This window comes from Gossypium hirsutum, chromosome A03 (genome assembly GCF_007990345.1).
Source record: "Gossypium hirsutum isolate 1008001.06 chromosome A03, Gossypium_hirsutum_v2.1, whole genome shotgun sequence".
NCBI lineage: Eukaryota > Viridiplantae > Streptophyta > Magnoliopsida > Malvales > Malvaceae > Gossypium > Gossypium hirsutum.
In genome coordinates this window covers 13299781-13371869 of record NC_053426.1, presented here as the reverse complement: position 1 = coordinate 13371869, position 72089 = coordinate 13299781, and the positions used below count along the sequence as shown (strand labels likewise).

General features: G+C 35.6%; 3 non-coding genes across 3 annotated transcripts; 1 reads left to right on the top strand and 2 right to left on the bottom strand.

The window, feature by feature from the left end:
- Positions 1–12384: 12384 nt before the first annotated feature.
- Positions 12385–12491, top strand: LOC121226809 (small nucleolar RNA R71). Its single transcript, XR_005924504.1, has one exon. It is a non-coding gene; the product is annotated as a small nucleolar RNA R71 (small nucleolar RNA).
- A 32816-nt stretch (positions 12492–45307) lies between these two features.
- On the bottom strand, positions 45308–45414 carry LOC121226325 (small nucleolar RNA R71). Its single transcript, XR_005924171.1, has one exon. It is a non-coding gene; the product is annotated as a small nucleolar RNA R71 (small nucleolar RNA).
- Positions 45415–57409: 11995 nt separating this feature from the next.
- LOC121225339 (small nucleolar RNA R71) lies at positions 57410–57515 on the bottom strand. The gene has a single exon (XR_005923199.1). It is a non-coding gene; the product is annotated as a small nucleolar RNA R71 (small nucleolar RNA).
- Positions 57516–72089: the final 14574 nt, after the last annotated feature.

The following is a 72089-nucleotide window of genomic DNA, read 5'->3' as shown; positions in this document are numbered from 1 at the left end:
GTGCCAAACTGTTGATTGAATGGTAATGTATTTATTTTATATGATGCATTGAATTGGTAAGTATTTTAATTTTTTTAAGTGATCTGCAATTGGTAGTAATGCTCCGAAACCCTGTTCTAGCAGCAGATACGGGTTAGGGGTGTTACACCTGTACTATACGTATAGTTGTAGATTTAATCCATATTTTTCAATTGGACCATTCTAAGTCACAATTAGAAATTTCAGTCTTGATGCAAATGATAATCATTAATCCACTAACTAAAATTTTAGTAAGTAATATGTGGAAATTACAAGCTGACATGACATTACACATATGATAATATGTTTGGCACAACAGATTTTGGAAATAACAAAACCTAATAATTTAATAGTTTTCATTTGGTGATGATTGAAATTAAAATTTCGAAAAGTACAAGGACTAAAAATGACCAAAATAAAGTACGACGACTAAATTCACAATTTTTGCAAAGTGCAGGTCTAATAGCAGAGCTTAACCTTTTAAAAACACCAATTCACCCCCCCTCTTGGTGTATTTTAGGGAATTTCTTTTTCTTTTTTCATTTTTTTTTGCAAACTTAAGCATATTCCAAATTCTCTTTGAAACTTTTTTCTACAATCACAACAACTATCGTAGCTTTTACTTTTCTTCCATCTCTTCACGATACTTTATTATACTGGTTTGTAATGTTCCCTCTACAGGTTGCAACTTGACATATACCCAATCACTAATTGCATACTCTTTATCTATTCACTTATTATCTACAATTTGGATTATTATGGTTTATGTCACATTACAAATGAAATTAAAATGAGTATAGTTCTAGTTCTCATTTCATACCTTTTATGAATTCAAATTCCTTTTTAATTAGATTGATCTATAAATTCATTCTTCATTTTCTTTGTAACATCCCATTTTTCAATGGTGTTAGGAATAGTGGTTTTGGGACCACAATTCCGATTAGTAAGTCAGTTTTATATTAATTATTATTTATAGGGTTATTACAAGGTCGTATAAAAATTCGGTTAAGAAATTTTTAATGTTTAGTTAGTTAATTAAGTAAAATGGACCAAATCATAAAAGCTACAAAAGTTAATATTTATTAGTTAAATGTGTTAAATGGCTATAGAAATGTAAATTAATGGACTTAAAAGGTAAATATACCATATAGAAGTGTAGTGGACGATTTTGGTGTTGTTTTATAAGAAAATATGCTTAACTTTTAAAGGGTAAAATAGTAAATTGGTAAATAAATGAAATTAAACTAAAACAAATAATGGAAAAAGCTATCATCTTTCTCATTTCACTTGCCCAAAATTGATTCACCATTATTGAGAAGCAAGAAGTTTCGGCCAAGGTTATTTTCATTGCATGGAATGTACTTTGCATCCGTTTTTAGTAATTTTTATGTTTTTTAAATCGTTGCAACTAGGTCCTGCTAACCCAGGGATTAATTTGTAAAGCTATTAAATGTTTTGAAATGTGCCATTTTTGAATTTGGGAGATTTTAAAGTTTGATGATAGATTATCAAGTTTGGTTGTTAAATAAGACTATTTTGTAAATTAATTTTTAGTGATGTTGATGTTTACGGATTTAATTGTTAAAGTTGTAAAATCTCATGCTAATATTGTGAAATAGAGAAATGTATGGGCCTTTCATGAGTAACAGGAAAATCAGCTAGCTTGGTTTAAGCTTAATTGTGTTCAATTTTATAGTTTTGAGTTTAAGGATTAAATTGTATTGTAACACCCCTTACCCGTATCCGATGCTGGGACAGGGTTCGAGGCGTTACTGGACTTAAATGTAAACCATTTCATAAAATCGAGCCATAAAATTTCATTCGTATCAAAACTTTTCATACACATGAATAATGTCCCTTACACGAGCTACCGAGGCTCTAAACATGCATTAAAGGCAGTTTGGGACTAAACCAAGAACTGTGGAAAGTTTTGGAAAAACTTAAAAAAAATTTCAAGAATCAGGGTCACACGCTCGTGTGGACATGGGGACATGCCTGTGTGTCTTCAACACGTTCGTGTCCTTAGGCTGTGTAACTCTTTGTTTATGACGTCAGCAAAACAAATTGAACCACACGGCCAGGCCACACGCCCATGTGCTAGGCCGTGCCCTCCACACGGTTAAGACACATGGCCGTGTCTCTGCCTGTGTGGCTAGCACTTAGGCTATTTTCCAAGCCTTTTTGTTGCCTTAATCTTTCACAAACTTAACCACTTTAAAGACACATATCATAGCATCATTTTAATGATTAAACACTCTTTATTAAGACATATTCACCACATTAACATGTCCTCTTATATGTAATGCATCTACTCATGCAATACCAAGTCTAGATTCCTTAATTCACATTCATAAGACTTGTCATTTTGATGATCACTTTTACCATTATGCTATGGTTATCGACTTATCGTGCAATTTCTACATGGCTATGACCACCTCAATTGGTTATATAGCATACATCCAACACACATGTCATATTACCCACCAAGCATGACAAACAAACATAATCACATCATAAACATTAGACATGACATGAATAGCTAGGTTTACAAGCCGTAATCAATCTGAGCCACATCACATGGCCACATACATATAACTCATTATAAACTAATACATATGACTAAAGCATAATAACACATGTCAATAAACTAGATCCCTCTATATGCCACTCACTTGAAATTTCTAATATATGCTTCATTATTCCAAGGGTAGGGACTTGATAGTGTGATGTTGCCTCCGACGATCTCCAACCACGAGTTCACCTGACAACACTAAAAAAAAAAGAAGGAAAGGAAGGGAGTAAGCTTCACGCTTAGTAAGTCCATATGAAAAATAATAAGCAATTTATCAATATGCTTTCACAAATTCTTACAACATGTTCTTAAGGTAATACCATCATAATTGCCTTTTTACCTATGTTCTGGTCAAGCTATTTTCTCAAGTAACAGTCACTAGATTATTTAAGATCTGTTAATTTTTCCAGAAACTAGACTCACATAATTTCTTACCATAAAATTTTTAGAATTTTTTGTTTAGCCAATTAGCACAATTTATTCTTCAAATTCACTCCTTTTTTTGCTGTCTGATAGTTCCGACCCTTCCTCACTATAAATTAATTTTTATCATAATACGAAACTCAGATAATGTTCCAGTCTATTTCTATTAAAAAGAGACTCATTAATAATTCTAAGCGTATAAATTATAACCCATAACTATTTTTTATAATTTTCAATGATTTTCTCAAATCAGAATAGGGGATTTCAAAATTCATTCTGACTCAATCTCACAACAACTTAAATATCTTGTAGTATAAAATTCTTTTGCTCACATCGTTTCCTTTATAAAAAATTAGACTCAATAAGCTTCAATTCCATATTTAATTCAACCTCTAACTCACTTTTTACTATTTTTGGTGGATTTTCAAAGTTGGACTATTGTTGCTGTCCAAAACTGTTTTAGTGCAATATAATGACCACTAAGGTAATAACACCTTTACAAATCATTTCTACCATCATGGTAAAAATACATATTTATACATAAGCATGAATCCATAATCTCAAGGTCATCATAACATGATATAATAAACATGAATTTACATATCATTCAAACCTCTTTAACTTCCTCTTCACTTATTCTCATTCTTGCCAAAAACATGCATCAAGGCCATTACACATGAGTTTAGTGTACATACCTATACAACATGAAACGTAACTTACAACTATTCTCACCATTGACTTACCTTAATGGGACCGTCGTCAAATCATACCTCGAATTACTCATTGAACACTCCGAATACTATTGGATACACAGAAACATTATACATAAGTGTCATATACGCAGATAGAATCAACTTATAGCGCGCCAAGTATGTAGCCAAATCTACCACATATTATGTAATGCCTGCATTTGAGCTACTCACGGGTCTATACACAGAGTCAGCACCCGGACCCCAAAGCATTATCATGCAATGCCCGCTCATTGAGCTATTCATGGGTCTAATCACAAAATCAGTACCTGAACCCACATTACTAATACGTGATATTCGTGACAGGTTTTCAATATTTATAATGAATCATTCTTGAACCTAAATATTATCACGATGAAGGCAAGTGTACCTATTGAACAGTAGTATAACTTTAGCAAGATCGGATTATTGAATCCAAAGGAATTAAAAGTACTAGTATCAACTTTCTTTTTATTATCTAGCCTAAAAAAATAAAAGGGTTTTGTTTATCTAACTAATTAACTAAACTAAGAAATCACAAAAAAAAAGAAATTTAGGGAAAATACTTTTTTGAAAACTCGATTGATTAAGACAATACCTAAGGAAAAATCCACCTAGACTTTGAATCGGACGATTTATTAATTCAACTTGTTCCGTAGAGATCCCTAAGTTATATTATTATCTCTCTCGAGACTAACAACGTCTAACCCTAGATTGAATAATTGAAATCTCTTTCTAATTAACGCCCTAGGGTTGCATTAACTCGATCTATAGATCCCCATATTAGGTTTCACCCTAATCTGGCAAAATCTTGTCACCCTATCTCTAGGCACGCAATCAACTCTGCTTAATTATGAAAAATTTACTCTTAGACAGGATCTATTCCTCCTCTGAATAAGAGCTTAACTTGAATCAATATCCTAGAATATCAAAAAAAGAATTAAGAACACATAATTAAGAACAAGTCAAATATTTATCATACAATTCAGATAATAATAACAAGATCCATCTTAGGTTTCATCCCCCTTAGGTATTTAGGGGTTTTAGTTCATACTAATAAAAGAAAACATCTCAAAAGAATAAAAATAACAAAACATAAGAAAACCCAAAACTCCTGAGGGAATTTAAAGGGAGACCTTCAGTCTTGATGGTGAATCCGGCTTCTAAGATGGATCGATCGGCTTTCCTTGATCAATTTCTTGTTTCGTCCTCTCTGTGCTCTGTCTAAGTGCCTCATCAGGTGTTTAAATAGGCTTTGGAATGCCTAAGAGCCCTCAAAATTGGCCTTTTCTGAATTGGACTAAACTTGGGTTCGGTAGGGACTCATCCGTGTGCGATTGCTTAAGGCCGTGGTCAAGGCTGTTAAATAGGCACCAGCGTGTGATCTACCCGAGTAAATCATGCTTTGACCTTGCCAAAGGGACACGGTCGTGTGGTCTGCCCGCGTGAGAAAGTCCAGGCCGTGTTGATTTCGTACGTTGGCCCATTTTCTCTATTTTTGGCCCGTTTCTCGTTCCTTTCACTCTCCTATGCCCACCTAAGTATAAAACATGAAATTAGGGCATTAGGAGCATCAAATTCACCAATTTTAAGGAAAAATCATCCATAAGATGTGCTAAGCATGGGATAGAAATATGTATAAATTACAGTTTATCAAATACCCCCACACTTAAGCATTTGCTTGTCCTCAAGCAAAATCCTCAAGTCATAATCAAAATAAATTCTTCTTAACTTATAGTTTCTATCGATAATATCTCAAAATAATCCATAGGTAATCATACATTGAAAATTCAACTGAAAGAACATCAAAGTTTCAAACATTCCAAGTTGAGCATTTTATTATGAAAACATAGGTGTCTCCCCTCATCTAAGTAATTACCTTTGATTCAAAATATCACAAAGTTTCACATCCTCACTAAAGATTCACTCAAATCACTCGAGGTGTTTAAGTACAATAAATGAAGCACTCAATAGTCAATAATAAAAAGTCATTACCATAGGCTTGTATGAAAATCAAATATCCACCACTATAAATTGAGATGAAAAATCAATCAAAAGGTCTTTAGAGGGTTGTAACGTGGCTTTGGTTAGAGGGTGTCGTCACAAGCTAAAAGAAAGGGTTAGAATCGAGATTGAATTGAAAAATTGCCTAACTAGAAAAATGACTAGTCATCAATTGCGTACAACAAAGCTTTTTCTCAGAATATGGAATTTAAGTTCTTTAGCTCAGAAAATCACTACTACTAATATGTATACATGTATTTTTTTTAAGAACAAGTTAAATTACAGAATAGAATAAAACATAGCTAAGCAACTATTCCAAATCAAATCTCGACAAAAATAGGGATCAAATTAATTTAGGGGATTTCAACAATAATGAGTTATGGGTTAATATTAAGGGTAAATCAATGAATGGGTTTTTAGGCTCAAGGGGGTTCACTAAGGGTTAATTGTGAAGGTAGGCTTTTATGGAGTGAGTGGGTTAAACCTAAGTGTCTTTATCATTTTGACATATCAAATCAAATGGTGTGGTCTTATCATGCATAATCAAGCAAGTTCTAGAATAACAATTCAATATTGACGCACTCATAATGAAAGTGAGCATGAAAGAAATAATAGATGCTCTAAAGGCTCAATATCTCACAAAAATTATGGCTTTTTTTATGTTTAAACTTGTGACTTCCAACTCAAAATAATACCTAAACTTGGGGAAACAACCTAAAAGTTTTTAATTCTTCAAAAACCAACTTATCATGCTTGATTCCCTAATGTCTTAAAGTTTAAACAATTAATGCATAAATGCCTATGTTTTAATTCAAGATATATCAATAAACCTCATAGACTAATTGGAATTCATTCTAATAATGATACGAGAAGATCGCATGAGAATAAAACAAAATTCAGGGATTTTTCTGATATAAAAGACCCCTCACACGTAAGATGTACATTGCCCTCAATGTACAAAGGTAGATATATTGAAAAAGATAGATTTATAATCATAAGATAGGGAGAGAAGTGAAACTTCCTGAATGATGAATGAATTCCTTGAACTGGAGTTTTGGAGAATAATCGGCGTGAGAGTGGAGTAGGATACTCCGGTGGTGTTAGAGGTTCATGAGTCCATAAGTCCTGCGCCAAAAGAATATTATATCTGGTGGTAGCTATGATCGTGGTCAAGCAAGACATCGCAGTCGTGGAGAACCTTTCCCGGTGGAGTTTTTAGTTCCTATGCAAGGATGAGCTTTGGAGCTCTTTCTGACTGTGATAAAATTAGGAACTCTTTAAGAGGTATACTGAAGCATAATTACTTGTAGTGAAATAGCCGAAGAATAACAATTATAAAAACTCAGGATAAAATAGTATTAAAAGGAAATAAAAATAATAATTTCAAAATATAGAGATAAAAATAAAATAAAATAAAATAATAGGTGTTTATAGAGAAATTGAGGCACACGGCCGTGGGGCACGCCCGTGTGCTCTAATCTCAGCCCGTACGTTTCGTAGTTTTTGAAATTAGGCGCATTGGTGTACACGGCCATGTTGTATGGCCATGTCGATCTCCGTTCACTTCTCCCAAGCCCGTGTATGCAGGCGCACGCCCGTGTTAAATTGACAGGTTTACGCACAGTTTCAAAATACGGGCGTGTTGCACGCCCGTTTTATTTTGGCAGTTTCACCCACGGCCATGTCGCACGGCCGTAGCTACTTATCACATCCCATGTTGGGGAAGAAATTTTTGCCCTGTTTTCACACGGCCGTATCGCATAGCCGTGTTGCATCCCTTGGTATGTGCACGGCCTACGAGACGCCCGTGTGCCTGGCCGTGTGGTTCTGAAAAGCCTGTGTTCAATGATTTGGTTAGTATGTTAGATTTTAAAAACTAAAATTTAAAGAAAGTAATATTGTTAGTGCTCGGGTTGCCTCCTGAAAAGCGCTTATTTAAAGTCTAAGCTAGACTTTACCGTGTGAGTATACTTAAGGAGATTCGTGGAGCCGTAGATCCTCCCTGTCATTTTTAAATTTCTCACTGTTGTAAGGTTTGAGGTGATGTCCATTTACTTTGAAAGTACCTTGCGATGGGTGACTTATTTCTACGGTGCTGTATGGGAAAACTGTTTTGACTACGAATGGACCTGACCATCGTGATTTAAGCTTCCCAGGGAACAATTTGAGTCTCGAGTTATATAATAGTACAAGATATCCAACTTCAAATTGTTTATTTTGTTTTAACCGAGCATCATGGCGTCGTTTCGTTGCTTCCTTGTATAGTCTTGAATTTTCATATGCATAGGTTCGCCATTCGTCTAACTCATTTAACTGTATCAACCTGTCTTCACATACAAGTTTGGGATTAAAGTTTAGAAATTTTATAGCCTAGAATGCTTTGTGTTCTAACTCAAATGGTAGATGACAACTTTTTCCATAAACGAGTTTGTATGGTGATGTTCCTATGGGGGTTTTAAAAGCAGTTCTATAAGCCCATAATGTGTCATCTACTTTCATTACCCAATCTTTCTTGTTTAATCCTACCGTCTTTTCTAGGATACATTTAAGTTCTCGATTTGCCACTTTGACTTGGCCACTAGTTTGAGGGTGGTAAGGGTAGTTGTTCGGTGTTAAACTCCATATTTCTTAAGGGTCTTTTCAAATTGGGCGTTACAGAAATGAGTCCCACTATCACGAATGATTAATCTAGGTGTTCCAAATTGAGAGAATTTTTTTTAAGGAAACGTACCACTGCTCTAGCATCATTTGTAGGTAGAGCTTGAGCTTCAACCCATTTAGACATATAACCAATAGCTACTAAGATGTATTTATTCCCAAATGAACTAGGGAATGGACCTATGAAGTCGATACCCCAAACATCAAATATTTCACATGAAAGCATATATGTCTGAGGCATTTCATCACGGTTAGAGATATTACCTGTCCTTTGGCATTTGTCACAAGAAATAACATACCTGTTGGGATCTTTGAATAAGGTAGGCCAATAAAAACCTGATTCAAGTATTTTTTTGTGCGGTCTTATTTCCACCGTAATGTCCTCCAGCTGGTCTTGAGTGGCAATGTTCTAAGATTTTTAATGCTTCTGTTCTTGTAACGAATCGCCGAATGACTTGATTTGCACATATACGGAAAAGAAAAGGATCTTCCCAAAAGTAGTTTTTCACATCAGTAAAGAATCGTTTCTTTTGCTGATGTGTCAACCCTTTTGGGATAACGTTAGTGGCTAAAAAATTTGCGATGTCTGCAAACCAAGGTACCTCTGAGTCAGAAATAGAAAAAAATTGTTCTTCAGGGAACGAATCATTTATTTCCACTTCATCTAGCTCTTTAGTACTTGAATTTTCAAGCCTGGATAAATGATCAGCTGCGAGATTTTCTGCTCCTTTCTTATCTTGAATTTCCAAGTCGAATTCCTGCAATAACAAAATCTATCGAATGAGTCGAGGTTTTGCATCAGTCTTAGTTAACAGGTAGCGAAGGGCAAAATGGTCAGTATAAACGACAACTTTAGACAATATTATATATGGCCTGAATTTATCGAATGCAAAAACCACAGCTAACAATTCTTTCTCCGTGGTGGTGTAGTTCTCCTGTGCGGCTGTCAAAGTTTTGCTAGCATAATAAATAGGTTGAAAGTGCTTGTCCCTTCGCTGTCCCAAAACTGCACCTACTGCAAAATCACTCGCATCACATATTAGTTCAAAAGGTAAATTCCAATCAGGTGCTATTATAATTGGATTATTAATCAATTTATCCTTTAGAGTATTAAATGCTTCTAAACATTCCTGATCAAAATTAAAGAGCATATCTTTTCTAGTAATTTGGTCAAAGGCTTAGCTATTTTAGAAAAATCTTTAATAAATCTTCTATAAAACCCAGCATGTCCTAAAAAACCTCTAATAGCCTTAACCGAACTAGGCGGAGGTAATTTTTAAATGATTTTGACTTTAGATTTATCAACCTCAATCCCTTTATTAGAAATTTTATGTCCTAACACAATACCTTCTTGAACCATAAAGTGACATTTTTCCTAGTTAAGTACAAGGTTCATTTCCTCACATCTTATTAGAACACGTTTTAAATTTTTAAGGAAAAGATGGAAAGAGTTACTGAATACCGAGAAATCATCCATAAATATCTCCATGATATCTTCTACGAGTTCGTCAAAGATGGTCATCATGTAGCGCTGGAACATAGCAAGAGTATTACATAATCCACAGGGCATTCTTCGATAAGCAAATGCACCATATGGACATGTGAATGTCATTTTTTCCTGATCTTTAGGAGCTATTGGGATTTGGAAATAGCCAGATAGTCCGTCTAAGAAGCAGTAGTACATGTGCCCTGATAGTCTTTCCAACATTTGGTCAATGAATGGCAAGGGGAAGTGATCATTTCTCGTGGCATTATTTAGCTTTCTATAGTCAATGCAAACTCTCCAACCTGTGACTATCCTAGTTGGAATTAGTTCATTCTTCTAATTGGCTACCACAGTCATGCCTCCTTTCTTAGGAACAACCTGCACTGGACTTACCCAAGAACTGTCAGAAATAGGATAAATAATTCCAGCATCTAAAAGTTTAATTACCTCGGCTTTAACAACGTCCTTCATGTTGGGGTTCAGTCATCTTTGAGCTTGCACACATGGTTTATATTCATCTTTCATTAAAAGTTTGTGGGTGCAAAAAGAAGGGCTAATCCCTTTAATGTCAAAAATTTTCCAAGCTATGGCCTTCTTATGTTCTTTTAATACTTGGATTAATTCCTCTTTCTCCTTGGGTTGCAAGTTAGACACAATAATAATTGGTAATGTAGAATTATTTCCAAAGAATTCGTATTCCAAGTGATTTGGTAATTGTTTGAGTTCCAGTTTGGGAGGTTCTTCAATAGAGGGTTTTTGCTTAAAATTATCGTTCCCTTTAATGTCCTCATATTCTGCTTGTCTTTGGGAAGATTCATTGAAGTTCAGTTTAGCTTTTATTTTACCTGTCTCAGAATCATCGTCATTTATCTCCTCTCCTTGGGCATGGCACATTTCCAACGTGTCCTTATGTATGATTTCCTGAAAAGTGTCTTGAGCAGCATGATCAATAGAGTCAATAAAATAAAATGAGTCATCCTGTTCCCTAGAAAATCTCATGGCATCATAAATTTTAAAAACGATTTCTTCGTTACTCTTAGTACCATTTTACCATCACCCACATCAATAACAACCCTAGTAGTGGCTAAAAATGGATGCCCTAAGATTAAAAGCACTTCAACATCTTCATCTATATCAAGCACAATGAAGTCAACAGGGAATATAAATTTATCTACTTTTACAAGTATGTCCTCTATAATACCCCTAAAGTATTTAACAGATCTATCAGCTAGTTGAATACTCATCCTAGTGGGTTTAGGTTCCCCAAGACCAAGTTGTTTAAACATTTTATATGGAATCAAATTAATGCTAGCACCTAAATCAGCTAGTGCTTATCAACGTTAAAACTACCAATTAAGTAGGGTATAGTAAAACTTCCTAGATCTTTTAGTTTGGTTGGCAGTTTGTTTTGGAGTATAGCCGAGCATTCCTCGTTAAGTTCCACTGTAGATAACTCTTCAAACTTCCTTTTGTCTGTTAGAAGCTCCTTTAAAAATTTTACGTATGTAGGCATATGCAATATAGCTTCAACAAAAGGTAAGTTAATATGCAGTTCTTTAAAAAGTTCAAGGAATTTACCAAATTGTGCATCCATGCGGTTTTTCTTCAATTTTTTTGGGTATGGAATTGGTGGTTTATATTCTTTTGGCATTGGATTGTCATTGCTTTCGGGTTTTACCTCCTCTCATTTGCTTCTATCAGCTTCTTGTTGTGGCTTCTTTTCCGTTTCAGCTAACACTTTCCCACTCCCCAGTGTAACTACTTTCACATGTGCTTTTGGATTGGGTTCGATGTTACTAGGTAGATTTCCTAGTGTTCTTTCTGAAATCATCTTAGCCAGCTGTCCAATTTGAGTTTCGAGCCCTTGGATCGATGCTTGTTGATTTTTGAGTGCCGTCTCGGTATTCTGAAAACGAGTCTCTGACACCGAGATGAATTTGGTTAGCATCTCCACAAGGTTCGGCTTTTTCTCCTGCTGGTATGGTGGTTGCTGAAAGCCTGGAGGGGGTGGTGGTTTCTGATTTCCTTGGCCTCCCCATGAAAAATTTGGGTGATTCCTCCAACCTGTATTGTAAGTATTGCTATAAGGATTGTTTTAAGATCGAGGATTATTACCCATGTAATTTAACTGCTCGTTCTCCATGTTATGGCTATAAAGTGGGTATTCTAAATTGCTCGATCCATCTCCATTTGCTTCGCACTGCATTACTGGGTGAACCTGTGAAGAACTAAGAAAACCATCAATTTTCTTGTTCAAAAGTTCTACCTAATTAAAGAGCATGGTGATCGAATCGACGTTATAAACACCAGCTGTCTTTTTTGGCTTTATCCTCATGACTTGCCACTGATAGTTATTCAGTGACATCTCCTCTATAAATTCATAGGCATCTTCAGGTGTTTTATTATTGATGGTTTCGCCAGCAGCTGTGTCAACCATTTGTCGAGTCGAAGGATTCAGGCCAGTATGAAAAGTTTGGACCTGTAACTAGAGTGCTAACCTATGGTGAGGGCACCTTCTCAAAAGGTCATTGTATCTCTCCCATGCATCGTAGAGTGTTTCTAAATCCATCTGCACAAAAGAAGAGATATCATTACGTAATTTAGTTGTTTTAGCCAGCGGAAAATATTTTACTAAAAACTTTTTGGTCATTTGTTCCCAAGTAGTGATTGACCCTCGTGGTAACGAGTGCAACCACTGTTTAGCCTTATTCCTTAACGAAAAGGGAAACAACCGAAGACGGATGGCGTCATCAGAAATGCCATTAATTTTAAAGGTGTCGCAAAATTCTATGAAATTTGCCAAGTGGGCATTGGGATCCTCGTCTTGCAAACCATCAAACTGAATAAACTGTTGTATCGTTTGAATTGTGTTAGGTTTCAGTTTAAAATTATTTGCAGCAATAGCAGGTCTAACTATACTTGACTCAGTTCCTGTTAAATTAGGTTTAGCATAATCATACATAGTGCGTGGAGCAGGATTCTGATTTACTGGATCAGCAGCAATCGCAGGAGGTAGTGAATTTTCTTGGTTTTCAGCCATCTCTTCGGTTGTGGTTGAAGTATCGTCCTCTTGCTCATCCTCTGTGTATCTTAGGCTTTGCCTTATTTCTCTCCGGTTCCTACGAACTGTGCGGTCGATCTCACCGTCAAAAAGTAGTGGTCCTGACGGGTTTCTTCTGGTCATAAACTTGAAAAACTTGTCAGAAGAAAATAAATGAAGAATTAGAAAATAAAATAAAATTTTAAATTGCAATAAAAGTAAAATGGCTAAAGTAATAAAAATCGAGTGTTCCTAATATCTTAGTTCCCCGGCAACGGTGCCAAAAACTTGATACGTGATATTCGTGACAGGTTTTAAATATTTATAATGAATCGTTCTTGAAACTAACTATTATCACGATGAAGGCAAGTGTACCTATCGAACAGTAGTATAGCTTTAGCAAGACTGGATTACCGAAACCAAACTAAAAGTACTAGTATCAACTTTCTTTTTATTATCTAGCCTAAAAAAATAAAAGGGTTTTGTTTATCTAACTAATTAACTAAACTAAGAAATCACAGAAAAGGAATTTGGGGAAAATACTTTTTGAAAAACTCGATTGATTAAGACAATACCTAAGCAAAAATCCACCTAGACTTCACTTGTTATTTGACTCTGAATCAGACGATTTATTCATTCAACTTGTTCCGTAAAGATCCCTAAGTTATATTATTATCTCTCTCAAGACTAACAACGTCTAACCCTAGATTGAATAATTGAAATCTCTTTCTAATTAATGCCCTAGGGTTGCATTAACTCGATCTATGAATCCCCTTATTAGGTTTCACCCTAATCCGGCAAAATCTTGTCACCCTATCTCTAGGAGCGCAATCAACTCCGCTTAATTATGACAAATTTACTCTTAGACAATGTCTATTCCTCCTCTGAATAAGAGCTTAACTTGAATCAATATCCTGGAAAATCAAAACAAGAATTAAGAACACATAATTAAGAACAAGTTAAATATTTATCATACAATTCAGATAATAATAACAAGATCCGTCTTAGGTTTCATCCTCCTTAGGTATTTAGGGGTTTTAGTTCATATTAATGAAAGAAAACATCTCAAAAGAATAAAAAACAAAACATAAGAAAACCCAAAACTCCTGAGTGAACTTGAAGGGAGATCTTCAGTCTTGATGGTGAATCTGGCTTCTGAGATGGATCGATCAGCTTTCGTTGAGCAATTCCTTACTTCCTCCTCTCTGTTCAGGTGTTTAAATAAGCTTTGGAATGCCTAAGAGCCCTCAAAATTGGACTAAACTTGGGCTCGACAGGGACACGCCCGTGTAACATACCCGTGTGCGATTGTTTAAGGCCGTGGTCAAGGTTGTTAAATGGGCACGGGCGTGTGATCTACCCATGTAAATCATGCTTTGACCTTGCCAAAGGGACACGGCCGTGTGGTCTGCCCGTGTGAGGAAGTCCAGGCCGTGTTGATTTCGTACATTGGCCCATTTTCTCCGTTTTTGGCCTGTTTTTCATTCCTTTACTCTCCTATGCTCACCTAAGTATAAAACATGAAATTGGGGAATTAGGAGCATCGAATTCACAAATTTTAAGGAAAAATCATCCATAAAATGTGCTAAGCATGGGATAGAAATATGTATAAATTACGGTTTATCAATTACATATATCACTTATCTAATGAACTTAGACCACAACTCATGAGTTCAGATCACATTGTTTCATATGACATATCACGTGTATCCTAGACTATTCCTAAGGTTCAAATGGGATTTCTTGCTTGACACATTGTCGTCGCACTTACTCGTAATGTCATTTACACTACCAACATACATTTCATACTTTTATAATAATCAAATAAGCATATATGTATGCTCTTGATAACAATAAAACATATTAATACTCATATTATCAAAACATTAACGTTTGGCATCACTTTCTCATACACAATATCACCAACATATAACTCAATTCAATCTTAGAAAGATAAGTTTCCAATATATTAGCAATAATATGGATAACATGCTTAAATTTGTCACACGAACTTACCTTGAATGCAATTTCGGCTAATTACGTTATTTTTGTCCATAACCTTGTACTTCCGATATAAGCCCAAATCTCGATTTTCTTGATCTATCATGATGAAATTCACTCATTTAATCATTACATTAATTAAAGCATTCTAAAATTCACAATTTGGCAAAATAATCGTTTTGCCCTTAGACTTTACAAAAATTACGATTTTTCCCTTAGACTCGTAAATCAATTTTTATCAATTTTTATCCTTTACCAAGCCTAGCCGAATTCTTTTTATAACTATAGCAACTCATAATTTCAATTATTACACACATTTACTCTCTATTTTACAACCTTTATAAAATGGTACTTTTAGGTGTTTTCATGCTAACACCTTTCACAATAGTTGTTTATTTCACAACTAAGATTCATTTTCTTCCATAAAAATGCAGCAAACAACATGAATATTCTCATGGTAAAACCCTATACTTTCAACCATTTTGTAAAATAATACCCCTATTAGTTAAATTGGGCTACAAGGGTTCCAAAAATACAAAAATTTATCAAAAATAAGCGTCTAAATCACTTACTTGCAAGGGATAATAATGGCTGATCTTCTTGAATATTCAAAACCTCTTCTTTGCTGGTAATTTTGGTGAGGAGAAGATGAGGAAAAAGATGATATCTTTTTCTCTCTCTTTTATTTCTATTTTATTCAATTTTAAATCACCAACACACCTAACATTGACAACTTGGTCAAATCTTGTCCCTATGGCCGGCCAAGCTTGTTTTAAGGGCCTAATTGTACTTTAAACACCTCCAATTTTTGTTATATAGCAATTTAACACCTTTGGCTAGTAAAACAAAACTTTTGCCCTTTTTGCGATTTAGTCATTTTTCGAAATTAAGCTCATAAACGCTAAAATTAATTCACCAAAATTTTCATGCACTCATATAATCATGCTATAACACATAAAAAATATTAAAAATAATTTCTCCGGCCTCAAAATAGTGATTTCGAAACCACTATTCTGATTTGGCCTAAAATCGGGATGTTACAACTCTCCCCCCTTTAGGGATTTTTGTCCTCGAAAATCTTACCAGAAAAGTGGTTTTGGTATTCACATAAACTTCTCTTTCCCATAATCATTTTTAAAGAACTTTCACTCGACTGTTTCCCTAATACTTATCCTTAACTTTTTCATATCAGTATCATAAGCGATTCATTACTATACCATACCTCGGTTGAATTTCAACATCTACCTGAGAATTCATATACATAAAGGTCCCATCTACGCCATCATGTCACATATACACACATACTTCAATCCTTTCGAATTCGAATAACAAACTAGTCAGTTCATCTTGGCCTTACACTCTCTAATTTCACACAGTCCGATTAACAGAGACTAGTATTCCAAGGAATCCGACAATCATAAAGACACGATGTCTCATCAATTTGATGAGTGGGAATTCAGTACATATTGACATGATTTACAGATCTCACCAAACTTTTAACAATAAGCAACATCACATTTTTTCCCTCTTTCCAAGACAGAAATATTTCTGATAGGACCTCGAGAATAATCCTTTCTCATTTCTATTCTAATATCAGCACTGGAGAAGATAGTTCCGGCAAAACCTAATGTCCGGCTCTAACCTTGTTAACAACTCAAATCTTTCTGTGATATCGAATGCTCTAAGCTATCACATTATCTTATTGTCTTTGAAAACATCACAATTCATACAACAGTGCATCACTGAAAATTAAAAAGTCTCTGCCCAAGTGCACACTAGACCAGTTTAAATGCTTCAGTTAATAATATTCTAATCTGTCCAAGTTTTGCTAATCATGGATTAATCTATTAGACTTTCATAAGATGAAAATTTCATCATACAATCATTCAGAATTCACTCATCATGCTAATCAAAGACCATTTCACTTGCATTAGCTCAAATAACCAATATTTCTCAACTGAAGACATTAGCTTTGAGTAACTTACTTGAGAAAAGAGATCTATCATACCAATTGAAATTCAAAATTTTCACCATTTATTCCTTTGATGATGTCAAATCCTTATACGTAAATTAGAGAAATCCCAAGATACGATACTATGTCGAAAGACCGAAAACAAACTCTTAAGGAAATATGAAAGACCTCAATAATTCCTCAGAGAAAAAAAGTCCAGAAGAAAACATCATTTCATCCCACTAGAATCAAATGCAACAATTAAGGGAAACAGAATTATAACATCATTTGTATTTTCTCATAAGTTCCCAACAAACTAAATATAACTAAATACCAGAGAGAAGTAGAGCAAAACAGATTATAACTCGGTCAGACCGAAAATGCCTTCGTCTGACATTTAGATCAGATAGCATTCTTATATAATAAGAATTTCATCAAAAGATAAGTAGTTACTATAGTTCTTTCGAGAATAATGATCTTTTAGAATATATCAAGAGAGGCAGTCATCATTTGTTCACTGTAATTACCATGCGCAGACATCTCATATTACAAATATTATTCCTCTAATTATTTCTATCATCACAAATCCCATATTATTTGTTGTCATCAAAAATCCCATATTATTTCTTTCACTAAAGAAAATCAATTCTGAGAAGGTCACAATCATTACATTCTCTCGACCTAGTACCTGAGCAATTCGATTTACCAAGGTGAATTTATTCTCTAACTGTGACAGTGCATAATTCACATAATCTTTATGTCAACCTGATACGTTTCTAGCTCCGGCTTTACTTATCATCACACTCTCAATCTCTAATCATGTTTATAGATATTTCTCCACTGAACTCTTTGGTATTCACACTTGTGAGTTTATTCAACACAAATATCATGAAATTCCATTACAGAATACCACTCTAGTAAGGGGGTGAGGTCGTGGGGCCTCTGACTCGACTTTCATATACATACACATGTGACACAACTTTCATCATCATAGCAACATCATCAAATCATATCATTCATTTCAGACAAACTGACATTCATATTCACTTTATGCCAACTTTCCAGTTATCTCATTTAGACAAGTACACTTATGCATGCACTTTATGAATTCTGAGTACTTTACTTATCCCATTCACTTAATCAAACAAGTCATGTACATAACATCATACGAGAGCTAACAAACATATTTATACTTTCATCTCACACATCATCGTATGCATATCATTACAAACATGTAAATCAATCCAAGCAATTTAACACTTATACTCAGACTATGTGAACTTGCCAACCATATTCATTCAAATAAGTATACATGAACATTCATTTCATCGATATTTTTGATAAGTTATCTAAACACATACTTTCACCTGAGTAAATCGGCCATATATATCATAGAACCATCAACTAAACATAAATAAACTCATTACAATATAGTCCTTTATCTTATTTCAAGAAACCATTGCAATCCATCAAAATTTTAATGTCCAATCGGAACAATGTCATTTTATCCATAGCATGATATTATGAATCTTGTTCGTACCTTTTCGAGTTCAACTAATCATCACGACACTCCATTCAAATACTTTGGTATCACTATCAATATGGTTGGGTGTAGCTCGATTGGAGAGTATCTTTGTCTAAGCAAGATAGTTCTCATTCGTGTCGGGAGACATCACACTATCACAGATCTATGACATGTATAGCTAGACTCTTACACGTGTTAGGTTAGTCCAAGAACTGACTAAACCATAGCTCTGATACCACTAAATATAACACCCCTTACCCCTATCCGATGCCGGTACAGGGTTCAAGGCGTTACCGGACTTAAACGTATACCATTTCATAAATCGGGCCATAAAATTTCATTCGTATTAAAACTTTTCATACACATGCATAATGTCCCTTACACGAGCTACCGAGGCTCTAAACATGCATTAACGTCGGTTTGGGACTAAACAGAAAACTTTGGAAAGTTTTGGAAAAACCTAGAAAAATTTTCAGGAATCAAGGTCACACGCTAGTGTGGACACAGGGACATGCCCGTGTGTCTTCAACATGCCCGTGTCCTCAGGCCGTCTAACTCTCTATTTATGACATCAGAAAAAAAATTGAACCAAACGGCTAGGCCACATGCCAATGTGCTAGGCCGTGTCCTCCACACGGCTGAGACACATGGTCGTGTCTCTGCCCGTGTGGCTAGAACTTAAGCTATTTTCCAAGCCTTTTTGTTCCTTAATCTTTCACAAACTTAACCACTTTAAAGACACATATCATAGCATCATTTTAATAATTAAATTAAGAAATATTCACCACATTAACATGTCCTCTTATATGTAATGCATCTACTCATGCAATACCAAGTCTAGATTCCTTAATTCACATTCATAAGACTTGTCATTTTGATGATCACTTTTACCATTATGTTATGGTTACCTACTTATCGTGAAATTTCTACATGGCTATGACCACCTCAATTAGTTATATAGCATACATCCAACACACATGTCATATTACCCACCAAGCATGACAAACAAACATAATCATATCATAAACATTATACATGACATGAATAGCTAGGTTTACAAGCCGTAATCAATCTGAGCCACATCCCATGGCCATATACATATAACTCATTATAAAACAATACATATGACTAAAGCATAATGACACTTGTCAATAAACTAAATCCCTATACATGCCACTCACTTGAAATTTCTAATATATGCTTTATTATTCCAAGGGTAGGGACTTGATAGTGTGATGTTGCCTCCAAGGATCTCCAACCACAAGCTTCCCTGACAACACTAAAAAAAAAGGAAAGGAAGGGAGTAAGCTTCACGCTTAGTAAGTCCATATGAAAAATAATAAGCAATTTATCAATATTCTTTCACAAATTCTTACAACATGTTCTTAAGGTAATACCATCATAATTGCTTTTTTACCTATGTTTTGGTCAAGCTATTTTCTCGAGTCATAGTAACTAGATTATTTATATCTAGAGTTATGGAACTCCAAATTAATATCTTCTAATTTTCCCAAAAACTATACTAACATAACTTCTTACCATAAAATTTTTAAAATTTTTGGTTCAGCCAATTAGTACAGTTTATTCTTCAAAGTCACCCCTTTTTTGCTATTCGATAGTTCCGACCCTTCCTCACTATAAATTAATTTTATTATAATACAAAACTCGAATGATGTTATCGTCTATTTCTCTTGAAAATAGACTCATTAAGAATTCTAAGCATATAAATTATAACCCATAACTATTTTTTTATAATTTTTAATGATTTTCTCAAATCAAAAAAGGGGATTTCGAAATTCATTCTGACTCTGTCTCACAACAATTTAAATATCTCGTAGTATGAAATCCTTTTACTCACATCGTTTCCTTTATAAGAAAATAGACTCGATAAGCTTCAATTCTATATTTAATAAATCTCTAACTCACTTTTTACCATTTTTGGTATATTTTCAAAATTGGACTATTGTTGCTGTCCAAAACTGTTTTAGTGCAATATAAGGATCACTAAGGTAATAACACCTTGACAAATCATTTCTACCATCATGGTAAAAATACATATTTATACATAAGCATGAATCCATAATCTCAAGGTTATCGTAACATGACATAATAAACATGAATTTACATATCAATCAAACCTCCTTAACTTACTCTTCACATATTCTCATTCTTGCCATAAACATGTATCAAGGCCATTACACATGAGTTTAGTCTACATACCTGTACGACATGAAACATAACTTACAACTATTCTCACCATTGACTTACCTTAATGGGACCGTCATGAAATCATACCTCGAATTACCCATTGAACACTCAGAATACTATTGGATACACAGAAACATTATACATAAGTGTCATATACGTAGCTAGAATCAACTCATAACGAGCCAAGTATGTAGCCAAATCTACCACATATTATGTAGTGCCTGTATTTGAGCTACTCAAGAATCTGTACATAGAGTTAGCACCCGGACCCCAAAGCATTATCATGCAATGCCCGCTCATTGAGCTACTCACGAGTCTGATCACAAAATTAGTACCCGGACCCACATTACATATATCACTTATCTCATGAACTCAGACCACAACTCATGAGTTCAGATCACATTGTTTCACATAACATAACACGTGTATCCTAGACTATTCCTAAGGTTCAAACGGGATTTCTTGCTTAATACATTATTGTCGCACTTACTCGTAATGTCATTTACACTATCAACATACATTTCATACTTTCATAATAATAAAATAAGCATATATGTATGCTTTTGATAACAATAAAACATATCAATACTCATATTATCAAAACATTAACGTTCGACATCACTTTCTCATACACAATATCACCAGCATATAACTCAATTCAATCTTAGAAAGATAAGTTTCAAATATATTAGCAATAATATGGATAACATGCTTAAATTTGTCACACGGACTTACCTTGAATGCAATTTCGACTAATTACTCCGTTTTAGCCCAAATCTCGATTTTCTTGATCTATCATGATCAAATTCACTCATTTAATCATTAAATTAATTAAAACATTCTAAAATTCACAATATGGCAAAATGATCGTTTTGCCCTTAGACTTTACAAAAATTACGATTTTTCCCTTAGGCTCGTAAATCGATTTTTTTCGAATTTTATCCTTTACCAAGCCTATAAAAATTCTTTTTATAACTATAGCAACTCATAATTTCAATTATTACACACATTTACTCTCTATTTTACAACCTTTATAAAATGATACTTTTAGGTGTTTTCATGCTAACACCTTTCACAAAAGTTGTTTATTTGACAACTAAGATTCATTTTCTTCCATAAAAATGCAGCAAACAACATGAATATTCTAATGTTAAAACCCTATACTTTCAAACATTTTGTAAAATAATCCCCCCATTAGCTAAATTAAGCTACAAGGGTTCCAAAAATACAAAAAATATCAAAAATAAGCATCTAAATCACTTACTTGCAAGGGATAATAATTGCTGATATTTTTTAGTATTCATAGCCTCTTCTTTTTTGATAATTTCAGTGGAGAGAAGAGGAGGAAAATGATGATATCTTTTTCTCTCTCTTTTATTTCTCTCTTATTCAATTTTAAGTCACCAACACACCTAACATTGACAACTTGGTCAAATCTTGTCCCTATGGCTGGCCAAGCTTGTTTTAAGGGCCTACTTGCACTTTAAACACCTCCAATTTTGGTTCTCTAGCAATTTAACACCTTTCACTAGTAAAACAAAACTTTTGCCCTTTATGAGATTTAGTCCTTTTTCGAAATTAAGCTCATAAATGCTTAAATTAATTCACCAAAATTTTTATTCACTCATATAATCATGCTATAACACATAAAATAATATTAAAAATAATTTCTCTGGCCTCAGAATAGTGATTTCAAAACCATTGTTTCGATTAGGCCAAAAATCGGGATGTTAGATGTATGAAAGGGTAAAGTTTAGGGGTAAATTTGTAATTGTGACTAAAAGGAATTAAATGTATAAATTGAGTGTTTATTTGGTTTAAATTGATTTAATTAAACTAAATTATATTTTAGATCAAGAATCTGAACGAGTGGATGACGTTTGAGGAAAAGGGAAAATTGATGATTAGCCTCTGATAGTTGAATCACCTGACAAGTGAGTTCATACTACCTTCTAAGGATACAATTTGTTATTAAATATTGTTATTTATATATAATTTGTTGAAATGGAAAATTGGACTCTATAATAATAAATTGGATTTCCGAAATATTTCCAATGGAATGACTGAAAGTATCATATACAAAGTTTCTAAATGATTCTCGTTCCGGATCGAGCTCCAGCATTTGTTGCAGACTCGGATGTACATGTGACACAGATTTAGCCTGGACTGGTAATTTGTTGCCATTTTAAAGGTTTAGCCTGAACTAATAACCTTACATGTATACATAACCCTGGTCAGGCTATATTTCTTATGTGTTGTCATTGTTTTAGCCAGGACGGGTAACCTGACACATATATCTCTGTACCAGATTAGCTCATACGAGTGTTATCTATTTTTTGGACTTGTATATTGAAATCTTTTACAAAGTTCCATTGGAAAACTACTAAGTATATAGTGTTAAATGGTTTTATAAAAGTGAACATGATTTGAATTCCGAGTATCTGTATATTTATTGGTTACTGAATTGAAGTTGTTGATTCCTGTTGTGATAAGGTTTTTACTTGAATGGTTATATGCAATTAGCTATTAAATGTGCATGGTAAGTTAATGAATTGAAACACATGAACCTACTAAGTATTTCTTATACTTACTTCTGTTATTATTTTCTATAGATTTTGAATACGTGGAGTTTTTTGATCGGATTAGCAGAGCCCACACCTATCATCATCTAACATCGGTAGATTTTGAAATCTTGAAATGTGGTTAACCATGGCATGTATATAGGATGCATATTATTCAAATGTTTAGGCATGTTTTAGTACTTTGGTTGTAAATATACTTTAGTGCAAAGTTAGTACATATATATATATAGCATGTTTGACATCTTGGTAATGTGTATTTAAGGTATGTTTACTGGTATTTGTGGATGACTATTTGGTAAGAAGTTTGGTATGTTTATTGATAGTTAGATGGTTTGAATGGATAAATTGATTTGGTTGACAAATATTGTTTATATGTGGTACTAATGAGGGCATATTGATTAGGCACTTAGGTTGGGATGTTTTGGTACATTTTAGGCTTGATTATATGTGCTTTGATAGCATGTTTATGGTTGATTTGGTTTTGGCTTGGCACCTAAGGAATTGGTGTTGTTTCACATTGATAACTGTTTTACCTAAGGAATTTTGTTAGGCTTGATAACTATTTTCCAAGTTGTTTTAGGTGCACACGACTTGGGACATGGGTTGTCACACAGTCGTGTGCCACATACAGTCACACCATACGACCATGTGTCATTTTGATTTTAAGTACAGGATTTTCCACACGACCTGGAGACACAATCGTGTGACCCTATTTCAAATACTCACGCGATTTGCGACACAACTGTGTGACCTTATTTCAATTTGCACACCGGCTAAAACACGACCGTGTGACCCATATTTCCAAATGTACACGGTCTGGGCTTTGTCACACGATCGTGTGACTCTTATTTCCAAAATTTTCATGTTTTTCCATATTTTTCTTTTTTGTTTCAAATTAGTCTCTAATTGTTCCCAAATTATTTTTAAGGCCTCAATGCTCATTTTAAGATCCGTAAATGTAATTATGCTATGAATGAAATTTGGATTTGATTATTGTTATTTAAATTAATAAATGAATGATTTAAAGATGTTAATTGTTTTGATATGTGTCGTTGTTGTAACAACCTATTTTTAGTCAAATCAGAACAGTGGTTTTGGGACCACAAATATGAGGTTGAAATATTTGTTATTATGAATGAAATTTTGTTAAGAAATTTTATCGTTTGTTTGCTTAATTTGATAAAAAGGACTAAATCGCGTAATGTGTAAAAGTTGTGTTCTATTAGCTAGAGGTGTCTAATACCTATGGAACTTTAAAGTAGAGGTATTTATGTGGTAATTAGCCCATTAATTAGATAGTGGTTGATAATGGCTTGGCATTATTGAAATTTTGATTAAGTTTTAAGGATAATTAAGTAAATTAACAAATTAAGGTTACTTAAAATAAAACAAAAATGATCATCTTCTATTACCTATTTCCAACCAAAATTAACATGAGAAGAAGCCATTTTAGGGTTTTTCATTTGACCATCTTCATTTCTTGCAATTAGGTATGATTTTTGTCTCGTTTTTAATAATTTCTATGTTTTTGAGATCGTTGTAACCTAACCTAACTAGCCCAGGGACTATTTTGCAAATTTTTAAAGGTTAAGGGTTTTCCATTGATGAATATGTGTGTATTTTGATGTTTGATGATAGAAAATGAATAGTTGTTGTTAGATAAATAACATTTGTTAAGTGATTTTTGATAAAATTGTCAATTAGGGATTTATTTGTGAAATATGAAAATTTTGTGGTAGAAATGTGAAATAAATGAAAATATGGGCTACTATGTTAATAAAGGTAATTTTTCTAGCATGGGTAGAAACCTAATTGCATGAATTTTTATTTTTATGAGCTAAGGACTAATTTGGAAAAATGTTGAAATATTAGGGGAAAAGTGTAATTTTTCCATAATGTGATTTTTTGGCTAAATTGAATAGAATGATAATTGAATAATTTAAATTTGATATTATAAAGATCTAGAAAAACGAAGTTCAGATCTAGATCAGGGGAAAAACAAAGTATTAGACTAGTCGATTTATTTCGTCATTTTTGTGAATCGAGGTAAGTTCGTATATTAATAAGCATTAATATAATTGTGTTTTAAATTCTTTATTATTGAATTAATTGTGAATATGACCTTACGGATATGTTCGAAAAAGATTCGACAATGTGAAATCCCGGTTGAAACTTAGAAAAGATTAGGATATAAATGACATGTCATTAGGGGTTATGTGTTTTGGGTGTTGGTGCATATGTTTTACTGGTGGCTGAGTTATCTGACATATGTTGTGGATTCTCGTCATCTTGTGTGAGCAGCACCATGTAGCCACGTCTTAACCGTCAGCTTGTGTGAGTAGACCCATTGATAGGTCGAGAGTGAGCATTATATGATATATGAGATAGAAATAGCTTCGACTATGTATTGGTACTTAGGGTGCGAGATTCATGAGTATCCGATATTATTCCAAATGGTTCAATGGGTATACCAAAGATATGAAATGGTGAGAGATAAATAAGTATCAGTACAGGTATGTACGTGAACTATAAAATCATCGAATTGAAGAAATTGGTGGAATTCATGTTTAATCTTGGATTGAATATATGTGTTAAGTTTTGGATTAAATTTGAATTGCATTATGTGATGTTTATGTTATTGAATTGTTGAATGGTAAGTTTTACTTACTTAGCATACGAGCTTACTAAGCTTTATTGCTTACTCTGTTTATTTTTCCGTGTTTTATAATGAATATCGAAGCTTACTCGGATTTGGGAGTCGTTGGAGATCTCATCACACTATCACACTATCATTTTGGTACTTTTGAACTTATGTATTTGGTTATATGGCATGTATAGGAGTTGTGGTGAATTTGATCCATAGTTTGGTAATGGATTTAGCCATTTGATGTGGCTTGTAAATGTTAAATGCTTGGTTATATGTATAGCCATGTAATTTGGCTTATTTTGGCATGTTTGGTGATGTATATAGATATATATATCGCAAATGGTATTTTGGTATGTTGTGTATAATGGTTAAGTTAATGCCTGTTGTGAATTGGTATTTTGAGTACCAAATGGTTGAAATTTGAGATTGGTATGTTTGTGGTTTTAGGTAAAATAATACTTAATTGAAAGTGATCAATTAGGTGATTTTGAGATGTGAAATTAGTATGAAATGGAATGGCTTATTATGAATACTTGTGTGTCTTCTGGTTGATGGTATGGAATTAGCATGAATTAGGCTTGGTTGAGATTGGTTTGATTTCCTAATTATGCCATGTTATATGCCATTTGAATTGTGTAGGTGAATGCAAATTTGTGTGAGCAAGATGGCTTGGTAAATAGCCTATTTTTTTCCACACGGGCGTGTGTCTCAGCCATGTGTGACATATGGTCAGCTGACACGGCCGTGTGTCCCTTGGTGCTTAAATAGAAATCAAGTCAGTATGCTCCACACGGCCCAGCACACGGGTGTGTGACTTGGCCATGTGGTATAAGTCAGTATACCCTACAGTTTGGCATGGCCTAGCACACGGCCTAGCACACGGCCTGACACACGAGCATGTGGTTAGCTGTGTGACCCAAGTCAGAGAGTTAGATGGGGTTAGACACAGGCTGGGACACGGCTATGTGATCCCATTTCAAATGTCCACACGGCCTGTGGCACGTGCGTGTCTTTGGTCGTGTGTCTACACGGGCTTGTATCTCCTGTATTTTGAAAAAAATTTCCAAAAATATCTTGAGTTATCGGTTTAGTCCCAAACCACTTCTAATGCATGATTTGGGCCTCATAGGTTCGTATTAGGGACAATATGATTGATCATGAATGATTTATATTTGGAAATGGAAATTATATGTGAATTGTATGATTATTTATGAAAAAGTTCGATAATGCTTCGTAACCCTATTCCAGCGACAGATACTGGTTAAGGGTCTTACATTTATTGATATCAGAGCTAAGGTTTAGTCGATTCTCAAACTAATGTAGCGTATATGAGTCTAGCTATACATGCCATATATAACCTGCGATAGTGTAGTATCTCCTGACAGTTTTAAATCTTATTTTTATATAGTAATAGATCCCAATCGAGTAGTGGCTGATGATGTTCAAAGTAATGCGCCAACCTCCATTCACGAAGTAGCACAATTTGAGTTGAGACCCGTATCTAGGAGTCAATGAGGAGAGGCCAAAGAAGCCTTCTTCCAAATGATGAACGAATGGTTCACTGATTTTGTCCGAACTAATCCGTCTGCTCAGCAGCCTCCACCCCATCTATTCCCCAACCGGTCCCCGTAGCTCCTCAAGGTTTGGAACCTTTACGTTTGAGTAAGCTGGCTATTGATAAAATCTGAAAATACGAGGCTGAAGAGTTTAGAACTATAGTTGATGATGATCCTGAGAGAGCCAAGTTTTGGCTTGAGAATATGATCTGGGTATTTGATAAACTATTTTGCACACCAGTTGAATGTGTAAAATGTGTTGTATCACTTCTGTGAGATATTGCATATCAGTGGTGGAATACTTTGTGGAATACTTTGTGGAATACTTTGATATCAGTGGTGGAATACTTTGATATCAGTGGTGCTAAAATAAAGAGTCACGTGGGAATTCTTTCAAACTGAGTTTAGAAAAAAATACATAAGCTAACGATTCATCGACCAATAGCACAAAGAATTTCTAGAACTGAAACAGGGTCGTATGTCTATGACCGAGTACGAAAGACAATTTGTACGACTTAGTAAATATGCTCGAGAATGTCTCTCCACTGAGGCAATTATGTGTAAGCGATTCAAAGACAGGTTGAACAAATACATTAGACTTCTAGTTGGGAATCTAGAATTGAAAGAATTTGTTGTGTTAGTCGACAGATCTTGCAAGTTAGTCAACAAAGCTTGCAAAGCCGAGGAACTTGGCAAATAATAGAGAAAAGCTGATTCTGAAGCTAGAGATTTGAGAAAGAGGTCAATGAGTAAAGCTTATCACTCTTCGTCAAAGAAATCACAGGATTCATATAACCGTTCGAATGCTTCAGTGGAGTATTCTAATAGAGATCGTAGGAAGCAATATACGAGTCCTAAAGCTCAAACCACTTCAGTGTCGAGCGTTGGTAGTGTTAAAACCAACAAACCCAAGTGTCAACAATATGGGAGACAACATTTTGGAGACTGTTGGATGAATAATAAAGCTTGTTTACAATGTGGCTCGCAAGATCATTTTATTCAATAATTGTCCTGAATTACCCGAGAAACATAAATATCAGAATGCAAGACCAAGTAATACAGCTGCTAGAGGGAGGCCACCTAGAAATACAGGAATTATGACTTGTAGTAAAGGAATGACAAATGATTTTACTGTGAGATTCAATGATAGAGCACCAGCCAAAGCCTACGCTATTCGTGCTCGCGAAGATGCGTCATCACCAGATGTTATCACTAGTGCATTTTCTCTCTATGACACTAATGTAATTTCCTTGATTGATCCTGGATTGACTCATTCATATGTCTGTATGAATTTAGTGTCTATTAAGAGTTTTCCTATTGAGTCTACTGAATTTGTGATTGAAGTATCGAGCCCCTTAGGCAAGTATGTCCTAGTTGATAAAGTTTGAAAGAATTGTCCTTTGATGACTCGGGGTTACCATTTGATGAATTTGATGTGATTTTGGGTATGGATTGGTTGACTCTGGATGATGCTGTTGTGAATGGTAGACAAAAGACTATTGAGTTGAGATGTCATAATGATAAACCGTAAATTATAAATATTTTTACCCTATATTTAATGCATTTTATGGATGATTTTCCATTAGAATTGGTGAATTCGATGGTCCTAATGCTTTAATTTCATGTTTTATACTTAGGAGAGCATAGAAGGGCGAAAGGAACGAGAAACGGGCCAAAAATAGAGAAAATGGGCCAAAGTATGAACTCAACACGACCTAGACTTCCTCACACGGTCAGAACACACAGTCGTGTCAATTTGGCAGAATCGAAACACGATTCACACGGGCAGACCACACGGTCGTGTCAAATTGGTAGGCTCGAACACGGCCTGAAGTAGTCAAACATGGGCGTGTCCCTACCAATCCCAAGTTGAGTCCAATTCAGAAAAGGCTAATTTTGAGGGCTATGAGGCATTCCAAAGCCTATAAATACACCCTAGAGGAGGAAGAAAGGGGAGACGGAGAAGGGGGGTAAGGAATTACTCCAAGGAAGCCGATTGATCCATCTCAAAAGCTGGAGTCATCATCAAGACTGGAGATCTCTCCTCAATTTCCCTTCAGGAGTTTTGGGTTTTCTTTATGTTTTGTATTCTTTATTCTTCTGAGATGTTTTCTTATTTAGTTATGAACTAAAACCCCTAAATACCTAAGGGGAATGAAACCTAAGATGAATCTTATTATTATTTTCTAAATCGTATGATAAATATTAACTTGTTCTTAATTATGCGTTCTTAATTCTTGTTTTGTTATCCCAGGATACTGATTCAAGACATGCTCTTATTCAGAGGAGGAATAGACCCTGTCTAAGAGTACTTTTGTCATAATTAAGCGGAGTTGATTGCGCAGCCAGAAACAGAGTGACAAGATTTTGCCGGATTAGGGTGAAACCTAATAAGGGGATCCATAGATCGAGTTAATGCAACCCTAGAGTGTTAATTAGAGAAAAGTCTCAGTTATTCAATCTAGGGATTAGACGTTATTAGTCTTGAATAGGGATAATAACATAACTTAGGGATCTCTACGGAACAAGTTGAATGAATAAATCGTCTGATTCGAAGCCAGAATAACAAGTAAAGTCTAGGTGGATTTTTCCTTAGGTATTGTCCTCTTTCAATCGATTTTCCCAAAAGTAATTCCCCAATTCTTTTCTCTGTGAGTTCTTAGTTTATATAATTAGTTAATTAAAACAAAACCTTTTTATTCTTAGGCTAGATAATAAAAAGACAGTCATCACTAGTACTTTTAGTTCCTTTGGGTTCGACAATCTGGTCTTGCTAAAACTATACTACTGTTCGATAGGTACACTTGCCTACATTGCGATAATAGTTAGTCCAAGAATGAGTAATTATAAATATTTAAAACCTACCACGAAACCTCGCGATCACATAACAATGAGATCCGTTAAATTGAATCTGATGAGTTAAGTGAGTTGTCTATTGTGATATTGACAATGTTAGCTCAAAAATATGTGAGAAAGGGTTACAATGCTTGCCTTGCGTATGTGCTAGATATAGAAGTGTCTGAATCAAAGATTGAATCAGTACCAGTGGTTTGTGAATATCCGGATGTGTTTTCAGAAGATTTTCTTGGGTTTCCACCAATCAGAGAAGTCGAGTTTGCTATTGAATTAGTACCGAGAATATTACCGATATCAATAGCTCCGTACAAAATGGCTCCGATAGAATTGAAAGAGTTAAAAGCTCAGTTGCAAGGGATAATAGACAGAGGTTTTGCGCGACCTAGTTTTTCACCCTGGGGTGCACCAGTTCTGTTTGTAAAAAACAAAGATGGATCGATGAGACTATGTATCGACTATCACCAGCTGAACAAGCTTACGATTAAGAATAAGTATCCTTTGTCGAGAATTGAAGATTTGTTTGATCAGTTGAAAGGAGCAACAGTATTTCAAAGTTTGATCTGAGATCTAGCTATTATCAGTTGCGAGTTAAAGATTCGGATATGCCAAAAACTGCATTCAGAACAAGGTACGGGCATTATGAATTTCTTGTTATGCCATTCGGATAAACTAACGCTTCTTCAGTTTTTATAGATTTGATTAATCGAATCTTTAGACCGTATTTGGACAGATTTGTTTTTGTATTCATTGACGACATTTTGATCTATTCTCAAAATGAATCTGAGCATGCTGAACATTTGAGAATTGTGTTACAAACATTGAAAGGTAAGCAACTTTTTGCTAAATTTGGCAAATGCGAGTTTTGGCTTTGAGAAGATGGATTTTGGGGACATATTGTATTAGTGGAAGGCATCCAAGTTAATTCAAGTAAAATTTCAGCAGTTGTTGTATGGAAACCACCAACAAATGTGTCCGAAGTCAGAAGCTTTCTGGTAAGCTTTCTAGTATTAACTGGCTACTATCGGCGTTTTGTAAAAGGGTTCTCGATGATTGCTACACCGATGACTCGATTACTACAGAAAGATGTGAAGTTCGAGTGGTCTGAGAAATGCCAACAGAGTTTTGAAAAGTTGAAAGCACTGTTAACTGAAGCACCAGTTTTAGTTCAACCTGAGTCAGGTAAAGAATTTGTGATTTTCAGTGACGCTTCATTAAATGGTTTGGGATGTGTTTTTATGCAAAAGGGAAAAGTGATAGCTAATGCTTCAAGACAATTGAAATCGCATGAAAAGAATTATCTGACGCACGACTTAGAGTTGGCTGCTATTGTATTTGCATTGAAAATTTGGTGACATCATTTATTCGATGAGAAGTGTCGTATTTTTACTGATCACAAGAGCTTGAAATATCTAATGTCCCAGAAAGATTTGAATTTGCGACAATGAAGATGACTCAAGTTGTTGAAAGATTATGAATTAATAATTGATTATCATCCGGGGAAAGTGAATGTAGTCGCAGATGCATTGAGTAGAAAATCTTTATTTACTTTGCGGGAGATGAACACACAATTACCTTTGTCTGATAATGGTTCGATTTTAGCTGAGTTAAAAGCTAAACTGTTATTTTTATAGTAAATTTGTGAAGCTCAGAAGTGTGACAACGAATTGTAAGATAAAAGAGTACAATGTGAGTCGACTACTGATTCAGACTATCAGATCGGATCCGATGATTGTTTAATGTTTCGAGGTAGAATTTGTGTACCAAAGAATTCCAAGCTTATTCAAAAAATTCTACACAAAGCACACAACGGTTGTTTATCTGTTCGTCCGGGGAGTACTAAAATGTACAATGATTTGAAATAGTTGTACTGGTGGTCCGGCATAAAATGAGGCATTTCAGAATTTGTGTCGAGATGCTTGATTTGTCAACAAGTCAAAGCTGAACATCAAGTGACTTCGGGACTACTACATCCAGTGATGATACCAGAGTGGAAATGTGATAGAGTTATGATGGATTTTGTATCGGGATTACCCCTATGTCCGAAAAAGAAAGATGCTATCTAGGTTCTTGTTGATAGACTGACGAAATCGACACATTTCATTCTGGTACATACGGACTTTTCACTTGATAAATTAGCTAATTTGTACATCTTTGAGATTGTCAGATTGCACGGAGTGCTAATTACTATTATTTCGGATAGAGATCCGAGGTTTAAGTTGCGATTTTGGAAGAAATTGTAAGAAGCTTTAGGTACGCGGTTGCACTTTAGTACTGTATTTCATCCGCAAACCGACGGTTAGTCTGAGAGAGTAATTCAGATTCTTAAAGATATGCTTCGTTGCTGTGTTTTAGAGTTTGAAGGAAACTGGGAAAAATATTTACCGTTAGTTGAATTCGTGTATAACAATAGTTTTCAATCGAGCATAAAGATGGAACAGTATGAAGCTTTGTATGGTCGCAAATGCCAAACTCCATTGTACTGGACCGAGCTAAGTGAGAAAAAGATTCACAGGGTTGATTTGGTTAGAGAGACCAAAGAGAAAGTGAAAATAATTTGCGATAGTTTGAAAGCAACTTCAAATCGACATAAATCGTATGTGGATTTGAAATGCAAAGACATTGAATTTCAGATCGGCGACAGAGTATTTCTGAAAGTATCTCTATGAAAGAAGATTTTTCGGTTTGGTTGTAAAGGAAAATTGAGTCCACGATTTATAGGGCCGTATGAGATTATCGAGTGAATAGGGCCAGTGGCATATCGACTAGCTTTACTGTCAGAATTAGAAAAGATCCACAATGTATTTCATGTGTCGATGTTATGACGGTATCGATAAGATCCATCGCATATCATTTCTCCAATAGAGATTGAAATTGCCTGATATGACATATAACAAAGAACCAATCAAAATTCTGGCTCCTGAGATTAAATAATTGAGAAATAAAAGTATAGTTTTAGTGAAGGTTCTATTGCAACGTCACGGGACCACAAATCCATGGTCGAAATATTTATTTTATTATTATATTGAGGTCTATAGCATGATAGTATGATTGTGTAAACATCGAAAATATGTCTGCGCAAGAATCAGCATATCAAGTTTGATATCCATAAATCCTAATAGCAATAAAGTCATGTAAACATCCAAAACATCATGACATGAATCAGTTAAAAATCTACCATATTGCCTTATTCTCACAGTGATAAACCGTAATTTATACATATTTTTATCCCATGCTTAGCATAATTTTGTATGAATTATCCTTAGAATTGGTGAATTCGATGCTCCTAATCCTTTAATTTCATGTTTTATACTTAGGAGAGCATAGGAGAGTAAAAAGAGCCAAAAACGAGCCAAAAACGGAGAAAATGGGTCAACATGGGAAATCAACACGGCCTCGACTTCCTCACATGGGTAGTTCACACGCCCGTGTCCATTCAACAGACTCGAACACAGTTTGAAGTAATCGCACACAGGCATGTCCCTGTCGAGCCCAAGTCTAGTCCTATTCAGAAAATGCCACTCTTGAGGGTTTAGAAGCATTCTAAAGCCTATATAAACACCCCAAGAGGTACCAAAAAGACACACACGGAGTAAGAGGCAAGGAATTACTCAAAGAAAGTCGATTGATCAATCTCAGAAGCTGAATTCACCTTCAAGACTAAAGATCTCCCTTCAATTCCCTTCAAGAGTTCTTGGGTTTTCTTTATGTTTTGTTATCATTATTCTTTTGAGATGTTTTCTTTCATAAATATGAACTAAACCCCCTAAATACCTAAGGGGAATGAAACCTAAGATGGACCTTGTTATTATTATCTGAATTATATGATAAATATTTGACTTGTTCTTAATTATGAGTTTTTAATTCTTGCTTTAATATTCCAGGATATTGATTCAAGTATTGATGTGCTTATTTATAGGAGCAAAATCCCTGTCTAAGAGTAGATCTAACATAATTAAGCGGAGTTGATTGCACGCCTAGAGATAGGTTGACATAATTTTGCCGGATTAAGGTGAAACCTAATAAGGGAATCCATAGATCGAGTGAATGCAACACTAGGGGTTTTAATTAGAAAGAGATTTCAATTAATCAACCTAGGGTTAGATTTTGTTAGTCTCGAGAGAGATAATAATATAACTTAGGGATTTCTACGGATCAAGTCAAGTGAATAAATCGTCTGATTCAGAGTCAATAACAAGTGAAGTCTAGGTGGATTTTTCCCTTAGGTATTGTCCAAATCATTCAGTTTTCCCAAAAGTTATTTCTCCAATTTACTTTCTGTGCATTCTTAGTTTAGTAATTAGTTTAGATAAAACAAACCTCTTTATTTTTAGGCTAGATAATAAAAAGAAAGTTAATACTAGTACTTTTAGTTCCTTTGGGTTTGACATTCCTGTCTTGCCATAAGCTATACTACTGTTCGATAAGGTGCACTTGCCTTTGTTGTGATAATAGTTAGTTTTCAAGAACGGACATTCATAAATTATAAAACTTATCACGGTTCATATCACACGACCAAGTTTTTGGTGCCATCGCTGGGGAACTAAGATATTAGGAACACTCAATTTTTATTACTTTAGCCATTTATTTTATTGCAATTTAAATTTTATTTTGATTTTTGTTACTAAATTTTCTTTTTCCTTCTGACATGTTTTTATAGTTTATGATTAGAAGAAACCCGTCAAGGCCATTACTTTTTGATAGTGAGATTGAACATACAGCTCACAGAAACTGAAGAGAAATAAGGCGAAGCTTAAGATACATAGAAGAAGGGCAAGAGGACGATATTCACACCACAGTCAAGGAGATGGCTGAAAATCAGGAAAACCCACTACCTTCTGCAATTGCTACTGATCCAGTAAATCAGAATACTGCTCCACGCACTATGTATGATTATGCTAAACCTACTTTAATAGGAACTGAATCAAGTATAGTTAGGCCTGCTGTTGCTATAAATAATTTTGAACTGAAACCTAACACAATTCAAATGATCCAATAGTTTGTTCAGTTTGATGGTTTGCAGGACGAGGACCCAAACACTCATTTGGTGAATTTCTTAGAGTTTTGCGACACTTTTAAGATCAATGGATTTTCTGATAATGTCATTCACCTTCGGTTGTGTAACAGCCCGATTCTGGGCCTAGTCGGAATAGTGGTTTCGGGACCACAAATCCGACGAGGGAAAATATGGTTATTATTATATTTTTATGATCTACAATTTCACGGAAAGTTTTCGTAAAAAAATTTCGTTCGAAAATTTCGACGTTTGGGCACTCAATTTAGTCAAAAGGACTAAATTGTAAATTGTGCAAAAGTTGAGTTCTATATGTAGAAGTATCTAATTGATATGAAATTTTAAATTGGAGGTCTTTATGTGGTAATTAGACCATTAGTTAGTTGATGGACAAAAATAGACATAAGAAATGAGAGAAATAGATTTTTTTTAAGTGGGGGCATATTAGTCATTTGGTAATAAAAAAATAAAATGGGAAAAAGATGACAAAAATCATCATCTTCCTCATTAGTTGCTGCCGAAATTTGAAGGAAGCCATAGCTAAGGTTTCTTTGCTTTCTCAAGCTCATAGTAAGTGCATCCTAGCCCCGTTTTTAATGTTCTTCGCATTTTGGAATCCTCGTAACTCGGTTTAGCTTATTCTAGCAATAATTCGTGTTAGGGCTCATATTTGGAAAATACCCATAGGTGAAATGTGTTTATTTGCTGTTTTATGGTGGAATATGAAGCTATAAATTATGTTAAACAACTTTGCTAAGCAATTTTAAGCAAAAACGGGTAAATAGACATAATCGGTAAAAATAATTAATATTCAAAAGTATGTGTTGGAGTGGGAATTTGATGTTTCCATAGAAGGGAAAAATGTTCAGCATGTTATAAAACTTAAGAATAAGTGATGAAGTTTAATTTCCGAGCTTGGGACAAAAGTGTAATTACGCAAAAGTTTGGGGGCAAAATTGTAATTTTCAAAAAGTTGGGTGGTGGATTATTTTAATGAGTGTGAACATTAAATGAGTTAAATTTGCTATTATAGATCAAGAAAGACGTGAAGAGTATATCAAACGGGGAAAAGAAAAGATAGGGGAGTAAAGTGCAAAATTACGATATTTTGCACCGAGGTAAGTAAACACGTGACTTAATGTATTATTTTGATATTATTTGATATATGTTGAGATTTATTTGGAATTAAAATAAATGTTTGGCCATATCCTAAAAATGTTGTTAAATCGGGAAAGGTGGTAAAGGGTTGCAATATATGGTTTATGGGTTGAACACTCGGAATAAGCCGGAGTATGTTGTATATAAAGGGGTTGCTGTGTGCTGATTCCCCGATTCATTGGTGGTGCTATGTGCGTGATCCACCATATCTTTGAAATGTGAAAAGGGGGTTGCTATGTGCTGATTCCCCCGAGGGGTTGCTAAGTGCTGATTCCCCGGTTCATTGGTGGTGCTAAGTGCGATATCCACCATATCTTTGAAATGTGAAAGGGGGTTGCTATGTGCTGATTCCCCCGAGGGGTTGCTAAGTGCTGATTCCCCGATTCAGCGGTGGTGCTAAGTGCGAGATCCACCAATAACGGTTAACATTCCAAGTGTTCAACGAAAAAGTGTGGAAGATGAATATTTCCATATGGTGGAGAATTTTATGGGGTAAATATTGAGTTGAATACTAAATCGACCCATGTATGAGATGGGAGAAAATATCAAAAACGCAAAAGGAACGATTTAATTATAAACTGTGTTGAACAACAGCAGTTGGGTAACTTTGAAAAATCACCATAAATGGTGGAAAATGAATGGGAAGCTGAATAATATATGAAATTGAAGCTGAATGTGTCTATTTTCATATGAAAGAAATAGAATAAGCAAAAGAGTTGTATTTTTGGAGATATCTGAATTTTACTGAAACAGGGCTGGATTGATTTCGAGATCCCCTGTTCTAATTTTGGAAAATTACCAAAAATTGTAAAAAAATAATTATGGCATGAAATTTATATCCCTGGAATCCTTATTGAGTCTATTTTTATTAGAAACAAGAAAAACCATTTTTCAAATTTTGTACAGAGAGTTAAGTAAATTTTAGTGAGGAAGGGTCAGAACCGTTGGGCAGTGAAACAGGGGAAGGTTTAATGAATAAACTGTATTAATTGGCTGGGTTAAAAATTCTGAAATTTTTATGGTGAAATGGTATATGAGTCTAGTTTCAGGGAAAATTTACGAAACTCAATTTGGAGCCCTGTAGCTCCAGATAAAAATAAATTAGCTACTATGACGCAGAAAAACAGCTTGCTGGAAATTGCCTAAACAATAAAGTTATTCATGAATAAGTTTATATTTTGGTGTAGTTATGGGAGTAATTACTTATTTATCATGTGTTTACTTACTAAGCTATATGCTTACTCGATTTTATTTTTCTCTTGGTTATAGTGACTTCCAACAACTCGGAAATTGGAACGAAGTCAGACAATCATCTACACTATCCTTCACATTTGGGGTATTTTACTACTAGTGTTCCGAAATTTTATGGCATGTATAGACACTTTATGTAATGTGGGATCATCATGTAAATATATGTTATGGTTCCCTTTTAAATGTAGTGTTTATTAATAGTTAAACTATTTGTGTGTTTATACAAATGAAATTGGTTGGTATATATTGGAATGTGTTCTAAATTTGCAGGAGGTTTAAGCAAAAATAAGTAGGAATGCTGTCGAAAATTTTAAAAATTTAGTAATACCTCATACTCTGTTCCGGTAAGGAATACTGGTAAGGGGTGTTACATTTTAGTGGTATCAGAGCTACGGTTCAGTCGGTTCTCGGACCAATAAAATACGTGTGGAAGTCAGTCTATACATGCCATAAAATTATTGTGATAGTGTGATGATTTCTGACAATTTAAAATTTTGTTTTATATAGTAAATGGATCCTAATCGAAGTATGGCAGATGATGTTGAAAGTAACACGCCGGTTCCCGCACAAGGGACCGCGCATGAAGAGAGTAGACATGAGACACATGGACAGGATGAGGCTCGAGAAGCCTTCCTCCGAATGATGAGTGATTGGTATACAGAATATGTCCGTGTAAATCCGAATGTTCCTCCTCCACCCCCTCCTATTCCTCAACCGGTCCCCGTAGCTCTACGGAGTGCCGAATTGGTGAGATCAAGTAAGCCACCTGTTGATAGAATTCGAAAGCATGGGGCTGAAGATTTTAGGGCCAATGTTGATGATGATCTGGAAAAAGCCGAGTTTTGGCTTGAAAATACTATTCGGGTATTTGATGAATTATCTTGCACCCCTGAGGAATGTTTGAAATGTGCTGTGTCTTTATTGAAGGATTCGGCATACCGTTGGTGGAAAACATTAATAACGGTGGTTCCAAAAGAAAGAGTTACTTGGGACTTCTTTCAGGAAGAATTCAGAAAGAAATATGTAAGCCAACGGTTTATTGATCAGAAGTGCAAAGAGTTTCTCGGATTGAAACAGGGCCGAATGTCAGTAGCAGAATATGAACGGGAGTTTGTCCGGCTTAGTAAATATGCCCAGGAATGTGTGCCTACGGAGGCTATTATGTGTAAAAGATTTGAAGAGGGGCTAAATGAAGACATCAGATTACATGTTGGAATTTTAGAGTTAAAAGAATTTGTGGTATTAGTTGATCGGGCCTGTAAAGCTGAAGAACTGAGTAGAGAAAAGAGAAGGGCAGAGATGGAATCTCGAGATGTAAGGAAGAGGACAATGGGCAGAACATTTCAATCTCATTCGAAGAAGTTTAAAGGGATGGATCCACGACCAACTGGTTCAGTTGGGTATTCACGCAGAGACCGAGGGAGGTCGTATTCTGGAGCTACAACTCGAGCTACCTCTGTAGCAAGTGTGGGCAATGTAGGAAACACCCGGCCTGAATGTCAACAGTGTGGCAGGCGACATATTGGTGAGTGTTGGGGATTTAAACGAGCTTGTTTTAGGTGTGGTTCCCAAGAGCATTACGTAAGAGATTGCCCTGAGAGAAGAGAGGAAGAAAATTTGCCAAGAGCTAGATCGGGTGATATTGTTAGTAGAGGGAGACCGCCGAGAAATGTGGGAAGCAAAGTCAATGGTAAAAGTGTGATGAAAGATGCAGCTGGAGGATCAGAAATTAGAGCGCCTGCCAGGACTTATGCCATACGTGCTCGAGAGGATGCCTCATCTCCCGATGTGATTACTGAGGAGCCGAATAAGTTGCCTATGGTGATTTCGCACATGTCTGCTCAGAAATACTTGAGAAAGGGATGTGAAGTTTATCTTGCTTATGTGTTGAATACTGATATAACTGGGTCGAAGCTTGAATCAGTGCCGGTAGTCTGTGAATTTCCAGATGTATTTCCAAAGGAATTGCCTGGGTTACCTCCGATTAGAGAAGTTGAGTTTTCTATTGATCTGTTACCTGGTACTGCACCGATTTCTATTGCACCGTATCGAATGGCTCCGACTGAGTTGAAGGAATTAAAAGCTCAGTTACAAGAGTTGACAGATAAAGGATTTGTGAGACCGAGTTTTTCTCCTTGGGGTGCTCCTGTGTTATTTGTGAAAAAAAAAAGACGGCTCTATGAGACTTTGTATTGACTATCGTCAGCTCAATAAGGTGACCATAAAGAACAAGTATCCTTTGCCGAGAATTGATGATTTGTTTGATCAATTAAAAGGGGCAACAGTGTTCTCCAAGATCGATCTGAGGTCTGGTTACTATCAGTTGAGAGTTAAAGAGTCTGATGTGCCGAAAACCGCCTTCAGAACGAGGTATGGACACTATGAATTTCTGGTAATGCCTTTTGGGTTGACTAATGCTCCAGCTATTTTTATGGACTTGATGAACCGAATTTTTCGGCTGTACTTAGACAAGTTCGTGGTGGTGTTCATAGATGATATTTTAATCTATTCTCGGGATGAATCGGAACATGCAGAACATTTGAGAACTGTGTTGCAGATTCTGAGAGAAAAGAAATTGTATGCTAAATTCAGCAAAAGTGAGTTTTGGCTTCGTGAGGTTGGATTCTTGGGACATATAGTTTCAAGTGAAGGTATTCGGGTTGATCCAAGCAAAATTTCAGCAATTGTTGATTGGGAGCCACCAAAGAATGTGACTGAAGTTAGAAGCTTCCTGGGCTTAGCTGGGTATTACAGACGGTTTGTCAAGGGATTCTCGATGATTGCTTCTCCTATGACTAAGTTACTGCAGAAGAATGTCAAGTTTGAATGGACCGATAAATGTCAACAGAGTTTTGAAAAGTTGAAGGCATTATTGACTGAGGCACCAGTGTTGGTGCAACCTGAGTCCGGGAAGGAGTTTGTAATTTACAGTGATGCATCGTTGAATGGCCTTGGGTGTGTGTTAATGCAAGAGGGCAAAGTAATAGCTTATGCTTCGAGACAGTTGAAACCGCATGAGAAGAATTATCTGACGCATGATTTAGAATTGGCTGCCATTGTTTTTGCTTTAAAAATTTGGCGTCATTATTTGTATGGTGAAAAGTGCCGAATCTTCACTGATCATAAGAGTTTGAAATATTTGATGAGTCAAAAAGACTTGAATTTGCGGCAACAAAGATGGCTCGAGCTAATCAAAGACTATGAGCTAGTGATTGATTATCACCCCGGGAAAGCTAATGTGGTTGCTGATGCCTTGAGCAGAAAATCTTTATTTGCTTTGAGAGCTATGGGTACGATGTTAACTTTATCTGATGATGGCTCAATGTTGGTTGAATTGAGAGCTAGACCATTATTTCTTCAGCAAATTCGGGAATCTCAAAAGAATGACAGTAAATTGCAAGCCAAGAGAGCTCAGTGTGAAGTAGGTGTTGACTCAGATTTTCAAATTGGTTCAGATGATTGCTTGATGTTCCGGGATAGAGTATGTGTACCAAGAAATGATGAGTTAATTCAGACCATTTTATGTGAGGCACATAGTGGTGACTTGTCAGTTCATCCGGGTAGTGTGAAAATGTATAATGATTTGAAGAAGTTGTATTGGTGGCCAGGCATGAAAAAGGATATCTCGGAATTTGTATCAAAGTGTTTAATCTGTCAACAAGTGAAGGCTGAGCATCAAGTGCCATCGGGTTTACTTCAACCGATAACGATTCCAGAATGGAAGTGGGACAGTATCACGATGGATTTCGTGACAGGATTGCCTTTAACTCCAAAGAAGAAAGATGCTATTTGGGTAATTGTGGATAGATTGACAAAGTCAGCCCATTTTATTCCGATACGCATTGATTATTCACTTGACAGGTTGGCTGAATTATATGTTGCTGAAATAGTGAGACTACATGGGGTGCCTAAATCTATTATATCAGATAAAGATCCGAGATTTACTTCGAGGTTTTGGATAAAGTTACAGGAAGCTTTGGGTACGAAATTGAATTTCAGTACTGCATTTCATCCGCAAACTGACGGGCAATCAGAAAGGGTGATTCAAGTTCTTGAAGACATGCTCCGGTGTTGTATTTTAGAAATGAAGGACAGTTGGGAGAAATATCTACCACTGGTTGAATTTGCTTATAATAATAGTTATCAGTCAAGTATACAAATGGCACCGTATGAAGCATTATATGGGCGTAAATGTAGAACCCCTTTATATTGGACTGAACTCGGTGAGAATCGGATTCATGGAGTCGACCTGGTGAAAGAAACTGAAGAAAAGGTGAAAATAATCCGTGATTGCCTAAAAGCTGCCTCAGATCGGCAAAAGTCGTATGCGGATTTAAAGAGAAAAGAAATTGAGTTTCAAGTGGGTGATAAAGTGTTCTTGAAAGTATCCCCATGGAAGAAGATTCTGAGATTTGGTCGTAAAGGCAAACTAAGTCCACGTTTTATTGGACCATATGAAGTTACCGAGAGAGTTGGCCCTGTAGCATATCGGTTAGCTTTACCGCCAGAGTTGGAAAAGATACATAATGTATTTCATGTGTCGATGTTGCGACGTTATCGTTCGGATCCTTCACATATAGTTTCCCCTACAGAGATTGAGGTTCGACCAGATATGACTTATGAAGAAGAACCCATAAAGATTTTGGCTCGGGAGGTCAAACAGTTAAGAAATAAAAGTGTAGCCTTAGTGAAAGTGTTGTGGCAAAAACATGGAATGGAAGAGGCTACGTGGGAACCGGAGGAAATTATGAGGAAACAGTACCCAAACCTCTTTTCCGGTAAGATTTTCGGGGACGAAAATCCCTAAGGGGGGGAGAGTTGTAACAGCCCGATTCTGGGCCTAGTCGGAATAGTGGTTTCGGGACCACAAATCCGACGAGGGAAAATATGGTTATTATTATATTTTTATGATCTACAATTTCACGGAAAGTTTTCGTAAAAAAATTTCGTTCGAAAATTTCGACGTTTGGGCACTCAATTTAGTCAAAAGGACTAAATTGTAAATAGTGCAAAAGTTGAGTTCTATATGTAGAAGTATCTAATTGATATGAAATTTTAAATTGGAGGTCTTTATGTGGTAATTAGACCATTAGTTAGTTGATGGACAAAAATAGACATAAGAAATGAGAGAAATAGATTTTTTTAAGTGGGGGCATATTAGTCATTTGGTAATAAAAAAATAAAATGGGAAAAAGATGACAAAAATCATCATCTTCCTCATTAGTTGCTGCCGAAATTTGAAGGAAGCCATAGCTAAGGTTTCTTTGCTTTCTCAAGCTCATAGTAAGTGCATCCTAGCCCCGTTTTTAATGTTCTTCGCATTTTTGGAATCCTCGTAACTCGGTTTAGCTTATTCTAGCAATAATTCGTGTTAGGGCTCATATTTGGAAAAATACCCATAGGTGAAATGTGTTTATTTTGCTGTTTTATGGTGGAATATGAAGCTATAAATTATGTTAAACAACTTTTGCTAAGCAATTTTAAGCAAAAACGGGTAAATAGACATAATCGGTAAAAATAATTAATATTCAAAAGTATGTGTTGGAGTGGGAATTTGATGTTTCCATAGAAGGGAAAAATGTTCAGCATGTTATAAAACTTAAGAATAAGTGATGAAGTTTAATTTCCGAGCTTGGGGACAAAAGTGTAATTACGCAAAAGTTTGGGGGCAAAATTGTAATTTTTCAAAAAGTTGGGTGGTGGATTATTTTAATGAGTGTGAACATTAAATGAGTTAAATTTGCTATTATAGATCAAGAAAGACGTGAAGAGTATATCAAACGGGGAAAAGAAAAGATAGGGGAGTAAAGTGCAAAATTACGATATTTTGCACCGAGGTAAGTAAACACGTGACTTAATGTATTATTTTGATATTATTTGATATATGTTGAGATTTATTTGGAATTAAAATAAATGTTTGGCCATATCCTAAAAATGTTGTTAAATCGGGAAAGGTGGTAAAGGGTTGCAATATATGGTTTATGGGTTGAACACTCGGAATAAGCCGGAGTATGTTGTATATAAAGGGGTTGCTGTGTGCTGATTCCCCGATTCATTGGTGGTGCTATGTGCATGATCCACCATATCTTTGAAATGTGAAAAGGGGGTTGCTATGTGCTGATTCCCCCGAGGGGTTGCTAAGTGCTGATTCCCCGGTTCATTGGTGGTGCTAAGTGCGATATCCACCATATCTTTGAAATGTGAAAGGGGGTTGCTATGTGCTGATTCCCCCGAGGGGTTGCTAAGTGCTGATTCCCCGATTCAGCGGTGGTGCTAAGTGCGAGATCCACCAATAACGGTTAACATTCCAAGTGTTCAACGAAAAAGTGTGGAAGATGAATATTTCCATATGGTGGAGAATTTTATGGGGTAAATATTGAGTTGAATACTAAATCGACCCATGTATGAGATGGGAGAAAATATCAAAAACGCAAAAGGAACGATTTAATTATAAACTGTGTTGAACAACAGCAGTTGGGTAACTTTGAAAAATCACCATAAATGGTGGAAAATGAATGGGAAGCTGAATAATATATGAAATTGAAGCTGAATGTGTCTATTTTCATATGAAAGAAATAGAATAAGCAAAAGAGTTGTATTTTTGGAGATATCTGAATTTTACTGAAACAGGGCTGGATTGATTTCGAGATCCCCTGTTCTAATTTTGGAAAATTACCAAAAATTGTAAAAAAATAATTATGGCATGAAATTTATATCCCTGGAATCCTTATTGAGTCTATTTTTATTAGAAACAAGAAAAACCATTTTTCAAATTTTGTACAGAGAGTTAAGTAAATTTTAGTGAGGAAGGGTCAGAACCGTTGGGCAGTGAAACAGGGGAAGGTTTAATGAATAAACTGTATTAATTGGCTGGGTTAAAAATTCTGAAATTTTTATGGTGAAATGGTATATGAGTCTAGTTTCAGGGAAAATTTACGAAACTCAATTTGGAGCCCTGTATCTCCAGATAAAAATAAATTAGCTACTATGACGCAGAAAAACAGCTTGCTGGAAATTGCCTAAACAATAAAGTTATTCATGAATAAGTTTATATTTTGGTGTAGTTATGGGAGTAATTACTTATTTATCATGTGTTTACTTACTAAGCTATATGCTTACTCGATTTTATTTTTCTCTTGGTTATAGTGACTTCCAACAACTCGGAAATTGGAACGAAGTCAGACAATCATCTACACTATCCTTCACATTTGGGGTATTTTACTACTAGTGTTCCGAAATTTTATGGCATGTATAGACACTTTATGTAATGTGGGATCATCATGTAAATATATGTTATGGTTCCCTTTTAAATGTAGTGTTTATTAATAGTTAAACTATATGTGTGTTTATACAAATGAAATTGGTTGGTATATATTGGAATGTGTTCTAAATTTGCAGGAGGTTTAAGCAAAAATAAGTAGGAATGCTGTCGAAAATTTTTAAAAATTTAGTAATACCTCATACTCTGTTCCGGTAAGGAATACTGGTAAGGGGTGTTACATTTTGTTTCCCTTCTTGTTGGGAAACAAAGCTAAACAGTGGTTGAACTTGTTACCACGAGGGTCAATCACTACTTGGGAACAAATGACCGAAAAATTTTTCCTTAAATATTTTTCGTCGGCTAAAACGGCTAAGTTGAGGAATGATATCTCTTCTTTTATGCAGATGGATCTAGAAACACTATATGATGCATGGGAGAGATAAAAGGATCTATTGAGAAGGTACCTTCACCATGGGTTACCACTATGGTTGTAAGTTTAAACATTTTACAACGACGTGAACCTCTCAACAAGGTAACTTATCAACGCAGCTGCTGGTGGGACTATCAATAACAAAACACCTGAAGTGGCTTACGAATTTGTTGAAGAGATATCACTGAATAACTATCAGTGGCAAGTCATGAGAACAAAGCCGACAAAAGCAGCCGGTGTTTTCCACCTCGACGCGGTCATTATGCTATCAAATCAGGTAGAACTTTTAAATAAAAAGATTGATGGTTTGTGTGGCTCTACTCAGGTACATCCAGTGATGAGGTGTGATTCAAATGAAGCAGGAGTACACACAGAATATCAACCCTTCAACCCCAGCATCGAGGAGGAACAAGTTCAATATATGGGTAACAATAATTCTAGACCTCAAAATAACCCATACAGTAATCTTATAATACAGGTTGGATGAACCATCCCAATTTCTCGTGGGGTGGTCAAGGGAATCAAAGGCCACAACATCCTCCGGGTTTTCAACAACCACCTTACCAACAGGAAAAGAAGCCAAACCTTGAGGAGATGCTAACAAAGCTTATCTCGGTGTCAGAAACTCACTTTTAGAACACCGAAGCAGCACTAAGAATCAACAAGCATCGATCCAAGGGCTCGAAACTCAGATAGGACAACTCGCCAAACTAATTTTTGAACGACCACAAGGTAGCTTGCCAAGTAATACTCAATCTAACCCAAGGGAACAACTCAACGTGATTACCACTCAAGGCGAGGAAGGGTTAGTTGAACCTGAACCAGAACCAAGGCAAAGAATAGTGGTAAGTAAAGGTAAGGTGAGGTAGTCCAAAGTGAGCCACAACCGGTAAGTAAATAGTACAAATCACAGGTGCCATACCCTAATGCGACAAGAAAGACTGCACAGATGAACAATTCGGTAAATTCCTTAAACTATTAAAGAAATTGCATATTAACTTACCATTTATCGAAGCTCTTTCGCAGATGCCAAACGTAGTTAAATTTTTAAATGAGCTTTTAGCAAATAAACAGAAGTTGGATGAGGCATCCCATGTGGAGATGAATGCAGTTTGCTCAGCCGTTCTACAGAATAAGCTAGCCAACAAATTAAAAGATCCAGAAAGTTTTACGATTCCTTGTTTAATTGGTAGCTTAGACGTTAGTAATGCTTTGGCTGATTTAGGGGCCAGTATTAATGTCATACCCTAAAAAATGTTTAAACAACTAGGTCTTGGGAAACCCAAACAAACTAGGATGAGCATCCAGTTAGCAGATAAAACAATTAGATTTCCTAGGGGCATTATTGAAGAAGTACTCGTTAAAATTGACAAATTTATATTCCCAATCGATTTTTTTGTTCTAGACATAGAAGAGGATAGTGACGTGCCTTTAATTTTAGGAAGGCCCTTTTTAGCAACTGCTAGAACTATAATTGATGTTAGTACAGGTGAACTCACACTTCGTGTGGATGAGGAAAAAATCACTCTTCAAGCTCGTAATTCAAGTAACACATCAAATATCGAGGGTGATTATACAAATCGTACTACTAATACTGATCATGTGGTGAAACCTTCTTTGCAGGAAACACCTTTAAAGAACACACCTCAGCCATGTTCAAGTAACGACAAAAGACCCATCTATGAAGAACGAAGGCTACAGGTCGAGGAACTAGATGAATGGAGGATCAGAAACTGAGATCACACGATAAACCAAAACCATGCCATGACGAGCTCAATATTCACCAAATCAACTTAAGGCTGGAGACAAAGTACTATTAGATGCAACAAACCCTCGGATTGCCACCTCTGAACCTAATAGAGAAATCCCTCTTATGGTACTTAGCATTTTCCCATACGGAACAGTCGAGGTAATTCATCCCAAATTCGGTACGTTCAAGGTAAATATTACTCGTCTAAAACCTTATTTTGACAAAATTGATAGCTGGGATGAGGAGTGTAAACTCCTCGCACCACCATGACCACGCAACAGAGAGGTAAGTCGAGCTTAAATTATAAATAAGTGCTTCTTGGGAGGCAACCCGAGCACTAACGGTGTTAACTTCTTTAAATTTTAGTTTTTAACATTTACTTCACTAACTAAGTCACTGAACATAGGTTTTTCAGAACCACACGGCCAAGCACACGGGCGTGCCTTAGGCTGCGCCCATACCACGGAAGGCAACACGGCCGTACAATACGGTCGTGTGAAAATAGGGCAAAAGTTTTTGCCTAACATGGGAGTCGATAAGTTGCCACAGCCGTGCGACATGGCGTGGGTGAATCTGTCAAAATAACATGGGTGTGCGACACGCCTATGTCAAAAGGCCGTGGTTGAAACTGAGAAAACAACACGGGTGTGCGACACGCCCGTGCTCACTACTCGTGGTCAAGACTGACAAAATAACATGGGCGTGTACATACATACACAGGCATGGGAGAAGCGAACAAAGCAGAACATGGCCGTACAACACGACTGTGGGCATCAACACACCCAAAGAACACGGGCGTGGGTCGAATTTCAGACGCGCCCAAATTTGAAAATCACAAAACACACGGGCTAAAATTAAGACACACAGGCGTGTCCCACGGCCGTGTGCCCCAAAATCTATATAAACCTCCCACTATTCATCATCCCCTTCCCTAAATATCAAACCCTAGCCATCGGAATCCTTTCACACATCCTCCCTGCCACGCCTGTGCGCCGACCATAGCACCACCATCGACGACCCAAGGTCCTCCCTCTACCAAGCTATTCCATACCATGTCAAATCCACGTGGCAAGAAACTGTCGTCCCCACCTCGAAGAAGAGGAAAGGAGCAGCATCATCGTCAGGTCCTACCGCAAAAATCAGGCATCCATTCCTCTAGTTTCCCTCAGGACCACAAGAGGAACATTTTTAGATACTACGGGCCCGACCCCTAAGTGTGGGTCGCTGCATTAATTGGGAAGCACTTGAACAAATCCAACTGGTTGACGCAATCCGAGCCCTTCTGACGATTGACCCATTGGGCCTCTTTTTCGAAATCATCGAGCCAATGTACGTCGAGCTCACACTCAAACTCTACTCGACCTTCCACCTTCAACTCGTCATGACACAGTTCGATGATCCTGGAACGGTCTAGTTCTATCTCGGAGGTTTACTGCACCAGTTGAGCATACCTGAGTTCAGAATTGCACTAAGGATGTATACAGAGGAGTTAATGGATGACAACAAACTCGACACCCTTCATCCCCATATCTACTATTCTCCTTCGAAGTGTTGGAGTGCTTTAGTCCCTGACTCGGCCACTTATAACCCCAGCCACTCTAAGGCATCGGTCCTTGCCCCATCCTTGAGGTACTTACACACCATCTCGGCCCACACTCTGGCAGGGCGATAAGAGAGCACCGGTGTTGTCAACACTCACGACGTCTACTTTTTATGGAGTATGGCGAACGAGCACGTCTTTGACCTTGCCTATTTCATTGCCTTTCTCCATTCGCCATCAAACGTAGCAGCATAGGAAGGGAGTCATATCCATCAGCCCTTATGTGACTCGCCTGGAACGGTATTTAGGCCTCCTCAACACGACGGCGCAAGCATCTTCCCTCACCCTCATTTGTCAGATGTCCTCACAGGGCATCTCGAGTATGCTATATATGAGGATGATCGACCGACGACGTAGAGTTGACCCTCCCCAGTACCGCCTGCTCCAGTCCACAGAGGAGGAGGACCCAGAGGACATTACTAATGATGTCCCTCTACGTCGTCTCAGGTACCACCCATCCATCGTCAAGTTTATTCGGCGGCTTCATACTCTGACATCTCTGAACGCCTTACTCGATTTGAGCAGCAGTATTTTCAGCGCTTTGATCACATTGATGCTACTCTATATCAAATTTGTCAGCACCTTCACATCTCATCACTACCACCACCTCGCGAAACATCCGGCGATGACGATGTTTAAAGACTTTTTATTTATTATTTTTATTTTCACTTTTATCTTTATTTATCTTCTTAAAGTACTTTTTATTTTATTTTCATTTAATACTATTTCATTTTTAAGTTTTATAATTTTTTATTGAACAATTTATAGTTTTGTCTATTTCATTACGAGTAATTATGCTTCTTTATATTTCCTAAAGAGTTCTTGATTTTATCACAGTTATAAAGAGCTCCAAAGCTCACCATCACTTAGGAACTTGAAACTCCACTAGAAAAGGTTCTCTACAACTGCCATGTCCTGCCTGACCACCACGATAACTTCTTCGCTGGACACTGTGGTTGTGGAACCCAACCTCTACGACCACCGGAGTATCCTCCTCCAATCTTATCATTCCCTTGGCCGATTATTCTTCATACCTCCAATTCAAGGATTCCATTCAATATTCAGGAAGTTTCACTTCTCTCCCTCTCTCTTCTGATATTTATGGACTCGTGAATTCCAATTCAAAGTAATACCTAGACCTGGGGAAACAACCTATAATTTTAAATTCTTAAAAACCAACTTATCATGCTTGATTCTCTAATGTCTTAAACTTTAAACAATCAATGCATAAATTCCTATGTTTTAATTCAAGATATATCAATCAAAATCATAAAATAATTAAAATTTATCCTAAATATGATATGAGAGCTTTTCAAGAGAACAAGGTGATCATTCAGGGATTTTTCTGATAATGAAATGAATGCCCCCCCACATTTAAGATGTACATTGCCCTAAATGTACAAAGATAGATATTTAGAATACAAAAATAAGATAGGGAGAGAAGTTAAACTTCTTGTATGAAAAATGGATGAAATTCCTGGATTAGCGAGAGCGAGTTATCGGAAATAAAGCTGGAGGACAAACATGATTCTGAAGAACAAAAGGAGAATTGGGGGAATAATTTGGTAGTAATCATAAAGATAAAAAACAAAAAAATTTTAAAAAAATTAATAAATGAAAAATAAATGAAAATAGATAATCTAATTTTTTTCTCAAGTGCCGCAACCAGTTCACACGCCCGTGTATCTAGGCCGTGTGGCTATATAATCATGTTACACAATCGTGTGTTTTGTGGTTCGCTTCTCCCACGGTCGTGTAGCTCTGCACATGCCCGTGTTCTTTTGTCAGTATTGTCCACGGGTGGTAGACATGGGCGTGTCGCACGCCCGTGTGCATTTGGTAGATTTGATCACGGCCAGGTCGCACTCCCATGTTAATTTAATAGGTTCGACCATGGGCACTAGACACGGGCGTGTCGCACACCATTGCTGTTTTAACAGGTTCACCCATGGTTCTTCCACACGGGCGTGTCGCATACCCGTGATGTTTTGGCAGGTTCGACTACGGCCATGTCACACGGCCGTAGCGTGTTATCGTAGCCCGTGTTGGGGAAATATTTTGCCCTGTTTTCACACGGCCCTAAGCACACCCGTGTGCATGGCCGTGTCTTTGTGGAAAAACCTATATTCAAGATTTCTATTAGTAAGTTAGATGTTAAATACTAAAATTTAAAGAAATTAATAGTGTTAGTGCTCGGGTTGCCTCCCGAGAAGCGCTTATTTATAGTCTAAGCTCGACTTACCTCTCCATTGAATGGTCATGGTGGTTCGAGAAGTTTATACCCCTCATTCTTGCTATCAATCTCATCAAAATAGGGTTTTAAACGGGTGTTGTTTACCTTAAAATTTCCAAATTTGGGATGACTCACCTCCACCTTACCGAATGGAAAAATACTAAGTACCGTAAGAGGGATTTCTTCATTCGGTCTGGCAGTGACAATGTGAGGATCTACGACATCTAATAAGACTTTATCGCCAACCTTAAGTTGATTTGGAAAGGTATCTAGCTCGTTCAAGCGCAATTTTGGTTTATCATGTGTTCTTGGTTTATGCGTTTGCCATTCATCTAGCTCCTCTATTTGTAGTCTTCGTTCTTTGTGAATCGGTCCTCTATTATTGCTTGAGAATGACTCATGTGCTTCCTTCAGACTCGTTTCCTGCAAGGTAGGTTGCACCATATTGTTAGTTTTGGTAGAATGGTTTAAACGATCACCTTCAATTTCTGATGTGTTGCTAGAATTACGAGCTTGAAAGGTAATTGTTTCGTCTCCCACCCGGAGTGTGAGTTCACCTGTGCCAACATCAATGATTGTTTTAGCAGTTGCTAAAAAGGGCCTTCCTAGAATTAAAGGAGTGTTACTATCCTCTTCTATGTCTAGAACAATGAAGTCAACTGGAAATATAGATTTATCGATTTTAACTAACACATTTTCAATAATATCCCTAGGGAATCTTATAGTTTTATCTGCTAATTGAATGCTCATCCTAGTCTGTTTGGGTTTCTCGAGACCTAGTTGTTTAAACATTATGTAAGGCATGACATTGATACTAGCCCCTAGATCAGCTAATGCATTATTAACATCTAAACTACCAATTAAGCAAGGAATCATAAAACTCCCTGGATCTTTTAGTTTTTTGGGTAGTTTATTTTAGAGGATGCTGAGCAAACTGCGTTCAGGTCCACATGCAACGCCTCGTCCAACTTCCGCTTATTTACTAAAGTTCCTTTAAAAATTTCATTGCATTTGGCATCTGCGATAGAGCTTCAATAAACGGTAAGTTAATATGTAATTTTTTTAAGAGTGTAAGGAATTTACCAAATTGTTCATCTGAGCGGTCTTTCCTTGTCGCGTTGGGGTATGGCACGTGAGGTTTATATTCAACAATCACTGGTTTGTTTTTATTATAATCTACCTCACATTTACCTTTGCTTACCACCGTTTCTTACCTTGGTTCTGGCTCGGGCTAAATAAATCCTTCTTCATTTTGAACATTAATCACAATGAGCGGTTTCCTTAGGTTAGGTTCAGTATTACTTGGCAAGCCGCCTTGTGGTAGTCTGGAGATTAGTTTAGAAAGCTGGCCTATCTGAGTTTCGAGCCCTTGGATTGACGCTTGTGATTTTTAAGTGCTATTTCGGTGTTCTAAAATTTTGTTTGACACTGAGATAAACTTTGTGAGCATCTCTTCAAAGTTTGGCTTCTTTTTCTGTTGATAGGGTGGTTGTTGGTAGCCCGGAGGGTGTCACTGATTTCCTTGGCCTCCCCATGAGAAATTGGGGTGGTTCCTCCAACCTGCATTATAAGTGTTACTATATGGATTGTTTTGAGGTTGAGGGTTATTACCCAAGTAATTTAACTGCTCGGTATCCATGTTATGGCCATAATGTTGGTATTCCGAATAGCTTGTTCCAACTCCACTTGCTTCGCACTGCATTACTGGGTGAACCTGTGAAGAACTAAGAAAACCATAAATTTTTTATTCAAGAGTTCTACCTGATTAGAGAGCATGGTGACCAAATCAATGTTATAAACATCGGTTGTTTTCATTGGTTTTGTCCTCATTACTTGCCACTAATAGTTATTCAGTGACATCTCTTTTATGAACTCATAAGCATCTTCAAGTGTTTTATTATTGATGGTTCCGCCAGCAGCTGTGTCAACCATTTTCTGAGTCGAAGGATTCAGGTCGTTATGGAATGTTTGAATCTCAAGCCAATGCGGTAACCCATAGTGGGGGCACCTTCTCAAAAGGTCCTTGTATCTCTCTCATGTATCGTAGAGTGTTTCTAAATCCATCTGCACAAAAGAAGAGATATCATAACGTAATTTAGCCGTTTTAGCCGGCGAAAAATATTTTAGTAAAAACTTTTCGGTAACGAGTAAATATTTGTAGAAAATATTTGTTCCCAAGTAGTAATTGATCCTTGTGGTAACGAGTTCAACCATTGCTTAGCCTTGTTCCTTAATGAAAAGGGAAACAACCGAAAACGTATGGCATCATCAGAAACACCATTGATTTTAAATGTATCGCATAGTTCCAAAAAGTTTGCTAAGTGAGCGTTGGGATCTTCATCCTGCAAACCATCAAACTGAACAAACTATTGTATCATTTGAATTGTATTAGGTTTCAGTTCAAAAGTATTTGCAGCTACAGCAGGTCTAACTATGCTCGATTCAGTTCTTGTTAAAGAAGGTTTAGCATAATCATACATAGTGCGTGGAGCAAGATTTTGATTAGCCGCAATTGCAGGAGGTAGCTAATTGCCTTGGTTTTCAGCCATCTCTTCGTTTGGGGGTTGAGTATCGTCCTCTTGCTCGTTCTCTGTGTATCTTAAGCTTCCCCTTATTTCTTTTTGGTTTCTGCGAACTGTGCGATCGATTTCTTCGTCAAAAAGTAATGGCCCTGACGGGTTTCTTCTAGTTATAAACTATAAAAACCTGCCAGAAAAAAAAAAGAAAATGAGTAAATTAGAATAAAATTAAAAATTAAATTATATTGCAAGAAAAATAAATGGCTAATGTAATAAAAATTGAGTGTTCCTAATACTTTAGTTCCCCGGCAATGCCGCCAAAAACTTGATCGCGTGATTTCATGATAGGTTTTAAATATTTATAATTAATCGTTCTTGAAAATAACTATTATCGCGATGTAGGCAAGTGTACCTATCCAATAGTAGTATAGTTTTAGCAATACCGGATTGTCGAACCCAAAGGAACTAAAAGTACTAGTAATGACTGTCTTTTTATTATCAAGCCTAAGAATAATGGGGTTTTGTTTTAACTAACTAATTATCTAAACTAAGAACTCAAAGAGAATAGAATTGGGGAATTGCTTTTGGGAAAATTGATTAAATGAAGACAATACCTAAGGAAAAATCCACTTAGACTGTACTTGTTATTCTGGCTCCGTATCGGACGATTTATTCATTTAACTTGTTCCGTAGAGATCCTTAAGTTAGGTTATTGTCCCTATTCAAGACTAATAACGTCTAATCTCTAGATTCAATAATTGAGACCTTTCTCTAATTAACACCCCAAGGTTGCATTAACGATCTATGGATCCCCTTATTAGGTTTCACCCTAATCCGGCAAAATCTTGTCACCCTATGTCTAGGCGCGCAATCAACTCCACTTAATTATGACAAATGTACTCTTAAACAGGGTCTATTCCTCCTTTAAATAAGAGCTTATCTTCAGTCAGTATCCTGGAATATCAAAACAAGAATTAAGAACAAGTTAAATATTTATTATACAATTCAGAGAATAATAACAAGATTCGTCTTAGGTTTCATTCCCCTTAGGTATTTAGGGAATTTAGTTCATAACTAAATAAGAAAACATCTTAGAATAATAAAGAATACAAAACATAAAGAAAACCCAAAACTCCTAAGGGGGAATTGAAGAGAGATCTTCAGTCTTGATAATGAATCCGGCTTCTGAGATGAATCAATCGGCTTCATTTTTTACTCCCTATTCTGTGTGTCCCCTTTTCTCCTCTTCTAGGGTGTATTTATAGGCTTTGGAATGCCTATGAGCCCTCAAAAGTGGCCTTTTCCGAATTGGACTCAACTTGGGCTCGGCAGGGACACGCCCGTGTGACACGCACGTGTGCGATTACTTCAGGCCGTGTTCGAGCCTGTTAGAATGGCACGGGCATGTGTTGTACCCGTGTAAGTCGTGCTTCGATTCTGTCAGATTGGCACGGCCATGTGGGCTACTCGTGTGAGGAAGTCCAGGCCGTGTTGACGTCGTACTTTGGCCTATTTTCTCTGTTTTTTGCCCATTTCTCGTTCCTTTCACTCTCCTATGCTCTCCTAAGTATAAAACATGAAATTAAAGCATTAAGAGGATCAAATTCACCAAATCTAATAGGAAATCATCCATAAAATGCGTTAAACATGGGGTAAAAATATGTATAAATTACGATTTATCAAGGATATTGATTCAAGTATTGATGTACTTATTCAGAGGAGCAAAAGTCTCTGTCTAAGAGTAGATCTAACATAATTAAGCGGAGTTGATTGGACGCTGATAAACCGTAATTTATACATATTTTTATCCCATGCTTAGCACATTTATGGATGATTTCTCCTTAGATTTGGTGAATTCAATGCTCCTAATTCTTTAATTTTATGTTTTATACTTAGGTAAGCATAGGAGGGCAAAAAGAGCTAGAAACGGTGATAAACCGTAATTTATACATATTTTTACCCCATGCTTAACACATTTTATGGATGATTTTTCCTTAAAATTGGTGAATTCGATGCTCCTAATACTTTAATTTCATGTTTTATGCTTAGGAGAGCGAAAGGAACGAAAAACGGGCCAAAAACGGAGAAAATGGGCCAAAGTACGAAATCAACACGGCCTGGACTTCCTCACATGGGCAGACCACAGGGCCATGTCAATTTGGTAAAATCGAAGCATAACACACACGGGCGTGTCCCTGCTGAGCCCAAGTTGAGTGTAATTCGGAAAAGGCTAATTTCGAGGGTTCTTAGGCATTCCAAAGCCTATAAATACACCCTAGAAAAGGAGAAAAGAGACACGAAGAAAAGGACGCAGGGAACTGCTCAAGGGAAGCCGATTGATCCATCTCAGAAGTCGGATTCACCATCAAGATTGAAGATCTCCCCTCAATTTCCCTTCACTAGTTTTGGGTTTCCTTTATGTTTTGTATTCATTATTCTTTTGAGATGTTTTCCTTTTTAGTTATGAACTAAATCCCCAAAATAGCTAAGGGGAATGAAACCTAAGACGAATCTTGTTATTATTTTCTAAATTATATGATAAATATTTAACTTGTTCTTAATGATGTGTTCTTAATTCTTGTTTTGATATCCCAGGATACTGATTCAAGATAAGCTCTTATTCAGAGGAGGAATAGACCCTGTCTAAGAGTACATTTGTCATAATTAAGCGGAGTTGCATAGGGTGACAACATTTTACCGGATTAGGGTGAAACCTAATAAGGGGATCCATAGATCGAGTTAATGCAACCCTAGGGTGTTAATTAGAGAAAATTATCAATTATTCAATCTAGGGATTAGACGTTATTAGTCTTGAATAGGGATAATAACATAACTTAGGGATATCTACGGAACAAGTTAAATGAATAAATCGTCCGATTCGGAGCCAAAATAACAAGTGAAGTCTAGGTGGAGTCTTCCTTAGGTATTGTCTTAAATCAATCATTTTCTAAAAGTAATTCCCCAATTCTATTTTCTGTGAATTCTTAGTTTAGATAATTTGTTAGTTAAAACAAAACCCCCTTTATTTTTAGGCTAGATAATAAAAAGACAGTCATTACTAGTACTTTTAGTTCCTTTGGGTTCGACAATCCGGTCTTGTTAAAACTATACTACTGTTCGATAGGTACACTTGTCTACATCGTAATAACAGTTAGTTTCAAGAACTATTCATTATAAATATTTAAAACATGTCACGAAAATCACGATCAAGTTTTTGGCGCCGTTGTCGGGGAACTAAGATATTAGGAACGCTCAATTTTTTTACTTTAGCCATTTATTTTTCTTGCAATTTAATTTAATTTAATTTTTATTATTTATTAATTTACTTTTTCTTTATCTTGGCAGGTTTTTATAGTTTATGACTAAAAGAAACCCGTCAGGACCACTACTTTTTGATGAAGAAATCGATCGCGCAGTTCATAGAAACCAAAGAGAAATAAGGCGAAGCTTAAGATATACAGAGAACGAGCAAGAGGACGATACTCAAACCCTAACCGAAGAGATGGCTGAAAACCAAGACAATCAGCTACCTCCTGCGATACCCGTTGAACTAGCAAATCAAAATCCTGCTCCTCGTACTATGTATGATTATGCTAAACCTACTTTAACAGGAACTGAGTCAAGTACAGTTAGGCCTGTTATTGCTGTGAATAATTTTGAACTAAAACCTAACACTATTCAAATGATACAGCAATTTGTTCAGTTTGATGGTTTGCAGGATGAGGATCCAAACACTCACTTGGAAAATTTCCTGGAATTCTGTGATACATTTAAAATTAATGGCGTTTCTGACGATGCCATTCGTCTTCGGTTATTCCCTTTTTCATTGAGGAACAAAGCCAAACAGTGGTTGAACTCGTTACCACGAAGGTCAATTACTACTTGGGAACAAATGACCGAAAATTTTTTATTACAATATTTTTCGCCGACTAAAACAGCCAAATTACGTAATGATATCTCTTCGTTTGTGCAGATGAACTTAGAAACTCTTTACGGTGCATGGGAGAGATACAAAGACCTACTGCGAAGGTGTCCTCACCATGGATTACCTCTATGGTTGCAAGTTCGAACATTCTACAATGGTGTGAACCCCTCAACAAGACAAATGATTGATGCAATAGCCGGAGGAACCATCAACAACAAAACACCTGAAAAAGCTTACAAATTTATTGAAGAGATGTCACTGAATAACTATCAGTGGCAAGTCATAAGGACTAAGCCAACTAAAATAGCAGGTGTTTATAACGTCAATTCGGTTACTATGCTGTCAAACCAGGTAGACCTTCTAAATAAAAAGATTGATGGTTTACTTGGTTCTACTCAGGTACATCCAATAATGAGGTGCGAGACGAATGAAGGAGGAGTATGCACAGAGTATCAACCCTTCAACCCTAGTATCAAGGAGGAACAAGTTCAATATATGGGTAACAATAGCTCTAGATCCCAAAATAACCCATATAGTAACACTTATAATGCAGGTTGGAGGAACCATCCCAATTTCTCGTGGAGAGGTCAAGATCAAAGGCCACAGAATCCTCCAGGCTTCCAACAACCACCCTACCAACAAGAGGAGAAGTCGAACCTTGAAGAGATGCTGTCAAAGTTTATCTCGGTGTCAGAAACCCGTTTTCAGAACACCGAGACAGCACTTAAAAATCAACAAGCATCGATCCAAGGGCTCAAAACTCAGATAGGTCAGCTTTCAAAACTAATCTTTGAATGACCACAAGGTAGCTTGCCAAGTAATACTGAACCCAACCCAAGGGAAGAACTCAACGGGATTAATGTTCAAGATGAAGAAGGATTCGTTGAGCCTGAGCCAGAACCGAGGCAAGAAACTGTGGTAAGCAGATGTCAAGGTGAGGTAAGTCATAATAAAAACAAATCAGCAAATGTCGAATATAAACCTCGTGTGCCATATCCCAACGTGACAAGGAAAGACTGCTCAGATGAAAAATTTGGTAAATTCATTAAACTCTTAAAAAAATACATATTAACTTACCGTTTATTGAAACTCTATCGCAGATGCCAAACGCAATGAAATTTTTAAAGGAGCTTTAGCAAATAAGCAGAAGTTGGACGAGGCGTCGCATGTGGAGCTAAACGCAGTTTGCTCAGCTATTCTACAGAATAAACTACCCAACAAACTAAAAGATCCAGGGAGTTTTACGATTCCTTGCTTAATTGGTAGTTTAGATGTTAATAATGCATTAGCTGATTTAGGGGCTAATATTAACGTCATGCCCTACAAAATGTTCAAACAATTAGGTCTTGGGAAACCCAAACAGAATAGGATGAGCATTCAATTAGTAGATAAAACTATAAGATTTCCTAGGGGTATTATTGAAGATGTGCTAGTTAAAATCGATAAATTTATATTTCTCGTTGACTTCATTGTTCTAGACATAGAGGAAGATAGCAATACTCCTTTGATTTTGGGATGGCCCTTTTTAGCAACTGCTAAAACTATTATTGATGTTGGCACAGGTGAGCTCACACTGCGTGTGGGAGACGAAACAATCACCCTTCAAGCTCGCAATTCTAACAACACATCGGAAATTGAAGGTGATCGTCTAAACCATTCTACTAAAACTGACAATATGGTGTAACCTACTTTGCAGGAAATGGGTCTGAAGGAAGTACATGAGTCATCCTCAAGCAGTATTAGAGGACCTATTATGAAGATCGACGGCTACAAATCGAGGAGCTAGATGAATGGCAGATGCATAAACCTAGAACACACGATAAACCAAAACTACGCCAGAACAAGCTCAATACCTTCCCAAATCAACTTAAGGTTAGAGATAAAGTATTATTAGATGCTGCATATCCTCACATTGTCACTACCAAACCGAATGAAGAAATCTCTCTTACGGTACTTAGCAATTTTTGATTCGGTACAGTCGAGGTAAGTCATCCCAAGTTCGGCACTTTTAAGGTAAACAACACCCGTCTAAAACCTTATTTTAATGAGAATGATAGTAGGAATGAGGAGTATAAACTCCTTGAACCACCATGACCATTCAATGGAGAGGTAAGTCGAGCTTAGACTATAAATAAGCGCTTCTCGAGAGGCAACCCGAGTACTAACTGTATTAGCTTCTTTCAATTTTAGTGTTTAACACCTAACTTACTAACGGAGCTCTTGAATACAGGTTAACCACACAGACACGGCCACAAACACGGGCGTGCTTAGGGTCGTGTGAAAATAGGGTAAGGATTTCTACAAAACAGGCTACACTAAATAGCCACGGTCGTATGACATGGTCGTGGGCAAAATGCCAAAACAACACGGGCATGCGACACGCTCGTGCCTTAAAACTGTGGTCGAAACTGTCAAATTAACATGGGCGTGCTACATGCCCGTATCTAGCATCTGTGGTCGAACCTGTTAAATTACCATAGGCGTGGGCCTACACACATGGGCATGGGAGAAGCGAACGAAGTCAGGCACGATCGTGCGACACGGCCGCGTACACCCACACGCCCAAGGAACACGGGCATGAATCAATTGTCAGAGGCACCCTAATCGCGTGATTTCTTGATAGGTTTTAAATATTTATAATTAATCGTTCTTGAAGCTAATTATTATCACGATGTAGGCAAGTGTACCTATCGAACAGTAGAATAGTTTTAGTAAGACTAGATTATCAAACCCAAAAGAACTAAAAGTACTAGTAATGACTATTTTTTTATTATCTAGCCTAAGAATAAAGAGGTTTTGTTTTAACTAACTAATTATCTAAACTAAGAACTCACAGATAATAGAATTGGGGAATTACTTTTGGGAAAATTGATTGAATTAAGACAATACCTAAGGAAAAATCCACCTAGACTGTACTTGTTATTCTGGCTCCGAATCGGACGATTTATTCATTTAACTTATTCTGTAGATATCCCTAAGTTATGTTATTATCCCTATTCAAGACTAATAACGTCTAATCCCTAGATTGAATAATTGAGACCTTTCTCTAATTAACACCCTAGGGTTGCATTAACTCGATCTATAGATCCCCTTATTAGTTTTCACCCTAATCTTGTAAAATCTTGTCACCCTATAACTAGGCACGCAATCAACTCTGCTTAATTATGACAAATGTACTCTTAGACAGGGTCTATTCCTCCTCTGAATAAGAGCTTATCTTGAATCAGTATATTGGGATATCAAAACAAGAATTAAGAACACATAATTAAGAACAAGTTAAATAATAACAAGATTCGTCTTAGGTTTTATTCCCCTTAGGTATTTCGGGGTTTTAGTTCATAACTAAATAAGAAAACATCTTAGAATAATAAAGAATACAAAACATAAAAAAAACCCAAAACTCCTGAAAGGGAAATTAAGGAGAGATCTTCAGTCTTGATGATGAATCCGGCTTCTGAGATGGATCAATCGACTTCCTTGGAGTAATTCCTTACGCCCTATTCTGTGTACCTCCTTTTCTTCCTCCTCTAGGGTGTATTTATAGGGTTTGGAATGCCTAAGAGCCCTCAAAATTAGCCTTTTCCGAATTGGACTCAACTTGGGCTCAGCAGAGACACGCCCGTGTGAGACGCCCGTGTGTGATTACTTCAGGCCGTGCTCGAGCCTGCCAAATTGACATGGCCGTGTGGTCTGCCAGTGTTAGGAGGACCAGGTCGTGTTGATTTCGTACTTTGGCCCATTTTCTCCGTTTTTGGCCCGTTTCTCGTTCCTTTTGCTCTCCTATGCTCTCCTAAGTATAAAACATGAAATTAAAGCATTAGGAGCATTCAATTCACCAATTTTAATGGGAAATCATCCGTAAAATGCGTTAAACATCTCAGAATAACAAGATTCGTCTTAGGTTTCATTCCCCTTAGGTATTTAGGGGTTTTAGTTCATAACTAAATAAGAAAACATCTCAGAATAATAAAGAATACAAAACATAAAGAAAACCCAAAACTCCTGAAAGGGAAATTAAGGAGAGATCTTCAGTCTTGATGATAAATCCGGCTTCTAAGATGGATCAATCGGCTTCCTCGAAACAATGTCACTTACCGTATAAAAAATTTTGGGGTGTTACAATGTTTGTGTCATGGCATTTACAGAAAAGCTTAGGCCCTTTAAGAGTTTGTAATTATGTTTTCTATGTTAATAAATGAGAAATGTATTTGGATCTGATGCTTTATAAGTTATATTTTGACTTTTAAAATTATTGAGCATGTTATTACGTTGAAGATAGGGTTATATGCCATTCAAAAGTGTTTTAAAATTATGGCCTAAGGGTGTCAAAAGCCCTCAAACTTTTTCAAAAAGAGCAATTAAGCCTCTCTTTTTTTCCTTTTTTTTTCGCATTCAATTGAGCACTTGAACTTTCAAAATGCATCAAAAATGCCCTCAAACTTCTTCAAAAAAGTAAATAAGCCACTGCTTTTTTTCACTCAATTGGGTACTTCAACTTTCAAAATGCATCAAAAAGACTCTTAAAATTTTTCAAAAAAATTAAGCCATTGCTTTTATTAAAAATTAGAAAAAAAAATTATAAAAAATAAAAATAATAAATTTTAGAAAAATTATTAAATTCTAATAAAAATATAAAAATTAGAATTTTTATAAAAACCGTAAAAAATAAAAAAGATTGTAAAATTTTATAAAAATCATAAAAAATTAACGGCTCCTAGTTTTTTTTTAATTAAAGTCATCACGTGTCATAACACAGCGTGACATGTGACGAAAATTGATAAAAAATAAAAATTAATAAAAGTTATAAAAAAATATAAAATGTTTCTTTTAGTACGATAATTTTTATAAAAAATTTATGAAATTTATATTTCTTTACATTTTGTATAATTTTCTTACGACTTTCTAAAATTTTATAATTTTTTTATATTTCTATATATTTTATAATTTTTTAGGATTTTTATAAAATTTTACACTTTTTTTAAAAATTTTTACGATTTTTATATTTTTTTCTAATTTTAAATATTTGAAATTTTTAATTAAAATTTGATAATATTTATAGCTTTTATTGAATTTAATTTTTTATAAGTTTTTTTTCTAATTTTTAATAAAAGCAGGGGCTTAATTACTTTTTTTGAAAAAAGTTTGTGGGTCTTTTTGATGCATTTTGAAAGTTCAAGTACTCAATTGAGTGCAAAAAAAAAGTAGGAACTTAATTTCTGTTTTTTAAAAAAAGGTTTGAGGGCCTTTTTGATTGATTTTGAAAGTTTAAGTACCCAAATGAGTGAAAAAAATAAAATAGGGGCTTAATTTATTGGTACATTATGGTGTCGTTTAGAGATGTTTTAAAGTGTCTTTAGATTGATTTTTTCCTAAAGAACCCAAGTTACACTACCTAATGTATAAAAATTGAAACATGATTTGACAATAGTCAAAATGCTATAGTTCTAAGCTAAGGTATTAATACTTTGGGTATAGGTACCGGTCCTTTGCCCCTGGACAGACTCCCATTCACTATTTTGGTCTTTTTTGAGCTCTCTATAACTCGCATTTAACCCTGAGCACCCTTAGTCACTCATGAGAAGTTTCTAAATGAGTTTAGGATGTTTTTTAAGCCATAAAAATGATTCATCTTATTTCTATAATTTTATTAAATTATTTAAAATTTTAAATTATTGAAAAACCATATCTTTCTAAACTTGTATGACCTCAATCTAAGTCAATGAGCTTCAAAAACTTGTTTCGTGCCAAGAACATGTTTCCATATGCATCTAATGAATTTTAATTGAATCTAAAGCTTTGTAAAAGTGGTGAAGTTGTAATTAAACAACAAAATTATATTGTGAAAAGGTTGCTTTTATAAAAGTTCAAATTTGTATAAGTTTTGGAAATGTCATCATAGCATCTCCCATTCGTTCTGATCACTGAGATGAGTGATGTGTGTTACATTTAGTGGTATCAAAGCTAAGATTATTTCAATTTTAGGATTAAACCGAGCCTGTGAGTCAAGTCTAGATATACATGTCATGTAGGATAGCAAATGTGAGTGACCAAAACGTAAACTTACTAATAGTTAAATAAAATTTAACTAATACTTAAAAAAACTTAATAGTTCAATGACTTAAATAAAAGCTTTTGAATAGTTCAATAGCTTAAGTGAAAATTTTCATTTAGGTTTATTTAAAATAAGAATATTAAATTTGTAATGACCCGATTTTTAGTGGTACTAGAAAATGCGGTTTTAGAACCCCATTTTTGTAAACCAAATCCATAAAAATAAAATAGGAATGTTTATAAAGTTAATAAAAAAATTGAAGAATGGTTGAGTAATTTTTTTGATTAATTAGTCAATCAAAACACAGAGACTAAATTGTAAAAATCCAATCGCTATTGAATTTTAATTAAAAAAATGCTTGATGACTTAAATAGAAATTAACTAAAGGTCCAAAATGGTAATTAAATAGTTTTTAATAGGTGATAGTGGATGATGATGTCATTTTCCACTAAATGTGATTAAGTATTAATTATACTATTTAATCCATGATTTAATTAACTAAACTAGGTTAATTAATAATTAATTAATGTATAAAAGCCAAAAATAAGCGGGATTTCACCATAATCTTCCTCATTCTTGTTGTCCACCATAGAAAGGAGTAGATGAAAGCTTTCAAACCCTTGCATATACAGCCATCCATTTAGGTGAGGAATCCAAGCTTTTTTCTTATAATTTTTATAGAATTGTGATAATAATAGCTTGATTTAGCTTGCCTATATATGAATTTGATAAATTGTTGAAGTTTTAGAAAGTTACTATTGTTTATAAATTGATGAATTAAGCTTGGATTAGATGGATATTGAACTTAGATTATAAAAAGGACTAAATTGTAAAGTTAATTTAGCTTATTTGATAACTTTGTAACATTAAGGACTAAATTGAACAAATGTAAAATCTATCATGAAATTATGCTAGAATTGGAAAGTATAAGGTCCCTAATGAAAGTTTGTGATGTAACATCCCTAACCCGTATCTGTAGCCAAAACAGGGTTACAGAGTATTATTAAAATTTTCGCAATATTTACAAATTATTCATGTCATTATTATTATTTTTCCGAGATTATTCATAACATCCCTTAAATGGACCCTCGAGGTCCAATATGTGTATTAGAATCGAGTCGAGACTAAATCGAGAACTCAGAGAATTTTTCGCAAAATTTTTAAAATTTTCCTAGATGCAGGGCACACATGCCCGTGTGGTCCAGGGGACACACCCGTGTGACCTTAAGACATTCTTATGCTGCAGGTCATGTTCGAAACCATATAGCTCTTTTGACTTGTGCCACACGGCCAGCCACACGCCCGTGTGCTAGCCCGTGTGGTTAATTAAAATTTTCAAAATTATGTGCAAGTTTCACATGGCCAAGACACACGCCCATGTTCTAGGCCGTGTAGCACACGCGGCTGAGACACACGCCCGTGTCTCTGCCCTTGTGCTCAATTCTGAGCATTCTGTTTATCAAATTTAAAATGTAGGAGACACACAGCCTAACCATACACCCATGTACCAGGTCGTGTGTCACACACGGTCATGACACACGCTCGTGTGTCTACCCGTGTGGACAAAATAAAACTATTTCCTAGCTTTATTTCTCACCCAAATTTGCCAATAACCTATACCAAAATTTACAAGTATATAACAACCAATTCAACTATTAAATCCAAGTCACTTTTAACATATAATATGATAATTTATCATATACATTTATGTTTATATTCTTACCCTTGTTTAACATATATATTAAACTTAACTTGAACAATCATATTTAATATACTTAATACATAGGTTTTTGTCATATTATATCCTTATAAATATACCAAAACAAATCATTACTAGCCATCCTAATGGCTTGTTTACAAACCACATTTATATGCCAACAATTACCAAGTTACCTATACATGCCATTATACCAAAATAAGTTTACTATTTATACCCAAACAAGTTAGTGAATAGTGTGATGATGCTCCAACCAATCTCCAACCTTCGAGGGCTTCCGAGCACTATAAAACAAAGAAAATAAAACCTAGTAAGCATTATATGCTTAGTAAGTTCGTATAACAGGAATTAAACTTACCAATCTCTTTTATTAAAATTAAGCATACAATAACATGTTTTTCCATCAACTTGGCAAATTACCTAAACATATACACTCAATCAAACAAATTAGTTACATAAGTCTCATGTATATCAAATAAGCATAGATGAGCTCATCATAAAACAATTCATCAGATTACTCAGAATCATTCAAAAATCTCTTGTTAGGAATTTTATCTGTTGAATTATTAAAAACGAGCCATGTAATCATGTAACAGGACACTTATCCAAGATAATCAGGAAACTCATAAGAGTTTTTACTCAAGAAGCTAAGCTCATAGAGTCTTTCAGATATCTCCGAAGAGATAATATCAGGAAGCTTCAGATAAGGTAACAGAGAGTTCAAGCAAGCTTAATAGGACGCTCATGAAAAGCTGCGTTTGTGTCCGCATTATATGTAGGACCACAACCGATCGTATGCCAGGACGCTCACAAAGAGCTCGGTAATGTGCAACAAATGCAAGATCACTACTGATCAGGATACTCGCAGGAACTATATATATATGTATGCTCGAGAGGCTATATCGTGATTACTCATCCGAGCTAAATCCCATCTGCAACATATGCAGATTCACATTTATATACAGGAAATCATACATATCCATCGATTTTCATTATTCCAACGAAACTTAACATTTTAAGTACATTTCCAATCATGAAATCATTTCATGTATTTATAACATTCCATAAATCACATAAACATATATCATATTCAAAAATCAATTTAACATGTTAATATGCATAAATAAGTTACACGAACTTACCTCGATAATAATTCGTACAAGAAAATCTACTAATTCGAAACTTTCTCTTTTCCTCGATCTAGCTCTGAATTTGTGTTATCCGAATCTATATAAATGAATTTAATCATCAATTTTTCACATTTCATATTCTATTGAATTCAATTTATACCCTAGTCAAAATTACCATTTTGCCCTTAAACTTTTCATAAATTCCAATTTCGTCCCTAGGCTCGGAAAATGAAATTCATGCAGTTTACTCCTTATTCCAAGCCTTACCAAAATTTCAATAGAAATTTACAACACATTTATTATATAAAATTTAGAATTTTTCTTCAATTTTTGCAACTTTACAGTTTAGTCCCTAAATCACAATTTCATCAAAATTCACTTTGTAAAAGTTGTTTATCTATCAACAACATTTCATTTTCTACCATAAACTTCAAATTTTTAACATATTCATCCATGGCATAACTTTTATACTTTGATAACTTTTCAAATTAATCCCCCAAATAGATGAATTAGATTGTTCTGGTTTCAAAAATATAAAAATTACTAAAAATGAGGCTTGAATACTAACCCAATTATGCCAAGAAAGTTTTTTTCTCTTTCCTAGGGTTTCCATGGAATTTTTGGGGAAGAAGATGATATAAAATGATTTTTATTTCTTATTAATTATTTATCATCCATTAATTTTTCTCTTTTCCAATTTAGTCATTGCCCTTTTTTAATTTTTCCATGGATGAATCATCAAAAATATCTACTAACTTTTCTTTAATGGTCTAATTACCATTTAAGGACCTCAATTTTTGAATTCCATAGCTATTTGATCCTTCTAGCTACTAGAATCCAACTTTTTCATTTTATGCAATTTGGCCCTATCCGTAATTAAGCACAAAATCAATAAAATTTTCTTATCAGAATTTTCTTATCAGAATTTTCTTATGACATTCCTATCAAAATACTAACCATGCAAAAATGTAAAAATAAATTTTCTTTCCAGCTCGAATTTGTAGTCTCGAAACCATTGTTCCGATTTCACTGAATCTGGGTTGTTACATGTGAAATCAGATTTCAATCCAAATCTAGGAATCGAAAGTTATGCATATCCCGAGTTTTAAGGACTAAACTGAATAATATGTAAATTTTATGAGAAATCAAAAAATGGATTTATTTGGAATCATGCATATCATGAAAATGTGTGATAATTTTCGGTATTGATTGGTATATAAAATATTTGTATTGATCAATAATTGGATTAAAGTGGAGCTAATATGGGAAAAGCTAAAATTGTGGATTATTTCTTAAATAATCCACCCATTTTGTGTTTTGAATAAGTAAGTTCATATGGAACTTACTATCTTATCTTGTGTTATACGTTTGCTTGTGTTTACTTTGATATATATATATGTTTGAGTATAAATTTGAAATATTAATGAATTTGGCATACAAGGCTAGCAAGAGGTTGAATTGAAATGAAATGTGGTGATTGATTGTTATGACATGATATAGCGTATAAATATGAAAACATGAATGATTACAGGGTGTGATACGTAAATATGGATAATTACAGGGTATAAACATGTAGAAATGATTGATTATAGGGAATGATAATGAATATATGTATAATTGATGCCTATGTGAACTTAGTAAAAGGTTAGGATACAATTGACATGCTAATAGGGTCATATGCATGCTTGTTCGATATATGTGATTGTACGTAGACCATGAAAGGTTATATCAAGATCCAACATTTGTTGTGGATCATCAAGTATTATTCGTCTCTATGGAGACTTTGGTGTGGTGGAGGGATGTAATTGAAAATGTTATACATTTGATGCCTACGGGCTTTGTACTTCGGTGCCTTAACGTGGTGTAGTTAAGCTCCTATGAGCTATCTAGTGTGGTGTAGTTCACCCATGTATACGATTTTGTTTTACTAGGGTTCCATTGGGGGAAATATTATAATTGAATCTAGAAATTGGAAATGTAATGAATTGGATTTGGTAAACTAATTTGATATGTAATTCACTTGACATGGTATAAATTTATGGATGGATGATAGAATATGACATTGAGATGAGTTATGTGAAATTGGTTCATAGTGGTGGTGTTGTGAATTATGCTTATAATGTTTAATGTGTATAAACAATTATGCTTACCTTGTTGTTATTTTGAGTGTCATGTTCTAGCCAAAAGTATGTCAAAACTAACATAGCTAGTATGCTCACTTTTGAGCAAGGTAAGTATGTAATTTCCATTTGAACTTACTAAGCATTAAAATGCCTACTCTAGTTGTTTCTCCTACTTGTAGATCATCAACTTGTAGAACTCACAGAGTCGGATTAGTGTGAAGCACAAACTATCATCGAAATGGTATAATTATGCTCATTTTGAGTTTTAGAATTGTGGCATGTATATAAAGTATTTGGTTATGTAAATGGTCACTTTCTTGATGTAGATGTCATGGTTGAATTTGTGGCTAACATTGAATTTGCATGATAAGTTTGATATATAACTTATCTGATGCATGGTTTTGGGTCATGTTTGATGCCATTAGATGCCATGATTTTAAGCTTGCATAAGTTAGATATAATAATGGTTGCATAATGAAGTAATTTGGCAAAATAAATTGGTGAATGGTTTGTGTAACGTCCCAATTTTTGGGAATTCTTTGAATGTTGGCATAGGTTTAATTATGTTAGTGGGCCTCTAGAAGGCCCAAGCTTAAGATAGAACCCAGCAATTTTAGTTAATTTTTGTTCCATAAGAAAAAGGGGGTGAAATTATGAAATAGAACCTATGTGAAAATGTTTGAAAATGCTATAGGATAAATTGAAGTGGCCAAATAAATAGGAGTGCAAAATAGGAGGATTTGCATGACAAACCTCCCATTTTACATGAAGTGGCCAGCCATCATGTTGTTGTAGACAATATGAGCACTTGATATCCATAATTCATGGTACAAATTGATAATGGGTTAGGTAAATGTTCCATGATAATGGATTAGGTAAATATTCCATGATAATGGGTTGGGTAAATGTTCCATGATAATGGTTTAGGTAAATGTTCCATGATGGGCATTTCATGTCTTTTGTATTAAAGAATTAAATGGATGAAATATGAAATTTTATTAAAAGAAAAAGGGGTGAAAAGAACAAAGTTTTGTCCATCTTTGTTCATCATAGCCGAAAGTTAGAGAAGAGAAAGGAGAGGAGAAAGCTCTTGAATGTTCAGTCACTTGGGGAAGAAAATTGAAGGTAAGTTCATGGTAGTTTGCTTCTATCTTGATGTTCATGAGTTCTTCTTGATTCTACCTTAACTCTTGAAGCATATTTTGGTTTTTAGTTGTGTTGTGAGCATTTAGTCATGAATTAAAATGAAGGAAATGGTTGTTGTTTCATGTTCTTTTGATGAAAAATGGAAGATAGGTGAAGTTGAGCCAAACAAATGAGCATGCATGTGCCTTAGATGCTAAGGGGAAAAATCGGCTAACATGTTGTGCTTTAAAATGATGAAATGGAGATTATACTTAAGTAAAATCATAGATATGTGATGATTGATTGGTGATATACATGTTTAAATAACATGCATGCAAGTTATGTGTGAAAGAGTAATTTGGTAATAAATCTGCTTGGGACAGCAGCAGTAACGTGACTTTGGAAAATCACCATAAATTGTGAGAGATGAGTTAGAAGGTGAATAAATTATGTAATTAAAGCTTAATAAGTCTAGTTTCAAATGAAATAAACAAGAACATATTTTGAATTCTGTACAATGAGAAATTTGATTCGTAATGAAGAGTGGTCAGATTAGTCAAACAGTGAAACATGGGAAACTTTAAGAAAAATCTGGTATTTATTGGCCAAACCAAAAATTCTGAAAATTTTATGGATAGAAGATATATGAGTCTATTTTCAGGGAAAATTAACGGCACTTGATTTGGAGTTTCGTAGCTCCAGTTATAAATAATTTAGTGACTGTTGCTCAGGAAGACAGCTTACAGTGAAATTATGATTATGTGGTAAACATTGACAAAAATTTGTTAATGAGTTGCTTATTGTTTTCTTATAAGCTTACTATGATCTGTAGGTGTGGTTGGCCGAATATTATAAGGGGTTAATACGTAGTTTGTATTTGAATAGTTAGATTAACGTGTTAGTAATCCAATTGTAGGCGGTTCGTGTGTAGATCTCGTCAGCATATCGTCGCAAACAGGTGTGTAACTGACACCCTCTCATAGACTAGATTGGCAAAAGTCGAAAAGCCAAAATGCCAAAAAGTCGGTATTTTGGGAATTTGCGAGTGTGCGAATGCTCGTAAGATAGTTGGGTTTGTATATTTGGTAATCTAAAGTAATAGACTGCAGTACGCGCGATTTCGTACATTTTGATAATTTGGGCTTAATGGGCCAAAGATCGGGTCATGGGCCAACGGGCCCAATTCGGTAAGTATGCGCGATAAGTGTTCTGATAGTACGTAAATAGTTAGGATATGCATGAAAACCCTAAAAGCAGTTAAATTACTATAATACCCCTATGTATGGAAAATTACTGTTATACCCCTATGTATGGAAAATTACCGTTATACCCCTAGGGTTAATTTTGACTGAAAAGCATGACGATCTGATTCTGTATGATGTATGCCATGATTATATATCTGTTGCATGGGGACATGGGTTATATTATGGAGGAAGCGTCCTGGTGGCTATGCCACAATTATCTGATCTGGTGGCTCTGCCACATATATCTGTTCTGGTGGCTATGCCACGATTATCTGATCTGGTGGCTCTGCCACATATATCTGTTCTGGTGGCTCTGCCACAATATCTGTATCTGGTGACTTCGTCACAATATCTGGCAGCCTCGCTGCGATTTCTGTGGTGTGTAGCGGTTGGGTGGGTCGAGTAGTCTCCCCACATGGTGTAAGGCTGGTACGGGGGTGTTATGGATGAATCTGGGTTGCGTTTCTGTATAAACATGTAATATCTGTTCTGTTCTATTATGGACCTATGGGCTTTATTCTGAATTCTGTTCTGGGATAAGGCCAACTTATTCTATTTTTGTGGTTTGAGCTGATATAGGCTATGGTTGGGTTACACACTGAGTTTCCCCAAACTCACCCCTTTTATTTTCATCCACGCAAGTAATCCCCAACCATAGTGGGCTTGGAGCTATGAGGGAATTCGGAGTGGCCACCCGTTCTGAAAGTTTGATTTTCTTCTGGTGAACTGGACATCCTTTTATTTACGTTTGAAGTTTTGGGTTTTTAAATGTAATATGGCCGCTTAATTATTTTTGATGGTTTTAATATGTATTACTAAGATATGTATTACTTATTTTAACTGTTGAAATTGGATAGCTTTAGGGCGCGTTTTCGAAAACAACAATTGATTTCAAAATAACACGACAACAAGCAAAGCTTCCGCAATGAAAGTATTTTCCAAAATTAATCACTTTTCCTGAAAATGACTTAATCAAATCGGTTTCCTAGAAATATCCATGATGTTAAGGTGTGGCAATGGCGGTATGCATGTCTAGGATTGGATCCGAAGGGAGCTTGGTACTTAAGCAGTCCGATGGACTCACCACCTCTTTTCTGGTTTCCTACCTGGTGCACAGCTTCCATTCACTTTAACTTATAATGAAATCATCTTTTAAAACACTCAGTAAGTTTTCTTTCTGGATCGGAAATGTTTTGAATGCTTCGATGTGGCATGTCGGATTTGGCCATAACGTCTGGGCCGGGTAAGGGGTGTTACAGTTTGAAATGGTTGTGTTTTGGTCATGAATTTTTATGCCATTGGAAT